We start from the raw sequence: 72,089 nt of genomic DNA, 5'->3' as shown, positions 1-72,089 counted from the left end.
GTAGAAACAACATGATAAATGTTAAAAGCTTGGATGTCAGTACTAAAAAAGTTTAAAAGAAGTGTGAAAATTGCACTCGGTTTTTTATTTACTGCAATTGATTTAGTTCATATTTTCATCTGAAATTCTATGGGAAGATTACCCTATTGTATTAGAAATCTATGGTTAAAATTTGGGAGAAAAATACCATTGACACATCAGTGACAATTCTGTTCTAGCTTTGTTTTTGTTTTTTTTAATCCAATCTAGTGTCTATCTTTAGGTATTTCTTTTTAGTGCCTAATTTCTTTTATTACCTTTAATTTCTTTCTTATATTAATTTTTGGTTAATATGTACCTTATCAAAACTCTAATCTCTTTTGGTTTTTGCTTTCCAATTTGAGTTTGTATTGCTTTTATTATTGACCTCTTGAAGTGGAATACAATTTGGTAATTTGTTCTTTGTGAGAATTGAATTATCTTCTAGGTAGCATCCCGAGAGAAGGCAAAGAACTTTGCAAGGAGTACTCACCTTTGGAGGAAAAACAAGTAGAGGCTTAGAGAGAAAATACTTGTGAGAGAAGAGAAGAGAAACTTTGAAGATTTTTTTAATTTTCTTTTGTGATATTTCAAATGTTGTAATCGACCATTCGTTTACTTTTATCACTTTCTTTATAAAATGATTTTAGACGGTGAGTGTGCCTTGAAGGCTCACTAGTACAAACAAGCTCCACCATTAGGAGTTCGTATAGTTTAATTTTTGAAATTTAAATTTATTTTCAAGATTTTCTTTTAGTTTCTTTCTTTAGAAATCTTTGTTTGTTTTGAAGAAGTTTAGAAGGAGGTTTGTGCATTGCATTTGGAAAAATTTTGAATAGGAAAGACCTTGGTACTTAAGAGATCCACACTAATCCACCTCTCTTTCTTAGGAACTGTATACTAAACCTATTTTTCTTCTCGAGAAAAATATTTAAATATGACACTTAAGATGTTTAAGTACACTTCTCATCATAGTGTAAGTGACTTAAGTTCTTCACCAAAAAGTTTGAAATATTCATCTAAATAACTTAAATCACCTAAAATGTGTAAAAGGCAAGAGGAATTTTACTCCAGAAATTACATTAGGGGATACCAAGCAAAAGAGAGTAGTCTTAGGCTGAATGAACATTATGAACCTCCCCCTAGAATGGAAGAAAATCGTAGTCCAAATATTTCCCATATTGAGGTTGCTCATATTTTTTCTGATAAACTTCTTCTTAGGAAAGAAGTTCTTGATCAATCTAGTACATCCCAACTAGAGAATATTTTTGAAACTTATCAAACTCTTCCTCTCATTGTGGATAGTGCTACAATCTTTGTATTACTAGGTTGGCTCAAACATTAAACTTAACTACCATCTCTCATCATAAACTTTTAAACTTCCTCGGATTTTTAGAGATAAGAATATGATAGTCAAGCAACATGTGCAAGTAAAGTTTTCCATAGGGTACTTTGAGAAAAAAGTTTTATGTGATCAAGTGGCAATGGAAGCATGTGATATTTTGTTAGAACGATCTTGACAATGTGATCCTAAAACCATTCATGAATGTAGTACAAATAAAATAACTTTCACTTATAATAAAAAGTTTGTACATAGTTATTTATCATCTTCACAAGTGGTAAAGAACTAAGAATAAATAAATAAAAAATAAGAAACAGAAAGAGAACATTGTGTCATGAAGAACCTTGTTCTTCTTGATTTTTCTGTACATATGACACTTTGGTGTTTGATCTTGGAGGAAAAACATTAGCCTCCAACAATAATAAGGTTGTTGTCCTGAAACAACAATGCAAATCTCTGAAGAAAGATCTTTCTCAAGAGGGAGGGGGTGATGGAAATCATCTAGCCACAACATCCACAAAATAAGGAGGATAGATCTTTGTTCATAGACTTATTAGCATAAATGGCCTAATTGTGCTTTTGTCTATCTTTTGAAGTCCTAATAAAAATGACATCTCTAGGAGGAAGGAATGTACAAAGCATATCAGAGAAGACCTCCAAACCATGAAAGAATACTATAGCCTTGGTTAGAGGATTACAAAAAGACTGGAACTGAGCTTAACTCATGGATCAATGACAATTAAGGAGAAACAACACATTAAACACATGCACAAGTTAAAAAACTGAAAAGGAAACAATTTTACACCATTTTAATTGATTAAAATTGACTAAAACTAAAGAACACACATCAACACAAGATGTCAACACTAAGAATATGTAAAACTTATTTGACTTGGTTGTTTTTGGTTTAATGAAAGATTTCAAGTAATTTGAACCGAATAAATGTGAATGCAAGACAATTAAATGGTGGAAAAATAAAATTAAAGGTGAAAATAAAATTAAACGGTGAAAACGGTAAGGAACATTTCGAAACACACAAGAACAACAAAAAGAACCGAAGAACTTATCTATTTTGAAGCAACTGAAGCTCTAATACCAAATGATGCAAGTTGTTTCTTTTTAGTAGTGATCTTTGTTATGTTAGAATGAGTGGCTTGAAACAAGAGGGGGTGAATTTTTTTCACAAGCTTTTCACAAATACTGGTGTTAGATTGAAAACTTCAATTAAATTAACCAATTGATTAATTTGTTCAACTGATTATAAATAGATTAACATTAAATAACCAAAAAATAAACTTGTTGATTTTAGAAATCAATTGATTATTTTTTACGCAAAACATTGAAAACAATATATATCACAAATATCAGAGTAGGGAAGAGAGAATTAACATAAAAGAATTATATTGTTTCACTCTTAACCAAGAGCTACATCCAGTCCTAAGCACACCACTAAGAATTCATTAATGCAATCAAATCAGATTACAAAAACAACCAATAGTATTGATCTTGAACCCTTCAAGAACACACACCAATCCTAACTAAACATAGATTTTCATAAACCCTATCTGAATATGATTACAACATAATACAATATAAAATAATTAATTTAGAATACATCTGAGTTTTACACAATTGAAAAACAGTACAAGAGATAACCACGAACCTACTTCACACCGTAGCAATGATCCAAGATTTCAATAATGATTCTAAAGCTCTTTGGTTTTCTCTCTTGAGAAGTATTCTATAATCTCTTGTGTAAAATGATCAAAAAACTATCTTTATATAGACTTTGAAAGATTGTTAAAATAGTTTGATCATTTCATGAAATATGTTTAAATCAATTAAAAACACTTTGAAAATAATAACAACATTTTGTTAAAATCATTTAATTATTTTTAAAACAAACTGATTGTTTTCATTTTCTGTTGAAAATTACCACATAAAAAAATCAGATCATTTATCAAAATAACTGATTGATTTGACTTAACAAAGAAGAAAAAAGAAAGCAAATAATTTTTAAATTCTTTAAAAACTTTTAAGTGTTTTCAACCGATTGATACGATAAATCAATCTATTAAAATACTTGTTGTAGTCATTAGACTTAAACAGAAGATATTTCAATCGGTTTAAAATACAAATCAACTACTTTAAATTAACACAAATTTGAAAAATAAAATTTGGATCATCACTTGATGCAAATTAACAATACCAAATCTACCTAACTAGACACACACATACAACAAATCTTCATGATAGATTTGAAAATCATCAAAGCCAATTTGTTCAACAATTTCTTCTTTGGATGGAAGATAAAGGAGATTTGAGGAGCAAAAACATTCTTAGAAACTCAAGAGGTGGTTTGAAGTGGAGTTAGCAATTTGTGAGAGTGAGAGGTGAGATCAACTCACTAGAAATAGTCTAGGCTAAGTTTCGAAGGAGACGAACCTAGGAAGAACTTAGGAACAAGTATAATGGAAAAAAAATGGACAACATTTCCTTACTAATTCCAAGTTAAAAAAAAATACAATAAAGGTGCACTCCTATTTATAGGAGACTTGGATGTCAAAAATAAGAAATTTAACATAAAAATCTCCATTGGCAAGGTGACAAGTGGCGTCACATGTTGCATGCTCATGATCCTCTTAAATGAGAGGTGGATAAATGTCACCTCTTAATTGGTGGAGATCCTCTCCATTCAGAAAGAGACATATGGACGTCCATGCTTTTCATGCCCCACCTATGCTTTCTATGCCAAGTGGTGAGTCACTTTACAATACACCCACTCTTCTATTAGCCTAAATAGAAGATCCAAAATTAAACCAAGGCCTAATAGATGGCCCAAATAAAATCCTAAACTACTTTATACAATTACTTAAACTAAAGCATGGCCTTAAAGGATATTGACTTGGTCTTGTTGAAGTCAACTGAGTTATAATATTCTTATAGCCTCTGACCAAGACTCTAGTATTCTTTCATGGTGTGGAGGTATTTTGTTAGATTTGTTGGCATAAAACAAGAGGGGGTGAATTGTTTTTCAGAAGATTTTTGCAAAAGATGAAGTCAGACTGAAAATTTAATAAAATCAATAGATTGATTTCTCTATTCAACTGATTATAAAAGAATAACAAGCATATACATAGAATATAAACCAAATTTTATGTTTATTTAACCGATTTGAAACAAAGGCAAAAACTGGAAAACACCAGATAAGGCACTTGTGAAAGAGAGAGAGATATTTGTACAGATGATTTATATTGGTTCACTCTTACACCTAAAGCTACATACGTGGTGGTTGCATAGATGTGGTAGTTGCGCACGGCGACATACATGGTGGTTGTGCACGTGTTGGTGGCGACGAAGTGGTTGCGCGTGATAGGTCTATGAGTGTTGTCCCTAGTGACGATGGGGTGTTGGACGGGTGTGGCAGTCGCTGCGGTGCAGAGGTGCAACAATTTTGTTGCGGTGAGGAGGTGTGGCAGGTTTTCGTTGTGGTGCGGAGGTGCGGGTTGTCTGCTTTAGGGAAACTTAGTCACCTTTGAGAATGGTAGAGGGCTCTATGGGTTTCCTCATCCCATGGGGCTGTTTGAAGGATAGAGATTTGACTCTTAATAAAAAAGCAATGACAGGACCAAGGAAAACATTTGCTCAATCTTTGGGAAATACATGCAGCATTCCTTTGTCCCAACTACCTACTCCTTGTATTAAGGGAGACATTGTTGTTGTCCGGGTTGAAGAGAAATCTATGTTTATGGATATGACAAAGAATCCAGTAAAGCCTAAAAATATTTTACTAATAATGAAATAGCATAATGAGAAGAATATGACCACCATAAAGAAATTTATAATGTCATGATTGTGTATTGAAGATTAAAATGAGGTTACAAAACTGAAAGGCAGCAATTGATGATGTTACTTAAGCGAGACATGTATGTTCATTGGTGTAGGTTTGATGAGGGATCAAATGTCGTGTTAGATATATTTTGGGCACACTTGATTTAGTGAAGTTATTGTATTCCTTTAACATTGTATAAATGATGGATAATACCTATAAAAATAATAGGTATAGGATGTTCTTAGTTGAGGTTATTGGTATTACACAAACGGGGTTGACCTTCTCTACTGCATTTGTTTTACTAGCATTTAAACGTGAAAATAATTTTGTATCGGCCCTTGAGAGACTTAAATGGTTGTATTTTAGAGTTAATACATACCCTAAGGTCATGATCAGTGATAAAGATATTGCTAGAATGAATGCAATAAATGTTGTATTTCCCTAAGCTTATAATCTCCTATGTCGATTTCACATTGATAAAAAGGTTAAAGCAAAGTGTAAAATCCTAATGCATCGGTATGGGATCAAGTGATGCAAGCTTGAGGGTTTGTTGTAGATTGTATTAATGTAAAAGCATTTGAACATCATGTCTAGACATTTAAAATTGTTTGTTCTCCATGGCCTATATTTCTTGAATATGTCAATGGTACTTGGTTACATCCACATAAGAAAAAATTTGTTAAGGCATGGACGAATAGGGTGATGCACTTAGGCAATACAACAACTAATGATTATGTACATTTGTTGCATGTCTTTATTTCCCTTGTAGGGTTGAAGATGTATATTGGATTTACAAACATAATATTTGTTTTTCTTTGTACAGTTGTGACTGCACATTGGAGTCTAATAAGAATGCTTCATACATCCATGGGAGACTTATGCTTTTGTTGGGATTCCATGAAAAAAAAATTATTATCTTCCAACATATTGCAATTAAAGCTTCATTTCAAAAGAGTATTCACGTGGAGAGACATTTTTTTAACATGACAACATACAAAAAATTGTTAGGGTTTGTGTCCAAATATGTTTTACAACATATCGCGAAAGAGAATGATAGAGTTAAATATGTTCGATTAGATAAAGGTTGTTGTGGATGTACCCCTTAAATATACTCATGGCCTTCCTTATGCTTGCCTTCCTTTGGTGTGGGTAGCATACCACTATAATCAGTTCATGTCATATGGACACGAATAAGTTTTTCAGATATTTCAAGCGATGATTGTTGAACAGAGTTGTCAATACAACAGAAGTTTGATGTCATCATGGATCACTTTAAAGAGGTTGGCATTGCTAGTAAGGTTAACATCAAGATTAAATTGCGTAAAATTGCATATCCAAATAAGACATATTTGTGTGCACCATATAAGAAGGTCAACATGAAAGATGTTGAAAATGGTCGTGCTACTAAATTTGCAAGATCAAGTAAGCAAATTCCTTCTTATTTTGACATGTGGATGCACTACATTTACAGCATGATAGTTCTTAAACAATGAAATCTAGCAAGGGATTCATCAAAGACTTGCAACTAAACCTAACTCTTCGCTACATTAATTTCCTGTAAGTTTCCATCCATACATTGTTATGTTGTTGATAATAAGACTAACGGGCATTGTAGTTACCGTGTTGTTGTTGCCCTTTTGGGTATAGGAGAGGAGTCATAAGTTGTTCACATACACTTTCTAAGAGAACTTAGTCAGTAGCGAAAAGAATATGTTAATTTGTTTGGTGGTGATCAACAATATGAATATTTGAAACGCTTCATTCTTGTTAACTGTATGTCAATGGTACCATCCGATGATGAAATTTCATATACTTTATTTCGAAAGTAATTGTCATATGATTTAAGTTAATTTCTTTTTGTTTTACTTGTAAGGAGGTATAGATAAGTGGATGACAATTCCGGATATGGAATATGTTATTGTCAATCGCTAAAATGCCACTTTTGTATATTTATCTTTGAAACAATTAATCACTTTCCCTTTAAGGACCTATTGTTGAATCAAGTGTGATCAAAGGCTTTGAAGAATCCAAATCCTAGTGTTTGATGGAAGGCTGAAGTTGTTGTTGTGTTTAGGATAGGATCTAGGTAGTTTATCTCTGTAATCCACTCTTTGTTGAATCTAAAGCTAAAGTATTTTCAAATCTTTTAAGATTAAAGTGATTTTCAAACTAAGTGAAAAACAACCTGTTGTTTTGTCAAAACAACCGATTGTTTTACTCTTAGGTGTTTTTGAAAAGGTTGAAAACTGTTTTGGTTGGTTGACATGCTGTCAAACCAAAACAATCGATTGTTTGTTTGAAAATCCTAACAGAATCTGTTTTGTTAGTTGAGTGTGCTTTAAATGTTTTTCAAACTGAATGTGCTCCTGTTTTTAATGCTTTGACCAATCTTTGAAAGCTATAAATAGTTTGTTTATGTTTTATAACAAACAAGAAAAACAGATTTGAGTTTTCAATTTGAGAGAGATTGCTTTCAAGATTTGAACATTCATTATACATCTTTGGTTTTCTCAAGAGAGAGTGGAATAGGATTACATATGTATTGATTTCAGTTCATTCTGTAAACAAGTGTAATTCATTCTGAATACTTTGTATTTTCTGGTGTTGTAAGCCAAGGAGTGTTGTGTGCTCTTGAGGTTGTCCAGATCAACAATCTTGGTGTGTGCTGTGCCAAAGGAAGTGTGTTTCTTGAGGGGTTCAAGGTCACTTCTTTGGTGGTTTTGTGTGTAATCTGTATTTGATTGCTTAGTGGATTGCCCAGTGGATTTTGGGGACTGGATGTAGCTCTTGATTTAAGAGTGAACCAGTATAAACTGTTTGTGTATCTCTTTCTTCCCATAAACTCATTTAAATGCAGTTGTTATTAATTTGCTGGTATAAACAACCGATTGTTTTTCTGGTATTTTGCTATTTTGTGCTTTATATCTTGGCTAACTGAATTTCTGATTGAGTTTCATTCAAAGGATTTTATTCTAGCTTAAAAAGTTTTTGAAAACCCCTCTTAAACAATTCATCCCCCCCCCCTCTCGTTTAAGGCCATATATCTTGGTACTTGAAAAATACTCAAGTTTGATCCTAAAATCTTTTTTCAATGGCTGAAAAACTACCTTTTGGAAAGGGTGCTTCAATTAACAGACCACCTCTATTCTGTGGTTTGAATTATCAATTCTGGAAAGTTAGAATGAAGATCTTTGTTGAATCTCTTGACAAAGGAATTTGGGATGCAATTGGAAATGACCATTTTATCCCTAAATTTGAAAAAGATGGATCTTCCATTGAAAAACCTTGGTCCCAATGGACCGATGCTGAAAAATAAAAAGACCAAGTTTGATTGTATTGCCAAGAATATCATAACATCTGCTTTGAATTCGGATGAATTTTTCAAGATATCACAATGTTCATCGGCCAAGGAGATGTGGGACACTTTGGAAGTCACCCATGAAGGAACAAATAATGTGAAGAGAGCAAGGAAACATACTCTAATACAAGAGTATGAGATGTTCAGAATGCTTAAAGGAGAATCTATTGCTGAAGTGCGAAAGAGGTTCAGTCACATCATCAACCATCTAATGAGCCTTGGGAAAACCTTTGATAAAAAAGAACTAAACATCAAGATTCTCAAGTGCCTTGATAGATCTTGGCAACCTAAGGTGACATCAATTTTTGAATCAAAAGATTTGACATCCTTGACAACGACTTCATTGTTTGGTAAGCTTAGAGAACATGAGTTAGAAATGAATAGACTCAATGTTCAAGAAAGTGAAGACAAGCATGTGAGAAGCATTGCCTTGAAAGTTACCAAGCATAAAAGCAAACAAGATTCAAGTGATGAAAGTGAAGAAGAAAACCTTAGATTGTTGTCCAAAAAGTTTAGTAGATTCTTGAAGAGAAATCGCAACAAAGAAGTCAACAAAGAAAGGTATGGCAACAAGAAAACTAGTGATTTCAATTCTAACAATTATACTTGCTCTGGTTGTGGTGAACAAGGGCATATAAAAGCTGATTGCCCAAATAAAGAAAGCAATGAAAAGAAATCAAGCTACAAGGAGAAAAAGAGAAAATCAAGAAGAGCATATATTGCTTGGGATGAAAATGAAGTTTCCTCATCAAGCTCCTCATCAATTGAAGATGAAAAAGAAAACATATGCTTAATTGCAGAAGGAGATGATGATTCATGCAGCTCAAGCAATGTAAGTTCATGTGCTTCCCTAAGTGCTGAAAATTACAGTAAATTGCTTCAAGCCTTTCAAGAAACTCATGAAGAAGTTAACTGATTGGTTCTCTCAAACAACCGATTGAAAGGGCTAAACAACTGGCTTGAAAAGAGGGTTAAGACACTTGAAGAAGAGCTGGAAAAATCAAAAATTGATTTTGAAAAGCTTGAAAAGCATTGCAAAAACTCTTCTCATGTGTGTGACTCTCTTGTTTGTGAAAATTGTGAAAATCTTGAAAAGAAAGTTCATTATCTTGTTAGAAATGTGGATAAGCTTTCAAAGGGAAAATCCAACTTTGAGAATGTCTTGGCATCTCAAAATTTTGTTTTTGGAAGAGCTGGATTAGGTTTTAATCCATAGAACAAGCACGATAAGTTTTCAAAGAATTTTTCAAAACTGTCAGTAAAACAACCAATTGCTAAGTCGAATCAACCAGTTGTTACATGCTTTTATTGTATGAAAAGAGGCCCTTCAGTCAGATTTTGTAAAATAAGGAAATATTTTGTTCCCAGAGGTTTCATGAAATGGATTCCCAAAGGTTGTGAGGTTTCAAATGATACAAATAAATAAAATGGACCCACATTTGTAAGGGGACCAAATCTTGTTGCTTGAATTCATTTTAATGCAGGGATACTAGAAGAAACATGAGGCCTTGAGTCATCTGATCAGATTCTTGGAAGAAAAGGATTAAGAATAGAACTGAATTTAAGAAGTGTACCAATCCAAGCCTTTTCAAAAGTCAAAAGAAGCTTCTTGATCACAAACAATGACTCATTGAAGGGACTTCATAAAAGGATAAGACCCTCTTTATCTTTGCCTTTGTTTTTAATTACTGATTCATGCTTAATTTTGTTTTTCAAAATAAGCAATTACATCTATTTTGAACCTTTCTCAGTTTATGCTTGAAAATCACAATTTGTCAACATGTTGCAGAAAAACAACTGATTGTTTCCTCAAAACAATCGATTGTTTCTTCTCTGACAACACTGTGAAGAATTGAATTAATTTCTCTATACTTTCTGTCTGATGCAAATCTCAATAATGAAAGGATCTTGAGTCAATAAAGCAGTCTTGAAAGCCTGATTTGGTTCTGGAGGAAGTTACAAGATGTCATAAAGGAATATATTCCATATCTTGGAAATTCAAGAGCTTTTATGTCTAGTCAAAGATCACATGTGCTGACCATATATTTTTCTACTCTTTTCTGACGTTCTCTATGCAGTGCTTGGACTAGTCTCTTGTCTTGAAGACTGAAACCCACAATTACCAAAGGATCAAAGAAAGTCTCTGATTTGCTATAAAATTTGTTGCAGCTATTTTCTTTCACAAAAACAACCAATTGAGTCATCTCTTGCAACATCTCTTTCTCTCCTTGTGTGTGCCTTTGTCTTTTTTCTGCTGTCATGGAGTCCACTCCACCTACATCCAAGAGGATCAAAACAAGGGTTGTAAGGTCAGGAGGAAGGCTTGAGGATTGGTTTTCAGGGGATAATGAACTTATTGAGAGGTATCGCTTTGAGACAAGTACAAAAGTGATCAACAATCCAAAAGTTGTTTCCTTTGATTGGTTGAAAAGCCAAAAGCTGGACAATGTGAGAAGGCTTCTCAAGGATCAATTGTTGAAAAGATTCTTGGAGATGAAGGGAAAAATTTATCCAGATTTAATTCGGGTATTCTACACAAACTTAAAATTTAAAGGAAACAATCTTGTTTCACATGTTAAAGGTGTAGACATGGAGATTACCCATGATGTATGGGCTGCTGTAACTGGGTTGAAATATGTTGGTCTTAGAATCAATAAAGGAAATCTTGGTGTTGTGGAAGATTTCAACAAGATTCAATACTACAAAAGTTGTTTGAAGAATCCACAAGCTCAAGTAAGAACTTGTTCTGTTGGAGGATTGAAGCTAGATGAAAGGGTGTTGGCTCTCATTGTCTCTTGGATTCTAACTCCAAGGGGGAGCAATCATTTTGTTTTAACAGAAGAAGATCTTGTCTATATCTACTGCTTCATGAAGAAAATCAAGATCAACTGGATTCATATCATTAAAGAACATATGCAAAAGTCCATGAGGTTAAGTGACTACCATTATCCCTATGTTGTTTTAATCTCTAAATTTCTGCTCTATTTTGAAGTGAATCTTGAAGATGAAACCTCTGAGTTGGTAAAATCAACATAATAAGTGAACAATGGTTCACTAAGTAAAATGGGATTCACCAAGATAAATGGAAGATGGGTGAGCAAAGATGGTAATCATGGTGGTTCCTCAAGAGTTGCAGTTGCTGATTTTGATGAAGAAGATCAAGTTGCCGATATGGATATCCACAATGAAGAACAGCCTGCAACTAACTTTGATGCTGGAACAAGTGTAGGACATCAAGGGGATGAGATTCCCTCAATGTCTTCTTTTGAAAGATACATGGTGGATAGATTTGATGGTTTTGCTGAAAATCAAAGAAATCTCCATGATCTTTGTGTGACAAATTTCCAGAGCATTGACAACAGATTTCTGAGCATGGACACTCGCTTTCAAACCCTGGATTAACAGATTGAAGCATTTCAGAACCAGATCTTTGAGCTACAATATGGCAAGGATGACTGAAGAAAAACAATCGGTTGAATGCTCAAAACAACCGATTGTTTTTGCTCTGTAACAATTTTAATTCTATTTCTTTTAAATTTTGTTTTATCTGGAACAATTTCTGTTTTATCTCTTCTTATAGTTTATTTGTGAAGACAAATAGGGGGACAATTTTATGTTGTGTTGTCTTAAAATTTGCAAACTCTATCTGTTTGGTTTAAGTGATTGTTATTTCTCTATTTTGTTTAACTGATTGTTATTTCTATTGTTGCTGCTGATGCTTTATGGTTTTCCTTGGTTTTCCTTTTTGGCTGATTTTCTCTGATATATTGGTTAAGCAGAACACAAGCTATATGTGTTATTCTAATATGCTGTCATAGATGTTGTATATTGCTTAAATTTTGTTGTGCAGGAACTGCTTCAGATTCAAACAAGTCCAACACAAGCAACCAGGGATTTGTCTTCGTCAAATAGGGGGATATTGTTGAATCAAGTGTGATCAAAGGCTTTGAAGAATCCAAATCCTAGTGTTTGATGGAAGGTTGAAGTTGTTGTTGTGTTTAGGATAGGATCTGGGTAGTTTATCTGTGTAATCCACTCTTTGTTGAATCTAAAGCTAAAGTGTTTTCAAATCTTTTAAGATTAAAGTGTTTTTCAAACTAAGTGAAAAACAACTTGTGTTGTGCCAAAGGAAGTGTATTTCTTTAGGGTTTCAAGGTCACTTCTTTGGTGATTTTGTGTGTAATTTGTATTTGATTGCTTAGTGGATTGCCGAGTGGATTTTGGGGACTGGATGTAGCTCTTGATTTAAGAGTGAACCAGTATAAACTGTTTGTGTATCTTTTTCTTCCCTTAAACTCATTTAAATTCAGTTGTTATTAATTTGCTAGTATAAACAACCGATTGTTTCGCAGAAATAACCGATTGTTTTTCTGGTATTTTGTTGTTTTGTGCTTTATATCTTGGCTAACTGAATTTCTGATTGAGTTTCATTCAAAGGATTTTATTCTAGCTTAAAAAGTTTTTGAAAACCCTTCTTAAAAAAGTCACTCCCCCTCCTCCCCCTCTCGTTTAAGGCCATATATTGTAACACTAACCACCATTTGATTTGAGTCACCATCGAATTATTGCAATTTGACACATTTATGGAAATCATTTTGTTCAAGTATACTAAACTTATGAACTATAAGTTCGTATTTAACTTACGTTGTTAATTAGTATTTAACTTATATTGTTAATTCCTATTATAGGTTACGCTCCAAGAATGTTATTCGATTCTAGCAACATATATATTGTGGTATATATCCAACCGTCCAAACTTGGTCATCATATTACAGTAGTTGGAGTTGGATGCAGATAATGTCAACGACATTTGTGGCTCTCACTTTGTATTTCAGTTTATAATTATAGAATATGTAAACATTGAATTCACTAATCATTTAGTCAATTGTTGTTCATACAAAATCATTCCATTTTCATTAAAGTTAATGTAATGTATATTACAAAATTGCATAAATGAAAAAAAACTACATAAATGACCTATCCACTACAATCAATGGCGAGTATGTCGATGCCTCCTGACGTACACAACTTTTTCCTTTGTCACTCATCGAGCTAGTGTGAGGGTTGTGTGTTCCTTCCCATGTAGGCGTACCCTCCACGACATGACCTTCATCTACCATGAGTTGCAACATATCTACAATTCTACAACATATACCCTACAATAGTAAAAGGAATTATATTAAAGTCAAATAAACATATTTAATGTAAATAAGAAATGACGAATTCATACCACAACGAGATGCTCAATCAAAGCATCATCAGCTGACCCAACACCTACGACATGTACGTACACCTATATCAAGGGTATCACCACAGGACAGTCATCCTCACCCATTTGGATTATATATGGATGCAATACACATCAATACCACTTTATATATCTTAGCATGCAAGCTCTGAAATAGGGTGCAAAGGCGACATCTTGGACAACATAATCATTAAAATGAAACCATCGTCGGTATACAAACGATCCACTTCATTTGTAAAGAGATTGTCATCTATGACGAAAGATGGGTGTCAAGGGATAGTTTACACATATCCATATTGTTGGAGGACACATTCAGGCAAGTGCAATTGTCTACATGTGCCCAACTGAATTACCCCAAAAATAAGAATATCCAATCAAAAGGACGATATGCCATGTGCTCATTGTAAGGGCTAAATTGCACTACAACTAATCCAATGGTATCTAACTACAATTAGACAACTGCAAGTGATGACAATTTGCCAACATCCTAACGCATGCACCAAGGATCATCCTTACCATAGTCAGTCCACACACATCTAACATTTATGGATGGAAAATGCTTGTATATCCAAGTTTGAACCAAGGTTGCATACCCAGCTAGTTGTCTCGTATTTGCATAGCTAAATCTCCCAACTGCTTGTATATGTGGGTCAAAGCAGTTTTCGCTCACACATATTCCCTAGTCAACCTCAAATCTACAAAAAAACCCCAGGTAGGAAATAGTGATTGAAGTAGCATTCTTATCTATGAAGATGATGCAACCAATAAGGTGAAGCAAATACACTTTAACAGTTATTGTCCATTGTCGTTTCTGAATGAGCCCTCATACATCTCTCTCAACCAACTTAGTCACACATGACCACCCCAGAAATGCCTAGTCTCTGAAGCTACAACTACACAGTCAACATAAAGCGCCTCTACCAACAACTTTGTCACTCGAACTACATCTAAGGTCGGGTAGGTGTAGAATTGTCGAACAATGAGGAGATGCAACTAATTTGACACATCTAATATGATGGTCATCTCCCCAATAGACAGATGAAATGTATTTGTATTTGCATGTCATCTCTCTACAAAGGCACACAATAATCCTTTGTTTGTCTTGTCATAAATAGCACGAATAAGACCACCCGAGCTAAAAAACTATACTACCGCATTTATGTGCTTATGTGGTATCCCTAACTTATTCATCTTTCTCCCATGAAAAACCAATTTAAGCCCATCACTATCCTACAATAACCAATGAATCATTTTAGATTTGCAGTCTAATAAATAACACTAAAATCCCTTATTTTATAACAACATCATTACTTACCACATCATTCCATAACTACCTTGCCACATGGTCCTCATAACTAACCAACAATTATTATCCATTAGCCTTCATCCTTCACATGTGATCCTCATGTTGAACATTTCTTCACCTTCCACAATATTAATAGGTCTACTACACTGTCTTCTTCTAATTGATGCAGTTGCTCATACACAGTCTGTCTGAGAATCTCTTCCTTTAGTTCTTACCATTTACCTCCTCTTCCCCAATGAGTCACACATGAAAACACTCCGAACAAGCATCGAAAGACAACCGGAAATGCACCGCAATTCACCAACCACATTCATGATTCCTCAAACCACTCAAAATGGGCACAAATCGTACATGATAGCCACCAAAACCATAACACCAAACGTGTAGAGGAAGAAGAGCAAAATCCTAGATCACTACTAGAAAGTCATTAAATAAAAACCAATTTAAAAAAAAAATTAATTATTATATTTACTAAATTAGATACTATTTTAGAGACTAAAATAATTATTGGTATCTAAATTAGTTTCAATTAGTGACAAAAAACTTCTAAATTGGTATTTAATTATCCACCAATTATTTAAATTCTAAATTTGCTAGCTAAAATCTTAGTAGTTTATTAGATACCAATTTAAAAATTATCTATCAGTGCTGAAGTCATACATAATTAAAAGCTTTCATGCTAAGACATAATAAAATTATTTCCAAAACTTGGAACCTTTAAAATGTAATAAATTCTGGCAGGCGTAATAAACTTTTGCAAGCGTACAGCGTATATATCATACATGTTAGCAAACTGTTGCTGTAATCTATTTGTGCTCGTACTTTGATGAAATCTAGTTGGAACTTCCAAAAGCAAAACTTTCCAAGCTAAGATTCGTTTCTTACAAGAACCTGTGTTTTGTCTACTTTAGAAGTACTTTGGAACCCTCGTAGGATAATAACCGGACTGCATTCTGGTAACTTAATTCAGCAAGTTCTTCTTTCGTAATTTCTAGCATAGATGCAACGTAATCAAGTACCTGCGAGTACAATGAATTGAAAAATGTAAATCTAATAAAACAGGTCCCAGTAAACATAAAAACATTCATTATATGCATTCTACAATACTTAAAATTCAGTACTTTATTCCTGTTGATATTTCTTCACACCAATAGCAAATGTTCCTGCTCGTTTAGTTTGAGGTTGTCATCCTCACGAATGCAATGTGAGAAGGGAAACCCTCATACATGTAAAAGAAAACTTAGATACAATTCTTTAAATAATCTCTTTGCTGATATGTTATCAAAATTGAAATTAACCTGGTAATCTGCATAATAGAAATATATATTGCAGGACAAGGTACGCCCCTCTCATTCAGTTAAAAGAAACCTACAAATTTCTGTATGATTTGAAGCTAGAGATAGGATTTGAAAGCAACAAGGTAGGTCCATACAATTTATTCATGCATTCTTACCAGAAAAATTGTTGTTATTGTTGTTTTTCTCATAAAGTAGGCTCAGATATTAATATCTCCAAGGGAATCATATAACTAAAAATCCAAGGTGACAGTTTCTTGAGATACATACAATATGAATATTTGCCGGATGATTGAGCGTATCCTTTGGCAGCTTCCAAGCATCTGCCAAGACATGAGATGAGTCACCGAGGGAAGAACTACAATTTGGAGGCGATGTTGTTATTTGGGCATGAAGAAGCTCTTGAGTGACAGAACTATCTCCTTCAACAAAATGAAGAGAATTTATGTTTGACATTGGTAGTGCATCAGGTGCATCTGTCTCCAATAAAATCCTATCAAAAGGGACCTAAATAGAGAGAGAATAAGAATGTCACTGTTTTTAAAATTTATAGTGCAAATTATATTCAACATTAATCATATATAGGAAGTGATGAAAATCACCATCTTTAGCATTTTCTTTGCTTTATTTGCTTTTAGCGACATAAGGAACCCAGAGAAGGAAAAATAAGCACCAAGTTTGGAAAATTCAGGAACCATCTCTGCAGAACCTAGGTAAGAATGAAGAATAACCCCAGCAGGAAAAGGCCCCATAGACCTGGAAATATTGAAATTTGGGAGACAGAATTTTCATAGATGCCACTTCACAATGATAAGTGAGAACAACACTAAAACATTAATTCAAACCAAAGACCTTGACAAACTCATATTTCTTGGAGATTGAGGTAGCACAATCCAATAATGGAATTGTTTTCTCTCAAAGGAAGTATGCATTGATATTTTGGAGGAAATTAGGCTAATGATTTCAGAGTCGGTTGCCACAACCATGGATCCCAATGCCAAACTCCTACCTATTAAGGGAGGAGCTTCTCTTATATCTTGAGAAGCATACAATATTAGTTGGAAAATTGAACTATCTTACAATTACTCGTCCTAACATTTCCTTTGCATTTTGTGTGGTGAGTCAATTTCTTAATTCTCCATGTGCAGATCATTGGAATGCAACCATTTGTATACTGAAGTACACTAAAGGTTCTCCAGTGAAAGGTTCGTCAGTCATTCGTATATTGAATTGAAGTACATTAAAGGTTCTCCTAGGAAAGAATCGTATGGACACAATAATCATACTAAAGTTGTATGTTATTCATATGCTGATTGGGCAGGATCACCTTCTGACAGGAGATCCACTTCCAGATATTGTATCTCTATAAGTGATAATTTGATCTCTTGGAAGAGTAAGAAATAAAACGTTATGGTGAGATCTAGTACAGAAGCAGAATATAGAGTTATGGCCTCATCTACTTGTGAGCTTATTTGGCTTAAACAGTTACTTAAAGAATTTCAATTTGGAGAGGTCACTCAAATGACACTTATATGAAAATCAAGATGCTCTTCATATTAGCTCAAATCCTGTCTTTCATGAAAGGATCAAACATATTGAGATTGATTGTCATTTATCCAAGAAAATATTGTATTTGGAGATGTCAATAATGAATTTGTTAATTTGAATTATCAACTAACATATATTTTCACTAAATCGTTACGCAGACCTAGAATTAATTATATTTGTAACAAGTTTGGTACAAACAATTTATATACGCCATCTTGAGGGGAGTGTTAGATATAACAAGCTTTGGTCCATATCTTTGTATTTTCTTATTTATAAATGCATAACCCTATGTGCTTAATACACACAAGGGATTCAATATATACCTCCCTTTCTTTTATCTTAATAACACATGACTTATATGCTCCAACTTGAGGGGAGTGTTATAATTATAGAAATAAGGAGCAAATCCTATATAATCAAGAATATCTAGATTATATATGTATTATTATGAATGTTTTAATTTATTCCCTTATCATATATTTATTCTTAGAGGGTATCAAATCTCTTGTATTTATTATATTAATATCTTTTTCTCAATATAAATAAAGCATTTTTGATGTCTTTGAAAACAAGGTTTCTGATCAATGTTTCTCTCTTTCCTATAGTTTAACAATAGCAATTGAAACTAAAGAAGGAACAGATATTCATACTTCATTAGCTCAAAAAGATCACCAAAAGCACGAACACAATGAATAGATGCTGGCTTGTTCAACTCTTTTGCAAGTTCAAGCTGCTGCCTGAATACTTCAACCTGCACAGATGTCCTAATGCATTAGCAGCCAACAATCTAGGTAACATTCTTCTGCAGAAAAGTACATCTTCCGTCCTAGATGTGATTGATCAATGTGTTTCATATTAAAGTTAACGTTTAATGCCATTTTCTTGTCAGTAGATCCACGTTTCCACAATATTCTAGAAGGCTAGAACTCTATTTGATAAATGAAATGACATTCTTAACTTTAAGGACACTAGACCCAAGTAAGCACCCTTGCAAAGAGATAGCATTACAAACAACAAAATTTTGATTATGACTCTAGAATATTTCAACAAAAGTTAATTTAACAAAATTTTGATTATGACTCTATAAAATATATCAATAAAAGTTAATTGTAGTTTGACCCATTTTGCAACCTAAACACTATGCTTCATAGTCTTTTGAAAATCACTTTGTCCTTTAGGCAGCAAAGCCGCAGATATTAACAAAAATGGCATCAACCATTAATATTCCTAAATAAAATATACCCTAAGGTTTCCTGAAAATTAATGCAAAAATGTGAATGTGCCTGTATGGACATGCATTAGTTATTATTACTAGTACAAACAAGGTTTAATCAAGAAAAGCATCATATTGTAATACAACACGATACGCAATAGAATATCATTTAGAGTCTCTTTTCTCCTTATTCGCTCCCTCTACACCTACAACCCCATAATTACATGCAGAATAGAAGATATACACATATATACTTACGCTCCACCAGAAGTTACTAGAGCTTCACAATTATAACAGAAAAATACACACATAGGCCAAAAACAAAATGACAAGCTAAAACCTGCTCAGAAAAGTCAATCTTCCTTCCATGTGATCCTTTGTCCAAGCCAATCTGAGAAAAAGTCAAAAGCTCAATCACATCAAATGGTAACTTAAAGATGAATGAAAAGACCAAAAGAAATTTCATTAATAAATTTATTAAAAATGGTCGAATACGCAAATCTGTACATAAAAGCCACCTAGATGAATTTTGATACCCTACGGCATCTAAAGAGAGGAAAACAGAAACTGAACAAGCATAAAAATTAGGCAAGAGCCAAAGGCTCGGACACGCCTCTTAAATGGTGTGTCCGTGTCGGAGACACGTATCGGACACTGACACGCATACAACACGTATCGGTGAAGTGTCCAATTCAAAAAATATTTTTTGGATCTCTGACAATTTCAGCATTGCTCCAACACAATTTTAAAAAGGACAAATACATTAATTTTCTGAAAACTCAAACTTGTTGTATAAGTTTTCATTATGATTATAAAAATAAGGAACAAATCTTTTTGAACTAGTCATAGAAAATATCTTTCTGCCACAAATAACAACACAGACATATTTATGCATATAAATCTTTATTGTCAATTTATATAATTCATAATTATATAATATGTAGATCCGTGTCCCCGTGTCTTACATTTTGGAGATTATACGTGTCAAAGTGTTCGTGTCCATGTCGTACCAGTGTCTAGTGTCTCTGCTACATAGGCCAAAAGTCTCATAAGGCTTTTATATAGAAATGAAAATAGGACTTATTCATTGCTGAAACAAAATCTAGTAACTGATATTGTGGACTACGAGATTGATACTCTTCTTATCCTTTATTTTACTTCCATATTCAAATAAATAACAAAACTAGCTGCTTTTCCAACTAGGTGGAATTGTCTACATGGGTTAAAATGTGCCATATTATTCTACTGTAAATCATGTCTATAGACAAACTATTAACCTCTAAATCCTTCCTAACTATATCGCCTATAGTCTATCTTGGTCTCCCTCTACCTATAATGCTTGTCCTATCCAGCATCTTAATCTAATATACACTATTAACTTTCAAACTATATGAACTACTGTTTATGACATCAGTGTTCAAGTTCTTTAAGACTGGATGATTTACAAAATCAATAGTCAAAGAAAACCACACAAAAAAATGATGAAAATTCCAGCATCAGACATGGAAAGAAAAGGCACATGGAATGAACCAATTAAAGGGCAAGTCTCAAACACCAAATAATCAAAAAGAAAATATTTTTATCCTTCAAAATATCTTGAAATTCAGTTTTAGTGCCTACAAAAATTAAATACCTTTTTAGTCTCCTCATTTATCAAAAGTAACGTTGTTTATTCCTTTCCTCCTTCCCTTAGAAACCTGTGTTTCAGTTAAAATATAGTGATGGATAAGGTATTAAATCTTTATAAGGACTAAAATTTAATATATTAAATCCTTTTAGTCCCTACATATATCATTTTTAATTCTTTTTAATCCCTACACATCATTTTAATCTCTTTTAATCCTTGCAAGAGAGACTAAAGGGGATTAAAAAGTATATATCTAAGAACTAAAGAGGTATAATTGTAAGTGTAAAAATTAAGAAAAAAAAGTTTTTTAAGTATAAGAACCCATAGAATAATTAAACCTAGACAAAAAGGTTAAGGGCATTAAATAAGCAAATTAGTGACCACATGTTTAACACTCGTAAGGTTTGTAAGTAGTGGCTGAGTTGGTCCACAACTATCTCTCGTTTCTTTTACTTTATTTCAGCATCCTTTTATATAAACAGGCCTTGTGTATATGAAGAACCTCAAGAAAAATTAGCAATGCTTCATTTTCAAATCTATCATGCCAAGAAATTCAAGTTCTAACTCTGTTGTCACAGATCGTTTTGTATCCCTCACAAAATCAAGCAAGTCCATATTACATAACATCTCACTGAAAATCTGAACACTGCGTTAGTTTCTCCACCACTCAATGACAATAGTTATCATGTCTAGGCAAGGTTGATGAAGAAGGATTTGATCTCCAAAAACAAATTCAAGTACAATGATGGATCGATTCCTCCTCAAAACAAGTTCGGTCGACTCTTTGATCATAAATTTTGTGTCATTTATCTTGCAAAACATCATATATGAGCAAGTAGTTGAAGAGGTTTGGAAGGATCTCAAAGAGCATTTCTCTCAAGGTGATGTGGCTTGTGTAGCCGAATTAACCCAGAATTATTTTGTTTTAAGCAAGGATCCAAGTTAGTCATGAATTTCTACACTGAATTGAAAGGTGTTATGGAGGAACTTGACAACTTCAAGCCTCTGCCTGCCACCTTGTAACTGGCCAACAAAATGCAATTGTGAAGCAACAAGGTTGTCTAAAAGGTACAACAATCAGGATTATATTATTTGCTTCCTTATGGGATTGAATGATAATTTTACTCAAGTGAGATCTCATTCTTTTGATGGAGCCTTTACCTACAATGAATTGAGTCTTCTCAATGGTGTTACAGTATGAGAGACAAAAATGGTCTTGCTCCTAGTGGAGAAGGTAATATGATCAATGCAGTAGCCAGTAGAAAGAGTTGTGAAAGATGAACAGGTCACTACTACAACAAAGTTTGTACTTATTGCAGGGAAACAGGACATACAATTGATACATGTTACAAGTAGTGTGGGTTTCCCCCTTATTTTAAGTGGAAAGGGGGAAACAATGGTAATGTTACAGTGAATTCTATTGAGAGCATTGATGACTCAGATTCTAAAAAAGATTAAAATGTCACATTAAAGGAAAATGTTAATAATTTTTCTCCCTCCTCCCAGAAGAGTGAAAGGCAATTTTGTCATTAAAATTCCTTGCAGTCTGAGTGCTGAGTCACAACCTTCTCACATCAATCAAGCAGTTAGTGAGCACAACAATTTAAATGAAGGTATATCTAATTCTAAGTGGTAAAGAATAAAGATGAGTGGATAATTGATTTGGGAGCATCTGATCATATATACTCTGATATGAAATTATTTGTTCAGTTCCAAAATATTAAACCAGTTTCAATGTAATTGTCTAAAGGTAGCATTGCAAAGGCTAAAATATTTTGGAATAATTCATCTTTCAACAAATCTATTCTGTTTAAAAATGTTTTGTATTTACCTCTCATTGCATTCAACCTGATTTCTATATCTAAATTGACATTATCAAAGAGCTATTCATTTTTTTTCTCTAGGAACACTTGTCGCAATCAGGATTCATGCAAGAAGACAATTGCTTTTAGTTGCTTAAATGGTTGAAGGCCTCTACCATCTAAATTTGACTACAGATAAGAACTTTCATGAACAAATAGTCTTTTCCAATGTAATATATAGTAATAGTAATAATTGTACTGTGGTTAATGTACCAGAACCATCTCCTTGGCAATTTAGGCTAGGAAATGCTTCTTTTATGCAATTGGAAAAATTGTCAAAACGGTACCTTATGTATGTTGGGTTCTTTTAAGGAGTGATACTGGGGAGATTCAGCACCAATGAAAAGTGAGGACAACCATATAAAAGACCAGCATAGTAGTTTGCCTCTCAGCATTTCTTTAGACTTCTTTCTTAACAGGTTTAAACTCTCATGTTTCTCTTTGTATAGTTTTTGGGAGTTTCTTGTTTTTCAGCATAGGTTTTGGCCTAGACCCCTATGTTTGTTTGTATCTTTTTTTTTTCTGTTTATTTTATCTTTTATGTGATGGCATATGATAGTTGAAACATGGGGTGTCAACCTAGCTGAGATGTCAGGTGTCATTGTGATGTCTAACATAAATTTTATAAATAAAAAAATCCAATGTTGTTTTTGCTTTTTTCTAACGTCCAACTGAGCTCGCTGAATTGCCTCTAAAGTTGCGATTTTACACTAGTTTAACTAAGTTTGCTCAAGTTTACATGAGCCTACTAAAAAACGATTCTTTGTGCGAGTTAACTAGGTCAGAGGGTGTGGAAATGTAAACATGAACGAGTTTAGGAGTTGATTTTCATTCTTGAAGCATGCAAGGAATTGGTATGGTTTAAGAAATTCTTAAAGGAGTTTGGTTTTGTGAACTATCTATTACTTGTGAACAATCAAAGAATCCAACTTTGCATTACAGGTCCAAACATATTAATGATAACGTAATGCTTTAGATGCAAAGTTGTTGGCTAAAGTTCATACCAATGACAATGATGTTGATATGATGACTAAGGCAATACCAAGGTAGAAGTTTGAAACTTGTTGTGAGATAGCCAAATTGACGGTCATCTCCACATAGTTGTGAGGGGAGAGATGTATTGGGTTGGGCTATGTGTTCAAAACAAAAATCCCAAACTTGTTAAGCCCATTTGTCTGAATAAATCAAAGTGGAGAGGGGTTTTCTACGTCAATAAAAGAGTGTGTATTTGGCAGACTTTGGGGGAGAGAAGGAGAGAGAAAGAGAAAAGAAAAACTGGTTCACTCATTCTTGATCAGCTTTAGTAAAATTGTGATTACCACTTCATTCACCGTCAAATCGGGCTAAAAATTGGACAGCAAATTCATGACACGTTGCTTTCAGTTTGACCATTGGGATCGTGGAGTGGAAGCCTTTGGTTGGAGAAATCGATTTCATACAGTTGCTTTGCTTTGTGTGGTTTCTTTTCTTTCTAAGCTTTGTTGCTTTGATGTATTGGCTAGTTGTAAGAACTAGTTTATGAAATTAATTTGACTCTCTTGTAGCCTTATTGATAGGAACTTGTTTGACAGGCTTGTGTGTGTGGGTATTTACTTCTCAAATTGAGAGGTTTTCCCCTCATTACAAATTTGTGTCTCTCTGTGAATATTGTTGTCATTTTTCGGTTGTTGTTCCTTGTTGGTTCTTGCAAGTTGGGAGAATTATTTTTGCTGCGTTACTTTTAATTATTGGTCGTTGTTTCCCACCTATCAATCTACCTGTAAGCAAACCTAGATAATGTGATGTTTGCCACTTTACTACACATAAGATAAATAATATTTTTCCTATCAGCAACGCTTGTTCTTTGGATGTTTTTTATCTGCTGAATATGGACATACGGGCTCCATATTCTGTTAGTTAAGTTCATGATCATAAATTCATCCTCATGATTGTTGATGATCATAATTGGTTGAACAGGTGCTCTCACATATATTCAATTCCTACTGATAAAAAAAAAGTAACAAAAAGGGGAAAGAGGTTTCTTCTTTTTTTTCAGTTTTGATGCACCCCTTTGGTCATAAACCATACAATTACCTCTCCAACTGCAGCCGATGGTGTAGAATCAAAATACTCTCTCAACGTTTTAAACCAATTGGGACTCCGTTCTTTCACATACCTGTAAACGCATAACATTGGACCTAAAACCCATCAACAGAATGCCAATTGAACTAATCCAGAAAGAGAAACAAAAACACAAACAATTGGACTTCACCATGGATGGACTCCGAAGGAAGGTATGACGCAAGGGAAAGTTTCGGCCATGTGCTTCACAGAGTGCCAATCCTGTTCGCAGACCCCATTAACGACAAAGTACACAACGCCCGTGTCTTGTGTGGTTTTGATGAGGTGTTGTGCCTTGGTGAAGATTCTCGGGTCCTGCAAGTGACAGTGCGCATCGAATAGTCTCATAATCTATTTCGCAATCTGAAAACCCTGTGTGAGGTTAGTTCAGGGATCATAACAAGGCCAAAACACAAATACTCCAGTATATGGAATCAGGAAGGAGGGGGAGAGTGAAATGGTATATCTTTTTTCTTTTAGCAAAGGATAATTCCATAGATAAATTATAAAGTTTTAAAAAATTATTAAAATAGGCAAATATTGTAAAGTTAATATGATTTTATTGTGTAAAAGTTATGTCAAGAAAAAGTAATTTTAATATATTTAAATTACACAATTTTTTTTAATCAGAATTTAATTAAAAAATCAGTAAATAACTGAAATTTAATTATAAGAAAATTGTGTCATAATTTAACTATTTCAATAACTTTTTAAAATTTTATTTATTTTAATAATTAATCTATAAAATTATTTTATAATGTGTAACTTTATATACATTCATATTTTTTTTATTTGTAATTTTTTTTAATTAAAATTTAAAATTGTTTTAAGGAAAGAAACGGAGGAAATAGAACAGTGAAAGAAAGGAAGGAAAAAATATCTTCTTTGAATTGATGAAAAGAGATGGAGGATGAAGAAAAAATTAGTGATGTAAATATTTTATTTATGCGATAAAATGAAATAAAAAATTAATTCATATATTTAAAAAGTAACCAAACTACACTTATATTAAAATTAATTACCGATTGCTAATAAAAAATACAAATACACACCCTTCTTCTTGTTCCGTATTCTTTATTTTTATTATTATTATTATTATTATATATATATATATATTTATACTTATTTAAATCAAATATATATATATATATTCATATTTTTTAAATATCAAATTATATATATATATAAATTTAATCCTACTTACAATTAAAAATTCGTAATCCTCAATTCATATTTTAGAAATTCTAACCTCCAATTCATATTTTACTAAATTAATCTAACCATCCACATCATTTGACACCTCAAACCTCACACTAAACTCAATCCCACTTGTCTCTCACACTAAACTCAATCCCACTTGTCTCTGCCACATAAGCACTAGTTGACGTTGTTTGGTGCGACTTAACATAAATGATCATTTTAGATATATTTTTAAAAAATATAGAGACCAAATTAATTTTTTTTAAACACCATTATACTAAATTGAATATTAACCCAAAATGTAGAGAGAAATAAGATAATTATCCTAAAATAATAATAAAACTCTCCTGCAAATGTTGAAGAAGGCGAACTGGAGTCGTCGGGAAAATAAGAGAGTGCATCACATAAAAGAAGGGTCTAGTTGCATATCTATAAATAAGGATGGTGATATATGGACAATTGTGTAATAGATGTGCCGATATATATTACTACTACTAATGTAGCAAAAGATATTAATATTTTGAAAAATATTCTTAGACAACCAGTTTTTGGCTTGCGTCAAATTACAACCAATAAGACAGAGAAAATATGAGAAAATTAAGAAACGTAACAAAAAAAATTAAGAAAAATGATTCTTAGGTAGGGTAATTTTGTCAAGTGAAGGAGAAAATTGAAAATTATAATGTGACCGAGAATTAATATGATAAAATATAAAAGTTAAAAGTTTATTCTTTACGTTTTAAAAAAATTGATTAAGAATTTTCTTTTAATAATATAATAAAATATATCATATTTAAATTTAAAAAGTTAAAAAATATAATTAAAATATTGATATTATTAATTGTTAAGTAATTAATTTTTTAAAATATTAAAATCTATCTATTCAATTTAAACAAGACAAATGTTTGATAAAAAAATTCAAAAAATTAAAATTAAAAAAAAGCTCATACTTGCGTAACATTTTCAAAAACTAACGTTTAACAAATTTATGTTATGATTTCTAAAAAAATAATTTATATCAAAAATATAAAATCTATTTTTCTCAAAAAAAATGAAAATTTAAATAATAAAATTCATATGTTATTATGAATAATATATTTTATCAATTCAACAAATTTATTTATTTATAATTTATGAGATACATAATCTTCAAACATAAAAAAATTGCATACCTAATGTCTCTTTAAAATTATTCGAAAATTTAAAACTTTGAACGTGAAAGTTATAAACTTTCGAAATAGATACATTATTAATATAGTAAAACTTAATAGTCTTTTTTATTACATTTACATCCTTATTTCTTTCTTGTTAGAATGTTAATATGCATTTATAAGCTTTTCCTAAATTATTGCGAGAAATACAGAAAGTTTGACCTCATTATCGGATTAATGAAGTATATACTCATGATAATATACACTGATTACATGAAATATAACAAAATACTATTATCAAAAGAATCCTATAATTTATAAAAATAAAAGAAGTATTAAAACAAGAACAAAATGATGATATGAATTACGAATTTCAAAATCATTTATTCGAAAAGGTCTGTGTGAATTCATTTGTATTTAACAACCCTTTTGCAGGGTTGTCATTTTCAGCACCATCACAAACCCCTTTTAGCTAAATCTAAGTTATATATAGTCAATTCTACTCCAAGCAAATTTAACCAACCATATATGGGTGTTCCGTGTTTCAACGATCTCATCAAGAAGGTAAAACCCTATAAAAGGGCTACCACTTATGTAAACATTTGAGGTTTGTGTTGTTCTTAGGCAGAGTGGTGCTTGAGGTGTGTGTAATGTGACCTCAATGGAGGATACCAATGTATAATCATCTAATCTCAATGTTAATGTAGTTAATAAAAGTGGTGACGTGTGTAGGAATAAGTGATGACCCCTGCTACCAACTTTCTGTACAGTTAAATAATTTTAAACATTTTGAGGTTTGTGTTGTTCTTGTATAGGGTGGTGTAGTGCATGGGTATGTGTAAAGTAACCCCAGTGGAGGAAAAAATGTCTAATCTCTAATATGACTATTAATGTAGTTAGAGAAAAACATATTAAGTAGTGACCTGTTTAGGAATAAGTGGTGACCTACTACCAAGTTTCTACACAGTTAAGTAATTTTAGAATTTTTAAACTTTGTGTTGTTCTTGTGTGAGGTGATGCATGAGGTGTGTGTGAAGTGACCTCAATGGAAGACACCAAGGTACAATTATCTAATCCTAGTGTCAATTAATAAGTGTAAGTGGTGACCTATGTATGAATAAGTGGTACCCAGCAACCAACTTTCTACACAACAAAGTAATTTTAGAAATTTTGAGCTTTGTTTTATTCTTGGGTGGGGCTGTGTAGTGCATGAGATGTGTCTAAAGTCACCCCAGTGAAGGACACGAAGGTCAAGTTATCTAATGTCACTGTTAATGTAGTTAGTCATAGTCACATTAAGTGGTGACCCACTACTAAGTTTTTGTACAGTTAAATAATTTTAGAAATTTTAAACTTTGTTTTGTTCTTGGGTAGTGCATGATGTGTGTGTAAACTGATCTCAGTGGAGGACACCAAGGTCAAGTTCTTTTATCTCAACTTCAATGTAGTTAGTCACAATAAGTGATGACTTGTGTAGCAATAAATTGTGACCTATTACCACTTTTCTCCATTGGAAGTTTTAAACTTTGTTTTGTTATTTGGTAGGGTGGTGCATGAGGTGTGTATAAAGTGACCTTAGTGGAGGACACCAAGGTCAAGTTCTCTAATCTCAGTGTGGATGTAGTTAATCACAGTAAGTGGGGACCTTTTGTTATTTTTTTTTAATACTTCTTTTATTTTTGTAAATTTTGTGATTCTTTTTATGATAGTATTTTGCTATATTGCACGTAATCAATGTATATTATTATGAGTATGTACTTTATCAATCAGTTTACGAGGTCAAACTTTATATGGATTTCTCGCAATAATTTAGGAAAAGCTTCTAAAGAATGCCTATTAGCATCGCAACAAGAAATAAATAAGGATGTAAATGATCAATAAAAAATATTATTAAGTTTTACTATATTAATAATATAACTATTTTGCAAGTTTATAACTTTCATGTTCAAGGTTTTAAATTTTTAGATCATTTTAAAGAGACATTAGGTATGCAAATTTTTTTATGCTTGAAAATTATGAATCTCATAAATTATAAATGTTATAAATAAATAAATTTGTTGCATTGATAAAAATATTATTGATAATAACATATGACTTTTATTATTCAAATTTTTATTTTATTTTGAGAAAAAATAAATTTTCATATATTTTATGGAAATGATTTTCTGAGAATCATAAAATAAATTTATTTGAAAATGGCAAATATGAGAATATCTTGAATTTTTTTTATCAAACATTTGTCTCGTCTAAATTGAATAGATAGACTTTAATAATTTAAAAAAAATTATTAAAAATTAATAATATCAAGATTTTAATTATATTTTCAATTGTTTAAATTTAAATATGATATATTTTATTATATTATTAAAAGAAAATTATTGAAATGATTTTTTTAAAACCTGAAAGAATACATTTTTAACTTTACAAATTTAATTTTGACCACCTTAATTCCCTATCATATCACGATTTTCAATTTTCTCCTTCTTTGTTTTGGCCACTTGACAAACATGTTTCTGCCACGTAAATATCTCTCTCCACCTCATTAGTTGTATTTTGGCGCTAGCCAAACCCCAATTGTATAAGAATAATTTTTCTATAAATTATACAAATAAATGGGGAAAGTTTTGCCATGTCAGCACAAAGATTTCACACAAAATAAAAACAAAATTGAAAAGTTTACCAAAAGTATAAAAGAAAAACACGACATGTGACACATTGTGAGAATAACACATCACTCTATTTGGTATTTGAGGTTTTCAAAATACTATAAATTGGAGTTTAAAGTTGTTCTCTATCTCACAATAACATAATAGCTTTCGCTTTCTGAAATGGTGTTTGACAAACTAACGCTTATTCCTATTTCAAAATTTCAAATTTCAAATTTCGAGCCAATTTTGGAACTATATTGCAATATATATGTGTTCACGTTCGTGTTCACTTATTATCCTATTTTGTTTACAAAGACTATACAGTAGAGGAAGAAGGAGAAAGAATCAGTTTTCTTCTGAGGGTAGGAATCAAAAGAGAAATCATTGTCGTGGTTGGAATCTCTGAAACATTTTCTGGGAACAAAAACAAATTTCTTATGGCAGAGAGCATTATAGTCGAATTCCAAGACAACGAGTTTTGAGGGAGAGAGTTGTACTGAGACTACGGGAAAAAGGTCTCTGACACGATGGTGGTGCCGAAGAGATGCAACATGGAGTAATTACCCCAACCCAATTGGGTGGCATGCATGTTCATGATGGTGACATCCATTGTGTTTGTGAAGGTTTCTTTGCAGGTTCATCACAAGAAAAGAAGAAGAACTAACTCCACCAAAACAAAACTAAAAGAAACCCACCAACCGCACCACAAAAAATCAGGTCAAACCACAACCACACCATCAATGTCAACCATAATAATGTAAAATGCACGACAAAAATAACCTAAATTCATAAAAATCCTACATTTCTTCCAAGATAGACTCCATTGGCCCCAACCAATTTGCCAAAGAACACAATGTCACCACCATTGATGTGTTTTTCTTCTTTCGGATGGATGAAAGTTTTGGTTTGAGGATGTATACATTGAGGGGTGTGGTGATTTTGGTTGAGAAAATGGAGAAAAGAAGAATGGGAGATGAATAAATAGATATAGATGAGTGAATGGGAAGAATGAAAGCATGTCAGAGAAAAAATTAACAAAAGCATGATAAAGGGTTTCGTGTGGGATTTGGAGAGAACGTGCTACAACAAATGCATGATTTTCCACAAGTGTATGAGGTACAACATTGCCAAATTCTAGAAACCTAGTTTTGGATAGGTTACAAGAAAACAAATAATATTTAATATCAAATAATTTTATTAAGTTGTTTATACTGATTTGACAATAAAGTTATACTTAAATATATTTGTAGTGTTTGAGTTACAAACTTTACAATTAGTCTCCAATCAATTTTTTCTCCACTTTAAATCCATGAAATATTTATAAATTATATTCGCTAAAAAACATTTATGATATTTTATCTCATTATTATGTTTTTTTTTAAGTCGTATCTAAAATATCTGTGTTAACCTATGAATTTAAAAAATCAACACAAAACTTGTTCAAGAGTTGGAAATCACTTACCAATTAGTGCATTTTCTTTGGTGGCTCTCTCAGCTCGTTAGAGGGATGCTCACTTTGTGCCATATATAAAGCTTGGGTGACTTCATGATGTATATACTTGTTATCTTTGATTGTGCTTCTAATATCTTGTTTCATATCAGCTCATCTCCTTGTGACTCTTCATTCAAGCATGTTAGGCTAATTTTTATACTACCAATATATTTAAGTCTATTACTATACCATACATAGTCATAACAATTAAAATTAGTTACAATTTTAACAAAAAGTTATAATCATCTTCTTCTTTGCTTTAATCTTCAACTTCTTTAGGTGTTTTTAGGTTTTCAAGGATACCGCTCACAAATTCTTCATTGTTTGCCATATAGGAGTTAGCTTCCTCCGGTTCAATTGTAGTCGGTAGTTGATTAGTATGTTCAACTCCCTAAAGTTGTGCAGATTGTTGTGGCTGCATTTCTTCAGTATTTGTCATAACATTTGCAGTGTATTTTGGATCTTCAACTTCAACTCTCACGATCACATTGTATCTTGGTTATGCAACAAAGTTGTCTCTCCTTTGGAAGTTAGTGGAGTCTCCAGACCAGGATACAAACCTCCTGAACTCGTTAGATATCATAAAAGGAAAATGGACCATTGGTTGGTGTTGTTATTGATACTGAGAATACAAAAAGGTTTTAAAAATCACAGTATAAGCCCTATGATTTGTAGCCAGTTGTTGTTGTTGTATGTGTTCTAATGTAGCTTGTAATCTTGATTGAGGCTAGACAGTTTTTGGTGTGATTTGCTCAACTGCAGATTTTGATCTCCTTGGTGAAACTATTCTTCTTAATGGCACCTGATGTTGATAATTTGGGTTAGTGCAATGAGTCACGATATAGGACTTATTCATGGGAGGTCTAATCATGCAGACATGGTAACTTGGCACTCACACTTTATATTTTTTACATGATTCAGAAATCAAACAGGGAAAACCTAAAGGTTTTGCAGTACCTTTAGCAATTATTTGTGATATCACAGATTTATGAATTTCATCTAAAATTAGTTCAGCCACATCCATTGTGATTCCTTGAAAGATGCAGTAAAGTAATTGAGCTTTATCCAAATTCATATCAGAGACATGGGTCATGGGAGAGATATTGGCAAACATCAAGCTTGTCCAAATTTGTGTCAATGTACTCATGCTTGATCTATATATCTTTCTTGGATGACCAGTCCTTCTTCTCACAAATGTTTGTCCAGGAATGCAAAGACTCTCTATTGTCATGGACAAATAAATATCTTTCCTTTCTCGATTAAGCTCAATTCTTTTTTTTTTCAGTTAACTTCAGATTAATGTGAATGTGTCTTCTTATAACTACATCATCAAAACCAACATGCAATCTTCTTATCCAAAAAATTTAGTTGTTTCACTAATTCTAACAGGGTAGGCATTTGTATAAAATTCTCTAATTGTATCCTCCTGAAAGTAGAGACATGGAGTGATCAATTTCTCCCATTGCCTTCCCTGGATTTCTACCTTAAACTTCTCAAATTCACCAGGTTGTAATTCTATCCTTTTGTTTACTTCTAGTCAAGAATCTTGATTTATCCCATTGTTCCATTCCCTCATCACTTCTTCCTGCTTCATTTATTTCTCTAAAAGATGTAGAATGAACCTATGCATTTCCAAATGAAGAAGCAATCTCCTTTCTCTTTCTTGAAGTTGGGATATTATGAGTGAATCTTTATGGATACTCATATGCACATTCTTAACAACATTTTTAGAAATAAAAAATAACATTTTTACTTTCCTACTGAACATCAAATTCATATTCATGTGTGGTTGAATCATCTAGGTCATTAGTGCCATTTTTCTATAAAACAAATTCTTGAACTCCGTGTTATCCACGTTTGAAATTTTCATGCAAACTCAAAAGTTGATAATAATGGAGATAACATAATATTTCAAATGTAAGGGATGAAATCAACATGCATGTGAAGAACCTCAATTATGACAAAAAGTGTGCTAAGTACATCCTCAAGCGAATTTAGAATTGACAAGAATGATTCTTGGAAGGGTTTTTTACTTACTTGATTAGAAGCTTCTCCAGATGAAATCTTTGGAATTGAATATGTAATACGCAGTAGAAGATGCTTTAAGTGAAATGAAATGAGATTCATAAAAATTATAAGAAAAAAGAAATTCTAGAGAGACTTTGAATTAGAGCAGAACTAAAACTAGTCAGTTTAAATGCCTTATATAGTGCTCAAGTGGTGTGTTGGGTGCCATCTTATATGCTTAGTGAATGCATTTGAATTTTCAAAAATAATTGCTCTTTTAAATCTTTTGCTCAACGCAACCATATTCGCTATAGCACATATTAACCCGAGAGGGTCGGTTTTTGCTTTCCCTTTCTGGCTTCAGCGAATTGGGTTTAACTTGAACGAATTAGAAAGAATACCTTGAAAGCACCAGTTTTTTTGAGTATATATCATCATTGGCTTAGCTTAGCGAATTGAATTTCTTCATCCTTAAGCAATCCCTTTTGGCTTCAATCCTTAATCTTTGGGCTTCTAAGGATTCCAAAGTTAGGGATTTGTTAGGGATTAGCTTCAGATCCTTCCAATCTCTGTCAAATCTTGGTTATGAGTTAAAGTTGGATTGACATTAGATCCAAGCTAAATCTTCTAAGTCCCAACTTTGGTACTCTTAGGCTTAAGCCCTTCATGAGCGAATCTGAGCTTTCTTCATGGTTAAGTACTTGATCCACTTACGCCTTTGTCATTTGCTCAACGCTTCAGTATTTGGAATCTTCAATTGTTTTGGCCTCAATTTTCTCAACGTTTTGGTATTTTTCATTTTGCTGGGCTCTTTTCTATGCGTTGGGTGAATTGACTTCTGATGCGCATCCTTGATTTCTTGTTGTTTTGCACTTTTCTACACAATCTCATTGCTTTCCTTCTTTACTTGATGTTCTTCATATGCAACACTTGGTTGAAGTGTTATGACATGCTCCTTGATGATAATCGTGCTCATTCTTTCTATTTTGCATGTCTTTTTACTATGAAATTTTGCTATAATTGGGCACTTATCCACTATAAGCTAAAACTTTTAGCCTAGAGGTAAGTGCTTAATACAAAAATTTGTATTGAGTCAAGATCACAAGTTTGATTTTCAAGACAATTTATGAGAAGGAGATTGTCGCAAGTGACATTAATTATGCTATGGCAAATGTCAGGTGGATTAAGTCACAGTCATATCGTGGTGTTTGGATTGTTACACTCTTAAGTAAAAAGAGTTTTATCCTGACTATCAACTATAATTTTTGGCTTAGTGGCAAGTGCTCTATTCAACAAGTAAGACCTTTGGAAGATATATTAGTGGCATAGGACTTGCAACATCCATACTTTTAGTGCTAGTGGTATACCCAATACAATTGATCTTTTATATTTGTTAGGACACTATAACAATTACAAATTATTACAAAAGCATTTCAATAATAATCAACAGTTTGTTTCATATAAGAATATTAAGTAGTAGTCAAGAAAAGAACATATACAAATGAACATTGTCACTATCCACCCACCATGTCTACCCAATCAAGTGTGAAAAACATAGTAGAATCACATAACACATGTTATTGGTGTGCTTTTTTCCTGTAAGAAAGAGCTTGTGTTCCTGCAAATAAATAAGGTATAGGGAGATAAAGGGTATTTTAAAAGGAAGATAATGTTTTTATTTAAAAGAATGGAAAATTAAAATGAAAAATATTTTACCTAAAACAGAGGTCAAAGATGATATTGTGTTGGAGAAGAGATGACATAGGAGAACAACAAAGACAAACAACAAAGGCAAAGCGAAAAAAGGTGGAGGCAAATAACATAGGTGAGTAGTGGAGAAGAATGACAAAGGAAAAAGTGTTAGGGTTGATGATAAAAAAAAGATGTACCGCAACAATTTGGATTGTTTGTCCAATGCGAAGATTGAGATGTGGTGGAGGTGAATGTCATAGACGAGAATGCTAGAGTTGGTACAAAGAAGAAAATGAATCGCCACGAGATGAACACCACAAGCGAATGACATAAATGAAATAGAAGAAAACAGACCACCAATACTAAAGTTTTAGGTTTATTTAGGATTATGCCAATTACAACAATTAAGTGTAAAATAAGTATAAAGGTGATTTAATTTGAGTTGGCAAAAAAAGTTCAATCTAGCATAAATTTGGTTATTGGGTAACCCGAGAAACACTCCTACCTATTTGAGAGAGAAAAATTGATTGACTCGTCATTAAATACTAATGACATGGTAGTTCTTTACCATACAAAGCGATTTTTAAATCTCATATATGGTTAATCTATAAAATATGTTGATATCCATACATAATGCTAGTAATAAAAAAAAATACTAGACTAACAACTATTTACAACAAGGACAAAGAAATTGAATCGCACAATAATATGCATGAAAGCATGACAACAATATCGTATGTCATTAATAGTCTTTCCCGATTTTCTAACACTTCACAATCAAAAACTAATAGATTGTACGTGCCATCACATGAAAAATAACATAAAACCAAAAAATAGAAGAGAAAACAAACAAACTTGAGGGATTAGACCAAATCCATGCAAAGAAAAACAAAAAACAAAGAAACTCCTAAGAGTTACCTCAACAACTACATTGGGAGTTTAAGCCAAAAATAGAAAAAACTAAATTAGGACAAGAAGACAAGCAAAGAACCTTTTCTAAATAGGAGTTCCTATAAGGATAACAAATAGGAACAATTGATTCTATGATCCTCGATTGCATTCAATAGTGGTAATAAAATCCTTTTATATTCATGCATGTCACTACCATTACTTTTTCTTGGGTTAACTTGCCTCAGAGGTCTTCTTATTGACTTTTACTATAGCTTTAGGAGAACATCCTAGTGTTCTTGAAGTTTGAATTGGTTCATCGTCTTCACTTGATGATTCTTCCTTATCCATACTTTTAGTCAGAACATGGAGACCAAGTTGGCTTCTTCTAAGAAAATACCATCCGAGATACATTCAATTATATCCTCTGTCAAAATGGTTGGACATTACTCATGAGCCTCTTGTTCACCACCAGAAAGATACACAAAACAATTTTCTAAGACCAAATTCTAAGAAATAGACCTAGAAGAAACTCGTTTAGCAACAACAAATTTATAACATCTTGTATTAATTACTTATTTGAGTTAAGAGAATCATTTAAAAAACCAAGTCCTTAATAAAATGATGTTGTTTATAACATAATAAAAATATGTTTGTATCAAAATTATTACCATGTAAAATTCCTAAAAGCTTAAAACTTTTTTCAGTGAGAACTTTGAAGATCCCATATTATTACATTAATCTCTACTCATCAACATTTTGACAATAAACTCTTATTTAATAAAATATAAATGAAAAAAAAATCTTGAATTTTGTGATAACTCTATGCATTTGATTGTTTTTTATAAAACAATAAATTATAACCAACTAGCAATAAGTGCCTAACATCAAAATGATATCAGCAATATATTTATTTTCAAAAAGGTTTTTATTTTTCTTAAATAACAAGAATGATAACAATTTCTTTCTCTTCCTTATGATATTTTGACCGAGTTAAATATTAGTTTTTAATTCATTTCCTTTTTCAATTAAACATTTTAAAATTGAAAACAAAAAGTTAATTTCTCTATCTAAATTGAATATTTATTAATAATTTGTTAGAAAAAAATACAATAATATTTATTTATAAGAAAATCAATTTACCCGTTAAATAAAATTATTTAATTTAATAATTAATACATTATTTTAAGAATGCTCATTAATGTTCTTTAGGTTCAACAATAAATTAACAATATAAACTGATTGCTGTCTAACAAAATTTCTTTAATGCATAAAATAATATTTGATATTTCCAATAACTTTAAAAAAAACAATATAATATTTCATTTTATCTTTATTAGCTTCAAATTAATTTTAGAATTTGTTATTGGAATATGTTAATTTTCGAATATGTTTTTCATAGCATAAGATACCTTTCATTACACGAATTTGTTGAGTTCTGATAATAAACTATTATCTGAGATAAGGACTCCAAAATAATTTGTCAAAACATAAAGAACGACTTCATATATTAAGATGATATTCATGTATCTGAGTCGTGCCAAGAATGTTAGTATTTTTTATTAATATATTATAATTTTATCTTTTAGTTATCAAAATAAATTAAAAAAACTTACAAATATAGAAATAGAAAAGTTGTCTCAATATAACATTCGTGTTATGATTATAAGAATTAATATTTTAATAATTGTTTAAAAAAATTGTACCATATTGGATAACTAAAGATGCAGTATACAATTGAATTATATAAAGTTCTGAATGAAGGCAGCATAACATGATTTGGCAATTTTGCGAAAAATCGCAATGTTAAGGTAAACCTTCACTACAGCTAAAACAATTTTGCGGAAAAATAAGATGAATGATAGTACTAATAAAGCAAACAAAATTTACAAAACAGCACAAACATGGGACCTCGTACAAACTGATGAGTCAAGAAGAATCATCATTCAAACTCCAAATCCATCCTCAAAACAGTCAAGAACTGCTTAAACTGGTGGCCACAGGAATAACAATAACCAGAATAAGAATGAGCAGCAGTATGATCCCAATACACATCCACTTCCTGCTACTCTTCTGGTAATGCTTTGCACTCTGTAGATTCTTGTTCCCATCCTTAACATAGTGTGAAGCGTGCAGCACGTGATGCTCAATGTCATCCATTTTCTCACCCTGTGCCTCAACCATCACAGCCATGTCCAGAAACACCTGGTGCAGCTCCAGCAAACTCTTTTCCACTTCCTTAGCAGCATCATGCCTGTCCTGAATCTCCACCACCGTTTCCAGAACCTTCCCTCTCCCATGTTCCTGAATCGCCTTCCCCAAAACCTCTTCCTCATTACCATTGGCAATGATCTTCTCAATCACCTCCTCATCTGGGTGCTCCCCAGTCACTGTGAAGTACCTAATGGATTTTACAAAATACAACCAAATTAGGTCACTGTAATGCACCTCATGAATTATTTCAAACTACAAATTAAGTTACTGTGACCTTTCAAATGCACAGATACACCAGATTTTACTAAAAATTATCAAATAGTTCATGGACTTCGTAATTAATTTAACCTAAATATTCCATTTGTGTACGAATAAACTTAGTTAGACAGTCATAAAACAAATTTATACAACATAACAAATATATAATTACAGAATCAATATTCCTCTTTTGGTTCTATCTCTGGTATCTGTATCAATATCTGGTATGCAGTTGGATTGAATGAATAGAAGAATTATCCAATAATAGTAATTTGTCATAACTTTCACAAATTCACAAATATTAAAGTTTCCAAGAATATGTAGATCATTACCTTCGCCCCACAGTATCCTTGTACTCACTCATCATCCTCTGTCTCAACCCCTGAAACTCCATCATCAGCTCCTTCAGCTTCTTCCTCAGCCCATTGGTAACGGCGATCCGGGTCCGGTAGATGGCCGGCGTGCCGTCCTTCAGACCAGAGAGCCTCCGATTGGCGGCGTTGGCCCGGTCCATCTCCTCGAGCTGGGTCCGGATTACCCTGGCCTTCTTTAGGACTGCTACAATGTCGGCATTGATCCTGCCCCTGAGAGCCTTGAGCGCCTCGGCCTTGTGCAGAGACTTGCTCTCCTCGTTGGCCTGCTGCAAGCTGCCGAGGATGTCTCTGAGGGACCCCATTTCCGTCTTCACCTTCTCAGCCTCTTCCAAGAAGAGGCCCATGTCAGTGTCCAAGTGGGTTATGGAAGAGGTTAGTTCCACATCGGGAGGAACAGCCATACCCGCTTCCAAATCAACGTCTTTCATCGCGGCTTTCTTTAAATCCACGTAGCTGGTGAAGGACTTGGTCATTAGATCGTTCATTTTGGGAACTTTGGATTGATAATGGAATAATGGGATCAGAAATTGATTTTGATGCGCGATAGCAAAACCAGAAGGAGAAAGAAGAGGATGATTGAAGACGATAATAGAAAGGGAGTGTGATGAAACATTAGAAGGAAGTTTGTGGAGTTTTATGAGTTGTGAAAGGGTAACGGATAGTTTTTTCTTATGAGTAAGTAGCCGTTGGAGGTTCCATCACCCAAGTCCCAACGGCTAGTTTTCAAATATTCGATCATTTAGTAATAATGTTAAATTACTTTTTTAATTGTATTTTGTTTAGGTTAGAAAATTGGGGATTATTTAAGCTTTTTTAACAGTTAATTACATACAGATTGAATCTCGGAAGACGTTGAGACGAATAAAAGAATGTAGTAATACTGATAAAAAAAGGGGAGTGAATAATTTATTTTTTGAAAAAATAAAAATCTAATTTACTTTCTAAACTAAATATATAAAAGTTTAAATTGATCCATGATATTATATTTAGTAATAAAGTAGTTATTTTAATTTTTGTCAAAATTGGTCATTAAAAATATAATTATTTGATAAAATAATTTTAAAAAACTTAACAATATAAAATATAATCGTAGAACCTTTTACCTAGGAACTAAAATAAGTATTTCTCTTCTTAATGACAAAATTGAGAACGTGTAATAATTTTAAAAACCAAATTAGTTATTTGCCTTTTTTTATTCATTAGAATTTATCAAGTTGATTGGATGTTTGTTTTTAGCGAGTAAGATTTGTTGATTGATTTTCAAATAAAATATTTTATCTCGATGTGTGTATTTTTTTATTTGCATTATACAACATAAATTTAATTTTATTAAATAAAATAAAATTTATAATAAATAATAATTTAACTTGGATATAATTTTGATCTTCCGTTTAATTCGTAATTTTCCCCTCCTATTTTAAAATAAGAACAATTAGTCTCTATTTTAGAAAATATAATTTTTTTTATTCTATTGAATCATAGATTTCTTTTTCAGCTATTAATAATTTCTTTTAAAAATATTAAAATCTAGTTTAGAAATAAACATAAATTAAAACATATAAGAAGTTGGGAAGAAATATCAATCACTCATATTAAATATTTATTGTTCTGATTAAAAGTAAATGACCTTAAGCAAGTAAATTTATGTTTCATTTTCTCTATTTAAGACATGTTATATTTATGAGGAATTTTTTTTTCTTTCTTAGTGTTTGTTGGATGTATTTAATTCCTGGAAAATTGATTCAAATGGTAGGATATAAAAAATATGAGTTATGAAATCTAAAGATTTAGTTATTACTTAAGCTCCTAATATTTTGATAATAAATAAATAAATGGATTTAATTCAAAAAATACACATTAAAGTTTTGTTCTTCAACATTTGACTATGTTAGATAGTCTGTTTTTTTTTTTAGTTTTAATTTTTGTTTGGAAAATGCATTTGTACACATGTTGATGATTCAATTCTATCTATAGTTTGCATTTTATGAACAATCTTTTGGACGCATAATTCAAGACGTGAAAGATTAAAAATGTTATGAGTAAACGAGTAAGATACTGAGTGAATTAGCATGAAGACGAGTAAGGTATTAAATGAATTAGCGGATACATGTTTCATTAATTAGATTCCATTGTTTTGGCCGACGCATGTTTAGTCCATTCAGTCCTGGTTGGATGGTTGAATGAATGATACATTTTTTTATAAACTAATGAAATATTCATTGTTAAAAGAGCCTGAGACTTAACCTTTTCTTTTATATTTTCAATCGTCTACTTTACTTTTCTATGAAAAATCTTTAAACTCCTTTTTTTTTTTTTATCTTTATGGTTATTTCTAACTTTTGCTACCAAATAAGTTTTGAACACTAATCAATTGGAGTTACTATTTGTTAGAATTATAGACCTTAAACTAGAGGAAGGTGAATTGTTTTTGAAAGATTTTCGCAAGTATTGAAGGTAGAGTGAAAAACATTAATCAATCAATCAAATAGAAAACTGTTCAGCCAATTAGAAAACTGTTTTTAGTTTGATTCCAAAAAATCAACTAGTTGTTTTTGCGAAACAACCGGTTGTTTATACCAGCAGTTTATAAAATCAAAGCTAAAGCAGTTTAATGTGTGTAAGGATAGAGATATTCACACAAGATGTTTATACTGGTTCACTCTTAACCAAGAGCTACATCCAGTCCTCAACTTACAACTGAGAATTCATTATCTAATCAAACCTAGATTGCACAATACACACCAAGAGTGATGATCTTGAACCCCTCAAGAACACACACCACTCTTAGGAAAAACACATAGCTTCCATAACAACCCTCTGAAACTGCACAACACCAAGTCACACAGAACTACAGTGATTATGGAAGAAAGGAATATAATACACCTGGATACAATCAAACTTAAAGTACAGAGAATCGTATTCCACACTTGAGAATGATCCAAAAGCTCTTTTAAATCTTGAAAACTGTTTTTGATTAAAACTCTCTTTCTTAGTTAATGACCAGGAGCATAAAACAACCTTTTTATACTCCAAATGGTAAAAGCATTTAATTCAAGAACCAAAAGCAGTTGGAATTATTTAAAAGATATTGGTACAACTTAACAAAATTTTGTTAAGGTTTAGAGAAAAACAACCAGTTGAATTCTCGAAACAACCGGTTGAATTAGTTTGACAGCAAAGTCAAACAAAGTCAAGTTTTTCAAATCCTTTTCAAAGTCCACTAAGTGTAAAACAACCGGTTGAATCGACATTTCAGCAGGTTGAATTTTCACACTCTTTAGAAAAAACATCTTTTTCAAAAGGATTAAGATTCAATTAACCTTGGATCATCATAAAGAGTGGATTAACAAATTCAAATACTTCTATACACACATACACAACTAGCAACAAGGTCTTCAAACATTCCTCTTGGATTTGGAGACATCAAAACACCATGTTCAACACTATTGAGTTTGTTGGGATATGACTTGAGGTCATTTGACCATATTTGTACTATCATCTCTTTGGTGTTAGACAGTCTAGCACTGCATTAGACGGTGTACATTGAACTATTTTTAATTTGACTAATAAACGATAGTAATCCATTTCTATTGATTACAATTTATTTCGTTTACAATTCTACATTTTTAAATTTTGGTTGTTTACGATTTCATTGGTCACTCATATTTTTCATTAGTAAGACTTGACGGTCTAATAGTTGCACTTGTTTCCACACCTCACAAATCCATATGTGTTTTTACCTTTTGCTTTAAATTTAGATTGTAATTTTAATTCAATTTACATTCATGTATTACTTGAATAGTCTAGTATTGTTTTGTTTTAATCATCTAATACATGCTTTGTTTTTTGTTTCATCACTGTAATTTTAGTTTTTGTTTATAAAGTTCTAGTTTTTTATTTATGTTTCTATTTTTCATTTAATTCTCTTGCACAACTTCATTTGATTTTCAGTTTCCATATTTTAATTGTTGATAGACGGTCTAATAGATGATTTTTGTATTGGCCAGGAGTGCTTGGGACCTCGATCCAAGCGCTAGGTATGGTCATCTCGGTTTTGGGCAAGAATGGGCCCAAAAGGCGAGTCATGAGCTCGGCCTAGACGCTAGTGGTCATCTTGAAAATGATAATTAAAATAGATGGAACATTTATTTTGGTTATAATACATATGTTAATTAAATACAAATAAAAGTTGTTGGAAATAATGTGGTTAGCACTCGAGAATAAAGGTGCACATGCCTAGAATGTTTTGTTGTTGTTAAGCACATGAGAATAAAGGTGCACGTAAGCAGTATGTTTTTCTATTATGATTATATGCTTTTTGTTAAGATTATATTCTCCCTGTTGAGAATCTTGCTCTGTTGAGATTGGAGAAAACCGTTGAAGGGATATCTATAAAAGGGGCTAGAGATCCCGAGTAAAGTTATGTTATTTTTGAATACTTGAGACTGAAATTGATTTGATATTTTTGAATGCTCTCACTGACTTAATTTTCAGAGTGTGATCAATAGGTAGAGCCCCCTTTGTTCCAGTGGAGCACCAAGTATATCAAAGCACTAATTGGAGAAAAATCAGAAGGGGAGCTTGCCCATTCAATCCGTCTGAGGTCAACCGGCAAGAACAATTTTCATTGGACAGTCTACTTCATTAGTCAGTTTTTATTTTTGTTGTTTTGTTATCTATTTTTTATTCTAAACTTCATTTGAACCCTCAATCTAAATTTGCGAAAGGAAGAATATCAAAGAATGGATTCAATCAACATGTGCACTCAGGATTCAACCTAGGTTAGCCTCTATATTATAATAAAAAGGGAACTTAGTTATTGTTTGATAAACTTGGTGTGATGAGAAAGCTTATTAGACCCATTACTGTTTCTTGGGTGGTTTTTGTAGTTATTTTCATATTTGTATTGCTCCAGGAGACCAACACAAGACTACCTTCACATGATTTTTTGGAATGTTTGCATATAGAAGGATGCCTTTTGGTTTAAGCAACGCCCTTGAAATCTTTTAGTGATGCCTGATGAGTATTTTTCTTACTTGATTGAGCATTTGATAGAAATGTTCACAGATAATTTTAGTATTTATGCCTATTATTTTGATGAATGTCTTACTAAGGTGTTTGATAGGTGCATAGAAACTAAACCTTGTTCTGAACTATGAAAAATGTCATTTTATGGTTGCACAATGCACCGTCTTAGGCCACATAATCTCTAGAAAAGGCATATAAATAGACTTTTATAAATTAAATGTTATATCGCAATTACTTGACCCCTCTTCTATACGAGAGGTTAGATCTTTTCTTGGAAATGCAGTGTTTTATAAATGGTTCATCCTGGATTTCAGTAGGATTGCCCTTCTCTTTTCCAACTTGCTACAAAAGAATGTTCCATTTGAATTTGAAGAACAGTGCAAAGAGGCATTTTAACTGCCTCAAGATAACTCTTATCACTCATTCTATCATTAAACCACCCGACTAAAAGCTTCCATTTGAGCTCATGTGAGATGCATCAAATTATGCTTTGGGAGTTGTGTTATCACATAAGGTTAATGGACTGTCTCATATGATTTATTATTCGTCTAGAACTTTAGATGCAACTCAGGTCAATTATACTACCACTAAGAAAGAACTACTAGTCATTGTCTTTGCCTTAGATAAATTCAAATTGTATCTTTTAGGTTCTTAGGTAGTTATTTTTACTGAGCATGCTACTCTGAAGTATTTATTGAAGAAAACATATTCAAAGCCCGGACTAATCAAATGCATGTTGCTACTCCAATAGTTTGATTTAGCCATACAAGACAAGAGTGGTGCATGTAGTCTCGTTGCAGGCAATGTAAGTCGCATTGAGAGAGAGCAAGATGTATTTCCTATTTTGGGATGAGTTCTTGGATGAACATATTTTCGTTTTAGTTGAGTCTAATGGTCAGTTTAAGACCTAGTAGACAGTCTAGGAAGATCGTCTAACAAATCATCAATTTCTCTTTCTTTCACTTTGTGGTTTGTCGATATTGTTAACTACCTTGTTGGTTCTATTTTTCCACTATTGGCCACTAGATCTAAATGAGATAAACTTAAAAGTGATGTCAAGTACTATGTTTGGGATAACCCTTTGATGAGCATATTTTTACTCATACTTAATACATTTAATCATAGTTCTCTTAGACTAAAATCATGTATAAATCAACTATTTTAAATAGGATTCATCTGATTAGGTTCATTTGGGTCTAAATTGCTATTTTTATTAATCTTGTGTTTTAGTCATAGTAGATGATCTAATATTTCTTAGAGTAGATGATCTTAATAGATGATATTACTAGACGACCTGAATGAAGTGTCTATAACTGCGAGTGGGTTGAATCACGTTGAAGTCCAAGTAGCTTCTCTGAATAAAAAAAAGATCTTAGTTAAATTATTAGATAATAAAATATACAATATATCATAAATAGAGTTGGAAACAAATAAATGAAGGAACACAATCGCAACAAAACTAGAACAAAATATGATTTTTCTGAAAAGTTTGAGACTAAAAAAATTGTAAACAATTAAGACAAAATATATTTTGAGATCCTTGGAGGAAAAATACCTATAAAAATATACAAGCTTCAAGGAAAAAAGAGGAAGCTTCAAAACGACGTTAGAAAAATAGAGCATTACAATTTTCTTATTTTTCTTATTTACTCCTTTGTAATCTTTTTATTTTGTCTCCACATGTAAGGTTAAATTCCTTTGGGTTGATTCTCTTTTGATTTCGCGATGAATTTTGAGGTTTATGTTCAATAAAGTTTCATTCTTAAATTTTCTATAGCAGTTTGTATTACGAGGTCTGGTTTTTTTGAATTGTGGTTTTTGTTGAGGAATTGTTTTTGAATGTTTGTTGATAATTTAGTTATTTTCTTTAATTGAAATTCTTGGATAGTTAACTTAGTTCTAATCAATATCTTGTTCACTTAGTTCAAGGGGGGTAAAAGATAAACATTTCACGAGTATATGCTTGGACACAAGTGAGATACTGAATACATTAGTAGACGTTTATTCTTATGATAAGTTTTTGTTGAACTTGATTGATGCTTATTTGGTTAAGTTTAACATCTGTGTGAGAATTGAAAGAGTGAAAATCTTAAGATAATCAATGACAAATTCACTATTGGATGAATTTGAGAGTCAACTTGCTTTCTTTACTATTTATTAATCATCTATCTTAATATTCTGCACAACAATCTCAAACCCTTTTTATCTTTACTATTATTTCTAATCTTTAATGCTTGCGTATAAGTTCTGAACACTGATTGATTCTATTTACTGTTCGATTCATTAAGAGATGAATTGGGGTCAACTAAACGAATCTATATTATCATCTCTTTGGTGTTAGACGGTCTAACATTGAGTTAGATGGTCTCCACTGAAACCATTTTATTTTGATTGTGAAACAACAACCATCACTCTTATTTGTGGCGTTTTTGCAATGATCGAATTATTCGCAGATGTATTCCAGACCATGAAATACAGTTTGTACTTCACTTCTACCATGCCTCACCTACTAGAGGACACCTTGGCGCAAAACGAACATGAAGATGAGTACTAGAGTCTGGTTTTTATCAGTCCAAAATTTCCAGAGATGCCTTGAACATATCGTCTACATGTGAGCAGTGTCATAGATGCCCTAGTAACCTATGTTATTTTGTGAAATATTTGATGTGTGAGGTATTGATTATTGACCTATTCCCTGCTTCTTTTGGTTTTACATATATATTACTTTTTATAGATTATATCTCCAAGTGGGTGGAAGCTATAACTTGAGAACTAATTATTCTTAATTTGTTGTGAATTTTGTCAGACCTAATATCTTTTATAGATGCTATACTAAAGAAGTATGGGGTGGTTCACAAAGTTTCTACACCATACCATCCCCAGACCATTGGGCAGGCTGAAATCTCCAACAAAGCAATAAAGAAAATTTTGAAAAAAATGGTGAAACCTAGTAGAAAGGATTGGACCCATCGTTTGAATGATCCCCCAACTACAAAATTTTTTGTCCTAAAATATTAGCTTACCAAGAAAAATTTTAGGATATGATTCTCTTACCTTCTCTTTTGTTCCTCAAGTGGAATCACAACATAAGAGATTTCATAATACTTTGACTATATGGATGTTTCTACCACTATGTTACTCTAGAGAATCTAAAATTTCAGTTGGCTTCATCTAAAAAGAGAAATCTTCTTTTACTTGCATTGAATTAGATGATATGACATAATTGTAATAAAATAAACATTTACTTAGTTGCGATACATAAAATATAGTGAGAATGTTGGCTAATAGAATATACCAAACAAGTTCATAAGCAATAGGACTTATTGTCTTGAGAATCTAATAAGGACATATGAACTTTAAAGACATCTTCTTAGATATGATTGCACTCCTTACACCCAAGAATGGTGTAACTCTCAGAAAAATCATGTTTACCCATAGAGAAACCTAAAGGACTTCTTCATTTATCTGCATCAGATGTTTGTCTACTTGAAGATGTCTTTAATCATAATAATTCTCAAAATTTGGCTCACTTTTGTTCATAACTGAAATGATGAAAAATACGTAGTTTTTTTTTGCTTGACTAACTTTTTCAGCACATATCAATGGATGCTTCAATGTCTTTTTTCTCCATCTCAAACAGATGATCTTGGTCAACCCCATTATCGTTGAGTATTTTGCAACATTTTTGCTGAAAGGTTCTTGTCAAATTGCCTAAGAGATGTTGATGTGACCTAACTCAATGATTCACGACTTTGTTGTATTCTATCATGAACAAAGACACATCACACCATCCTCTTCACAAGCATATCTCTAACAACACTCATGTTATTCAATCCAAGCTTATACTAATATAGGCAACACCAAATTTCAAAGAAATGGAATCCACATAACCTTCATATAAGTATAACTAAATCAAAATGGATTCTTCCTATATTTAATGTGAGAGCCAACTTTACTTTCTAATGGTCATGATGTGGGTGTCAACATCACTAGCTCTTTTGTTTTTCATTTTAAGAGATAATATTCTTATATTTAGAAGGACATGCAACATCAATTACTAGAGGCCTCTGCTTAGAACTAAGAGTATGATCTACCACCATCTCACTCTATCCAATACCAAATGCTAAAGGATTCATTCTCCCTCTTATGAAAAGATAAGAATAACATAGCCAAGCAAAAATTTTCTTAACATTAGTTACAATACCCAATGCCACTTTTTCACCACTTTTTTCAAACTGTGACCTTTTAGCTCACCCAATTATTTGCATAACCTCAACCATATCATTCCTTTCCATAGGTAGAACGCGCATAGTCTTCATTAATCCATTCCTTATTACTTGTACCAAGTCATTTTTTTAACTGTATGTGACAAAGAGGTGATAAAACTCATGGAAATATTATTTCACTCCCTTCCTGGGAATGTCAAACTATGTTAACATACTTCCTAGTTGTTATTTATTTGGCCTTTGATTTTTTTGACATATAAATGAGTAACTACATACTTGACTATATCTTACTTTGTACCATTTCACCAATTAAACTTCTTGAAATCTTGATGCCCTTGGGTCATACTTAGATGTAAACTAAGTTGACTTTCATGACTCTTAGATAACCCATCTACTTCAATTTATCATCCTCTGGCGTACATATTTTTTTTCTTCTAAATCTTAAAATACCATTCACTTCCCATAGATAATTCTTTAGTTTCATTAATACTTAATAATCTTAGAATAATCATCAAATTCAATTTCACCAATTTCCTTACTCTCTTTTTTCTAAAAACTCGTTAGTTATCACAAATGTACTACAACTTCCAAATTCAAACTATTAAGACTTCCACTCAACTCCAACCATTTAATCTGAAGTGTTGATACCTATATCTCTTTGTGACTTGAAGCATCTACAATAACATTTCCTTTTCCAGGATAGTACTTCAGCTAAAGATCATAATCTTTTATAACTGCATCCACCTTTTTCGAAAAAAATTATGCATCCTTCATTACTCGGTCTACCACATTCCAAATTCTATTATGCACTTTCATTGCCTCTGGAAAATGAACCACTTGTATAACAACAATACTTCACTTCTACTTGATCACATCCCATTGATATAACATTCTCCCAGATCATTGATACTCCACTTCAGTCTCTAACAAGTCAGATAAACAAGGACCTATTGAGCCATTTTCTTTTTATGTTGAACCATCAAAAGAACTTCTTTAGATACTATCTTAGTTACACCTAATGCACATTAAATCATTCTTATGACATTTTATACTAGACTATATTCTCTAACTTTTTATTTACAAGTACATAAACCTTATCCTATATCTTAGAATTATCATTTCCTTCCACCATGAAATTCTTAGTCTGTTTGGTACTTGACACTCCAATAACTTGATTCTTCAACCACTAGATCTTACACTTGAAATGTTTCCTTGCTCATGGAATTTTCAACCTGATTCGCCCTCCCCGAAAGATACACAAACTCAAAATCTTAATCCTTTAACAAATCCACCATTCTCTTTTGTCTCATGTCTAGTTCCTTCTAATCGAACAAGCACTTAAGGTTTTTACGATATTAAATATGTCAAACTAAGTATCATCGAGTCAGTGCCTCTTGATCCTCATGACAACACCACTACCATCATTTATGTGTTATGAGTAGACTAATTCTTCTCATGAACTTTTAGTTCCCTCTAAACATAATCTAGATTATTCATCCTTCTTCTTTACCAACAATATTGATATTCATCATGGTAACATACTCGACCCAATAATCTATTTTCTCCATTCAATCTCCAATTTAATTTTTCAACTTTACTACTCAAATGAAGTCATTCTATAAGGTGTCATTAACGCACACCTTGCTCAAGCACCAGACCAAAGAAAATTCCATTTTTATCTTTAAAGACAATCTTTACGCTTGTCTTGGAAAATTGTGTAAAAAACTCCATTTTGTCGAAATACTATACTTGTCTAACTTGTATTATTTACCTCTATTTGAAGCCAAATTATAAAACAAGTTATTCTAATTCGTGACATGTTCCATACTCGTTGTGCAATTACTCATTCAATATTATTCTAATTTGAAGATGTCACATTTCTATTCATTAGAATTAAAAAGAATGTGATTGACATAAAGTCAATTCATCCTAAAAATTATATCTAGGTCCTCCAAAGACAAATGTCTCAAACTCATTTAGAATTTGAGTCCATTAATAATCGCAACCACCTAATGTGTATAAAAATATGCTCCACCAAAACAAATGTTGGTGGAAAACTATTAATTGAAAAGATCGCTTTAAAACCTACAAACAAACACTTACCACGATTAATTTTATTATCTTAAAATAAAACTTATGTTTAATATCAACTTCACACAATATAGAAATAACCATCCAAAACATATAAAAAAATATACTATACTTTTAGAATTAAGATAGAAAGTCATCTCAATTTAGTCATGAGGGTGCATCCTCACTAATTTATCAAGATTCTTTTCATTCTTAATACTTTCATCTTTATTTACAACAATTAGTTTGACTCAAACACAAACAAGATTTCAAACACACAAATTTGTTAAACATCCTATTAGAAATTTTTAACTAAGTCTTGAAGCTAGACATAAACAAAAATCTACACGCAGAAGAAACATAATAAACCCACAACCCTTAAGTCATCCTAATGATGAACCACTATAATACAAAAAATGTAACACCCCAAAAAGATGAACATCAAAACAAATATAAAATTTATTATTTCACTTAATATATGTATAAATACACAAAGAAGGAAATAGAAGAAAAAAAATCATTATTCTTATATTCTTCTCCAGATCTCGCTCCTTCACCTATACATATATCTACTTGTGTACATAGTACAATCATCGTAATTCAAACACAGACAAACACATGCAAGGGTAAGCTATCAAAGTAAAGTTCCAACATACGAAAATATAGGCAAAATAACTAATTTGATTAGTAATTCATAATTAATTTAGTTTCCTTTTCACTCAAGCACAGTCATACAAAATCCAAATATTAATAACATTATTTCGATTTCATTTCAATCATATAGATCATACATGGGTTTATTTCGAATCAAAATAATTGGATTTCATTTCAATCCACAGTACTTTGATTTCATTTCAATCATACTAACTCAGCATAAATCTATTTGCCTCACAGTACCTTGATTTCCTTTCAACCCTCAGTACCTTTGATTTCATTCCAATCATAGTGATTACATATGGATCTATTGTCTTCCGAAAGACTCATTGATCATATTGTGGCCACATAAATCCATTTGTTTCACGATACCTTGATTTCCCTTGAATTCCTAGTACCCTTTGATTTCATTTCCATCAGTGATGGCATGTGGATTTATTCTATTATGAAAGACTCATTATGTATGCTCATACTAGAGAGTAACATCTAATGCACTCCAATCGATTCAGAGTAAGTCCAAACATCCATACCGTGTGACTACAAGCAGTCACAATGTGTATGAACTTCCTCTTCAACTTCTCACCAACAGATACCTTAATTTATGTGAAATAGACCATCAGTGAAGCCAGAGGATCTCTATTCGTAGGCTTTTCACACTTAATGTATCAATACACAACATTTCATACATTACCCCAAATGTATGGTATCAAGTTGATGCAAGCTTTCATCAATCAGAAACAACACATATCATTCACATACAATGCATATCAATCACTCATACATCATTTAAGATTTCTTAAATCAATTACATATATATCTCAGATTCCTACTCATATAAAATCATAATCAAATTCATTTGAACTAACTTTATAACCTAACATGCATATAGTTACTAGATTAATTTATTATCTAAATCAATTATTTAAGGTTCTATAAAAAAACATAGATAGATTCCATTGCCTGAAATTCTTTATTCCAATGGAAACTTAACTCCCGCAGGGAAACCACTCCAGAATCTAGGGACGTAAAGCATGTTATCTAAACATCACCAAAATTCAGTATGTGGTAAAAACAAGTTTAGAGGAACACTTTCTCAATTGTCCTCATCAAGATTTATGACTAAATCCTAAGGGAAAATAGAGAATAAAATATCTTTAGAGTAAAAGTGAACTTATTCTATTTAAAAGTTTGATCGGGTAAAAATATAGCTTGACTCCTTAGTTAGTGCAGGATGTGATCAAATGTTAAAATAGATGAGTTATGGGAGAGAAATTGAAGAAAGAAGAGGAATAAAGAGAGAAGGAATATAGAGGCACTATAAAAAATTGTGTATGAAGTGGCGGTTTTAATATGGCGGTTATTAATAATCGCCACAGATTTCCATATAATACGACATTTTAGTAACCGTCACCATTATCCTTCAGAATGTGTCATTTTGAATTGCCACAATTATCCTTCAGAATAAAAATCTCGCGTTTTCCTTCCCTCCATACACCATTCCTCACTATTCCCATTTTTTTTTTAAAACTTGCTTTGACTCTTGAAAACCGAATACACTAACTCTTCACACTTTTCATAAACCTCTCTCTTTGTGCTAAACAACTGTGAGTCTTTCCTTTGTAAGTTGCCTTCACGAAACCCTATTTGCCTTCACGAAACCCTCATGCCTTACGAAACCCTCAGACCTTGACAAAACACTCGAACCTTCACGAAATGCTTTCACCTTCACTCACTCTTGCACTAAACCCTCACTCTCACACCCTTCACTGTCTGCCATCGCCGCCTCCTCGCGCGCAAGGATTTGAAACTTCTGTCTAAGTTTGTGTTCAAATTTGTGCTAAATTTAATTTGCGGTTGTGTTAAATTTAATCTACCTTTATCTTCACTTGCCAAAAGAATAATTAGATTCTAATGCTCAATTTTGATATGCTTGAGTGTTGCTGCTATTGTTTGCCTTGACCTGCAATAGTGAACTATGAGTGTTGCTTGATTCACTTTTTCCAATACACACTATTGTTGATTATCTGGTGATAAGTTTCCTTTGTTGTGCATTTTTCCAGTGATTTCCCATCACACTTCTTTGTATTTTTTTTTCATTCTCTACTTCAGAGGTAGTAGATGAGAGTTCGTTGGAGGATATATATGTTATGATATTCTAATGTGTTTATATGAATTCAAATATTTTATTATAATTTAATGTTTTTTAGAATATAATAGACAATTTTATATGAAAAATATTTCTTTCGTCTCTTAACATTTTTCATTTATAATGTATATGCTTGATTTTTCTTGCTTATTTTGATGATGTTGTTCTTATTTACCCGCAAATTTTCTTTGATAGTTATATGTTTCCCCTGCATTCTACCTTGTTTCACAGGGGAGAAACACACATAATGTGAATATTATGAACTTCTCCTTAAATTGGACTAAATGATTTTCCACTGGTAGTTTACTTTTTGCTTACACGTTTTAGTGTTTTACCCCTAAAATTTATGGAAATTGCTAGAATCCTATGTGTATTTGGTCTTAAATGTTGATATGTAGTTTGGATATGGAAAAATGTCTTTGCATAAATTTAGCAATGGCTTTAATATACGTATGTATTTTTATTGATCCTTCTCTTTTCTGAAGTTATTTCCTACATTTTCTTAAATACTAATATTGATTAGTGATTGACAAAAAAATCTATTTAATTGTTTTTATTGTTAAGAAGCCTTGCCTTTAAGCCTCTATAAGAAGAGGTGTCAACATACCTATTTTTATAGAATATGTTGAAGAATTCAGGTTGCAACAATAGTTAGATGGACTTAGATGATATTACTTGTTAGGCCTTTCAATCTGTTTCATCATCTATGCGTATATATATATTCCCCCTACTGCTCATGTTTCTGCTATTTTCATGTACACAAAATGCTAAAAAAAACTTTTTTTTGTGTGTAATTGAAAGTTCTACTAACAAGAGTCTTGGTTGTGCTACATGCCATGGGAATTTTCATGACTGTCCATGGCACTATGCATACTTAAACCCTGCCCTTCATGTTTTCAATGTTGGATATTTAGGTAGCATTTTTGAAATACTGAAGTGCATTTGTAAGGTATACATAATGTTTCATATGTGCTCTCTGGATTTTGGTTTTCCCTTAATATTCAACAAATCTCTTGTTTTATCTCATTTAAATTCACTTATAATCACAACTTATATAACATGCATATATGGATGGAATAATTTCTGAACGATTAGCTTTAGGAGATGGCTTTTTCCAAGTAATGTTAAGTTTATGTTAATAACAAAGCTCCTATTAGGTGAGTTTATATAAGAGGTCCAAAGTTCAGTAATGAGTATTTGCATATAAGAATAAGGAGGAGGACAAATAGGATGGGGACAAATGTAGTTATGATTGGGTTGTAAGGGTGAGATCAGGATCTCAAATTCCTGTAATTCTTGTATCTTTTACTGCAGTTTTTTTTTTTCAGTCATTTTGATGTAAAATAGAGAATATTGATGCCAATCACGGGTAAAGTTGAACTTTAGCAATCATATAACTGATTTTTTTTTCCAGTGATTTCCCATCACACTTCTTTGTATTTTTTTTTTTAGTTTCTAGGATATATATGTTATGATATTCTAATATTCTAATGTGTTTATATGAATTATTCAAATATTTTATTATAATTTAACGTTTTTTTAGAATATAAGTAATATGATATTTTTCTCAAAATGTTAAGTTAACCTAAATTTCAAATTATGGAGCATTTGACTACTCCACCATTTTGTCCGTCAACAACTTTCCAGTATCATTCTCATTCATTGTCATACACTTCTGCTATATCAACATTCCCTGTATTTAATATTATTCATGATATATTAAAGATTGTCATAATTATTTTAAAGTAAGATAACTATTTAATAAATTTATAAATAATTTATTCAATTTGTTAAAGATAATTGCCTTCGTAACAGATGTCATTAACACCTTTCCTATGTCTAATTAGTTTTTATTTTAATAGACAATTTTATTCTAATTAGGCTTAACTTTCTATGTCACATAACACTGCTTCAGACAAGTGTCATACTACAGAAAAATTATGAAATATTATTACTTGAATAAATTTTTCTTACCAGTATTTATAATTTATTTTTGTTAACTTTCTATGTCACATAACACTGCTTAAGTGTCATACTAGTTTCAGACAGTTCATTAGTTTCCAGATTATTTGGAAAGCATTTTATAGGTAAGCATTTTAAGTATTAATTAACCTTTTCTTATATGCTTAATAACTCTCTCCACGTCTTTTTCTGTTATCTATCACTTTTTTTCAAATATTTACCTAAGTAAAAATTAGATTAACATTATTTTTATTTTTATTTTTCTATCTAGCACCCTTTTGTTTTTATTTCTCCATCTATCATCCTTTTGTTTTTATTTTTCTATCTAACAAAATTTTAAAAGTAAAAAAAAAAATTTAATAAATTAATTTTTTTTGATAATTTTAATTTTGAATGCATTAAAAAATAAATATTTCTAATGTTTAAAATAGTTAGAAATATAATTAATGAATAAAGAAATAAGTTTTTACAAAATAAAAATAAAAAAATAATAAATTAAAAATATTTAGTTTATTTTTTTTTAAATGAAGAAAATAAAAAATTAAACCCTACAACAATATAAAAGTTGAATTATGAGGACAATTACCCATGTTGAGAACATCTTTCTTTTTAGTGTGTATTTCTAAACCGCCATGAATATAAGTATTTCAACCACTACCGTCTCTAGAGTATGCACTCTTTAATTATTGATTTGTGGCAGTTAGAAATGAGACAGAGACCATCTTGCGGAGTGACATATCTTCGTAGGTTTCACAAGAAAAAAAAAACAAGCATCAGTAGTTTCTCCCTCTACGATGGCGAAGACAATTGGTAATATGTTGTTCCGGTCATCTTGCGCAACTGCGACCAATGGCGTTCCTCTATATTTCCCATATAAGAAAGTTTCATCAACTTGGACCACCGACTTGAAAAATTTGAAATCATCAATGCATGGTTTGAATGTCCAAAATACCCTCTTGAAAATTATATGGTCCGCGTCCAATTGGTTTCCTTCATAAGCAGGTTGGGTCTTTATTTTCCAAATAAACCCAGGAACGTAAAGTTGCATTGCATTTAGAAGTGCTGCCAATTTTTGGTATGACTCTTCCCAATTGCCATATACATTTTCTATGGCCAGTTGTTTTCCTAACCATGCTTTTTTATATGTGATTGTATACCCCAAGGATGACTTCATGTGCATTATTATGGTTGACACTAGTGTGGAAGGGTCAGCTTGGATGATTTCATGAATTTTTTGTGCAATCATTCGATGCCTTCTTTCATTCTTTGTAGAGTCATTCCTCTTTTGATAGCAACAACTTTTGGTATCATAAAACTGAATGTACATCCTTCAACGAGACATTCTTTCATTGATCCATCATAGTGAACAATAACATATAATGAAGCCATTTGTTGACAACAAACAAAATGTTGGGTGCGTAATACAAAAGAAAAGATGGAGAAATAGAAAAGGTTGGGTGTGACATACTTATTTAGTATCACCTTATATCTCTTATCTTTATCTTGTTTAGATTTTTTTTTTTATCTTTTTTATTTTCCTCTTATTTTATTTTTTCTTTATTTTATATCTTTTATGTTTATAGTTATTATTTTTTTTGTCATTCTTAATTTATTTCTGTTTCTGTTTTTATTTTTATTATTGCTTTTTTATTTTCTATATTTATTTATTTTTACATTTTTTTCTTCTCATTTTTAAGCATTAAGTGAAGCATTTGCATTAGTTTTTTTTAAGATTTTGCATTTAGGGTAGACACTTCAATATTATTTGTGTGTCTACAACTAATTAATACTAATTGACTTTGATTTTTTATAATTATGTTCTGTATTTTTTACTTGAAATTAACATGATTACATCATCAATAATAATAAAAATAAATACTAATTTATGTTTATAGATTCAACTTTTATGTTGTTGTAGGGTTTAATTTTTTATTTCTTCATTCTTAAAAAAAATTAAACTAAATATTTTTAATTTATTACTTTTTTTTTATTTTGTAAAAACTCATTTCTTTATTCATTAATAACTATTTTAAACATTAAAAATATTTACTTTTTTAATGCATTCAAAATTAAAATTATTAATTTATTAATTTATTAATTTTTTTTTTACTTTTGAAATGGTGTTAGATAGGGAAATAAAAACAAAAGGATGTTAGATATGGAAATAAAAATAAAAGAATACTAGACGAGGAAATGAAAATATAGACGAGGAAATGAAAATATAAATAGTGTTATATGAGGAATTGAGTCTAAAAATTAAGTCATATTTAGTATTTTCATTTTTTTACTAAATTGAATTTTAACTTTTTAAATACTTGAAAATAAAGTTAAATATTTCTTATTATAATAAAAATAATTATGAATATCTCCTATAATAATATTGTTACTAAAAATCGAAGAACAGAACACATTTATTCGTTGTTATTCAAATATACATTAATTGCTATAAAATAACATAACAACGTTTAAATGTATTAATATTTTATTTTATTTAATTGCTTTAAATAATATTTAAGCATTTAATTTTTCCTTTTAAAAATTAATTTAAATTGTCATTAATTCTTTTCACTTCCACGAATTCAATTTTATTAAAAAAATTTATAAAATATTATTGCTTGAATACCTTTCCTTCTCAGTATTTATAATTTATTTTGTTATATAATAATTTCATTATTTATTTTAAAAATTAATTTAGACTTGTAAATAAAAACAGGTTAGGGTAGTAAATGCTTGGAAAGTCTACTAATGATTAATAACTTATGGGTGTAATATATATGAATCAATCCATATTTAGGTAGTAAATTTTGAAATGGAACAAAATAAACAACATTGATATCAAGTGGTAATCTGGCACTCAAATGCAGTAGGCGCAGTCAATATATATGACTTTACAGTTTTACAGTTCTGAAACCGTGTTTTTTCTTCTTTGATTGGTGAAGTAATCTAATGATAATGTCTATCTTTGGTATGTCTTATGGATATTTCCAGCTTCACAATCTAGCAGCTAATTCAATTCAGTTTTGACAACCATCACTCCAAGTAAGTTTGCTTTTTATTTAACTATTTATTACTTACCTGTTTAAATAAACTATTTTTTACAACCCAATTAACTATATTTTTAGTTAAGTTGCATACATATCTTGATCAAATCTTCTTTCTGAGTAAGAATTCTGATTAGCTGCAACTCTTCAACACCTTTCATTGCAAAATGCTCATGATGTTTGGAATCGATATTGTAGTTGTAGTTGAGTGTTCCACCATTTGATATGATAGATATATTTATGAATTGTGGGATCAGTTTTCCAACAACCTGGTATAATCTCATCATATGATTACAAGATATAGTTTTATGTGTCTATCTGTGTGAGGTTCTAAACTGAAAATTTTCATGGTAAGTTGCAGCTAGATAACGCTTAAGTTATGCCAATCTTAATTTTAATCATCATTCCTAGAACTATAAGGAAAAAATTGATGAGCTAATGTTGACAAATCCAAAAGCTACTTCAGATATATCTCCAGAAGATCCAATTGGTGTCATATTTGGTAAGGAGAATTCAAGTCGAGTTAGAGGGCTATCATATGAAACTTGTCCCAACCTTGCTTTCAAAGGATCCACAACAAGGCTCAGTGGTATGAACTATGCTTCCTGAACATTTTGCTGCAATGACAGCTAATTTGGTTCATGCATCCATCAATGAGGTATTAATATATTTAAATATTTATTGGTGTCTTTTATTTTATAATTGTAAACATTCAAATTCATTAATTTAAAATTATTTATTTCAGGCATCAGATACTGGAAGTGGTGCTTCATCACCTAATCAAATAATAGGATCAAGTGCTGGAAGCAAAACTGATTAGGATGTGTGTTTTAATTTTAAATTATGTATGAACTTTTGAACAATTATGTGTGTTTTAATTTCAAATTATGTATCAATTTTTGAACAATTATTTGTGTTTTAATTTTCAATTATGTATGAATTTTTAAACAATATTATGTGTGCTTTAATTTTCAATGCAATGAATGGATGCTTATAATTTTATACATTATTTCATTTTATTAGTATTTTATTTTTTATTATGAAAATATATTATGTTTAGATTAATTGTGTAAACCAGATTATAAAAAAGTGGTAGCTAAATTTCATTTGTTTAGAATTTAAATTATGTCAGTTGAAATCGACGTATTATTTTTATAATTTTATTATAATACTGACAGTAAAAAATTGCGACAATTATGACTGACACCACTTACACATAAAAATCACAACTTTATACAAAGTGTTAAAGTGGTCGGTGTTGCGATGGGTAGCGTAAGACCGTCACGCTAAACTTTGTGGCAGTCAGTTCTATGACGGTTTTGAAAAACCGTCACACACATATACTGTGACGTTTATAAATACTAATTTATACGAAAATAACAATCACATTATACACTAAGAGGGATTGTTTTTTTTTTTTTTCTAATACCGGGGTTAGAGTTTGCACAAGAAAATTAAATCAAGTTTTATAAGAAATACTTAATTCAAGCTAAATAATAACGGAATGAGAATGAACAAAAACAAACAACAACTGAATGATGGTGGAAAATAGATGAAAGAGGAGATTTTATAAAAGGGAAAAGTTTGCTTAAGGTAGTTACAATTTTATCCAATCATAACAAATTTTTCATATTTAATTCTTTAAATAATTTCGTATAAAAATAAATTTTATCAGTTAAATGGATAAATTAAATTTTATTAAAATCGAATAATCGAATAATCAAATAATTTATAATTTACTATATTTAAAAAATATATTATATTGATTTTAGTTTATATCAATTAAAATAATTTTAAATTTGTATAATAAAATAATTTCCCTTCTCAATAATTGACACTCGAGTTTACAACGGCTCTTGTTTTCTGTTTATGGGAGTGATAAACAAACATGATAATAATCTTTGAGCGTATCGAGACAGTTTTTTATTGCTCCCATCATCTCGATCCATAACACAACCACTTGGCTTCATTGCCCACTTCGTTTTCTTATCGAAAACAGTAGAAGGGAAGAAAAGAAACTCTGCTGCAACACTGTTGCGCGATTCAAAGGGTGAAAAGCTTGGCCTGAAAAGATGGTTAGTGTAATAAAAGCAGCCATTGGAGATTTGGTGTTGACCTTCTTTTGGGTCGTGTTTTCCTCCATGTTGGGTTTGGCCACCGATGTCATAAAAACAGCTCTTGATCTTCGTCATGCGTCTTACAATGGTTTTGATTACGCTGGCGCTGTCATCATCACTTCGCTCATCTTTATCCTTGTTACCATCTTCACCTTCATTGGTAATGCCTTGGGCGGTGCCAGCTTCAACCCGACCGGTAATGCTTCATCCTACGCCGCTGGTGTTGGCGATGACACTCTTTTCTCAATGGCTCTCCGCTTCCCTGCTCAGGTTTGTTAGTTACGTTCAAGGTTTTAAATTAGAGTAAATCACGATAGCATTTCCGGAATTTTTCTTAAATTATAATTTTTTTTATCATGGGGTGTAAGGGTGATGTTTTTAAAACTCAAAGTGGTGCATGTGTAATGTAAAAGTGATGACAATATAATAATGTTTTTAAAGCAGAGGAGTGGCTTACATGGGTTTTGAAAAAGCTAGAGTGGAAGTGTAATTTGAGAAAAAAATGTCAATGTAATTTGCTTTTTAAATTATGGTCATTGTTCACTGGTTTTATCCTTGGAGGTTCTAAGAAAGAACAATCCTGGTTTTGATTGTTTGTATGGTTCTCCTATCAGAATTGATGTTTTATCTTAATCAAGGATTACGTAGATTATTACGGTAAAACTCCTTTTGTGATTAGAGAAAGGCAAAAAAACAAAAGTTTAGGTACTGTACCTGAATTTTGTCCTTTAAAAAACAGTTTGCGACTGTAGTTTTGATTGTAGTGACAAGGTTTTTGGAGTTACCAGTGTTACATTGGCAACATTTGTTTGCTTTTTCTTGCAAGATCAGAGATCGCTATGAAATCTCAACTGACTTCAATTTAAAACATGTTTGACATTGTGATTGAGGTTTTAAATTGTGCGGTTTCATCAGGTTGTGGGACATTGCTGGTAAATGTGGCCATGGTGGTGCATGTGTTGTGGTTTTGGAGACCTGCAACGTCAAGGTTTGCTAGTTATGTTGAAGGTTTTAAATTGTAGTAGTTGTCACCTTTCTGGAGTTAATTTGACACCATTGGTCGCATTTTGTCAGCAATTTTCTGCCATCGTGACAGCAATTTAAAATATTTGTGAGATACTGCAGATCAGACCAGGTTTTAAATTGCAGTTACAGTTCATGCAGAGGTTCTGTTATTGTCATGTTCTTTAGTATTTTAGGAAATTGTGGACAGATGTGGTGGATGCAGTTACAATAGGGATTGCACTGGCCACTCGGATGGCCGAATTTACTGTTGCAGACTTTTCTTAAAAACTTGTTGCTCACGAGTGTTACTGATGTGATAATAATTGCGGTTAAGGTCAAAATTGTGGCTGCATTGCAGACTAAATCTTGAAACCTGTGTCATGATATGGTTCTTGTTGTGCCAAAACAATTTTATGAGAGCATTTTTGGATTGAGGTAATTTAATAAGTGTTTGTGGTGGTGGTGTTACACAGGTACTGGGTTCAGTGGGTGGTGTTCTGGCTGTTATGGAGTATATGCCACAGAAATACAGACACTTGATTGAAGGGCCTTCTTTGAAGGTTAGCTTGCATACTGGAGCTCTAGCAGAAGGGGTGCTGACATTTGTGATCACATTTGTTGTTCTCCTCATCATGATCAAGGGTCCTCGCAGTGCCTCTGCAAAGACTTTGTTGATGGCAATCTCAACTTTGGTTTTGATCACAGTTGGTGCTACTTACACGGGACCAGCTATGAACCCTGCCTTTGTGAGTGATTATTACTGTGTACCTCAATTCATTACAAATTGGTGTTTAATAGTGCTTCATCTCTTTGCTCTCCTCTGTACCTAACCATGCTATTATTAAAGTGATACTTGTATATCCTCTCTGACCTGTCCTGTTACTATTCTACGGTCAAACTCCTTTAAATTCAGAGTTCTACTTTAATTTTATGATTTCCCCCTCAAATTAATTGTCTTTCTTGCTTTCAACCTTATGACATCTTCCGGGCTTTTAGCTCCCTTCAATTGTATAATACCATCCTGTGAGTTTGCCTTCTTCCAGCCTTTTTCTTCATTTTGATCACCTCTTTCTCCATCTTACTACCAGTCATCATGTTTCAGACAATTTTTCAGCTACTGTTTCCCACTCCACCTTCTATTAATCTTTGGTTGTGTCATTTTGTTTGTAACAAGCCTATAGTTTAGTAATTTTTATCTTGAGAGAATTAGTTTCCGAATTTCCTCATACCTCTTAGGATTAGTTAGTTTCCTTATTTCCTCTGTCTCATAGGATTAGCTATTGTGTTTCCCTAATTAGTGAAGATTATGATTAGTATAAATAAAGATGATTGTGGTGTATATCAGCAATTACTTTGTTGCCACTGACATTTATTATCACTGATTTGCTTGTCTTAATTATAGGTGTTGTTTGCACAAGTTTTAGTATACTATCTCATCTAAACCTTCAAGGATGCCTGATTTCTCTTATTTCTTTAATACCTTTTTCAGTACTTTCTGATATGCATCTCAAGTTTGAATTTTGTGTAATTAATATTTTTCAGAAAAATTGGGCGCTTGTAGAATTTAATCTTACCTTATGTTATGCTATACTGCTATTATGTGGTATGGTGTGTGCACTCTTGCTGGAAGATTGTGTGCATAGTTTATAATCCCTTCTCATCAGATGTGATTTATGTGCCAATTACTTTTTCGTATTTTTCATATTTTTGTAATGTATTTTTCACGTTAACTGTTGTTGGACTCTGATTTCCTCGGTGTGAAAGCTTCTTTTGAGCAATTATACAGAAAACCAACCAAATTTATATGAAATAGCTTCCTTTGACAGTTTTCCTTAATCATCCTTCCCTTGCCTATCAATTTAAGGTATGGAGATTCAGGAGATAATTAAGTTAAGGGTAGCTAACCTTAATCAAGTATCTCTTAGGGATGACAAAAAAGGGGAAAGAACGAAATTTTCAGATCATATTATTCACAAGGAAATCACATAGGAGTAGTTGATGTTGGATTAAACGTTTCTACTAGGCCAAAAGCTACAACTCATAGTCAGGGTGCAACTCTTCTATTGAATAGTGTAGTAGTTCAAATACCACGATTTAATTGTGACTTGGCATCTAGCTTCCGTCACAGTTCAACAGTTTCTCCTTACCAATTGTCCCATTAGAAATCAAACTCTTCGATTTGTGACTCAGCCCATCTAACGTACGTCACAGGATAATTATGCAACCTGCAACATTTTTCCCTAAACAATTGTCATATTGGTAATCAAACTCGTGATTCTGATACTAATTGTTGGATCGAATGCTTACTACTAAATCAAAAGTTATAGCTTAATCAGGGTGCAATCCTTTCTACGTAAGAGCATAGCTGTCCAAGCATCATGATTTGATTGTGACTTGACCTACCTGGTCTCTGCCACTGGACAACTGATGCACCCTACAATACATAGCTGACATGGGTGATAAAAGATTATTGGGAGTAGCTGTCATGGGTGATAAAAGATTCCTCTGTGTTTGCAAGTAGAGATCTATATCTTAAATAAATGATTGGGAATGACACTAAAAAACTTAGAAAAAAGAAAACAGAATTTAATATCAACTCTACCATACGAATAGTTGCCCTTTTGTATGATAAGGATTTGTGTTAGCTGTTATCCATTGACATTGATATAAATTATTTAGATTAGATACAGTAGTCAAGTTCTTAAAACAGACTACCAGTTCACCCCCTTAATTTGCCACTTAATACACGCTGTATTGCAAGGTGGAGTCAAATAATTCCTAGCAGTGAAAACATGATACGCTTTCATGAGATTTGAACTTATTTGGAGTTACTGTGTGATGATTAGTTCAGAGTTTATTGACTTTACTTTCATTTTTTCATTTTATTTTCTTGTATATTTATCTGACCTTTAATACACCAGTTCTTTTGTCTTTAAGGGAACTCATCCATTCTAGTTTGGCTCTATATGTACTTTTCGTTCATTGAAGTTTGGTACCTACGACAATTTCTCACTTTGTCCTCTTTTTGTTGACAAATATGAATATGGTACTCTGTGAGTTTGTAATCTATGGCCCATTCCGGCACCTAAATAATCATAAGTTGACGTGCTATCAATGCTAACATATCAAGTATAAAGTGTCAACCTTCTTTTCTTTTTTTCCTTCCTAGTACACTGGGATGTCAGGAATTCTTACTCCCCTTCATTTTCATTTGGTTGTGATTAGTTGCTCAGTAAACATCTAATTTCTTGCAAGTCCAGAACTTCCAATCATTTGACTCACTGTAGTCGATATGGTTGGTCACTGTTGAAACTGTAGCTTGAATAGCTGCACTGTCAACAATTTCTAAGATTTCTTTTTTACCTTTCTGATCAAACCCCTATCGATGTTCAGAGACCAAGTTGGAAATATTATGTTTCATGGTAGGCTGCTTCATTAAAATGTGTGCTTTGTTCAAACAAACATCACTGTTGTTTCACTCTCTTAGATAAGGTGTTGTTTGTTGGTATCTGTATTGAATAAAACATTTGAAACTAAAATCAAACACACTGTTATATATGAAACATGGATTAACAGCAAATGGTTCAGTTGTGTTTACCGTTCAAATTTTGAAACAAAAGAAAGCAGTAATTTTCAGATGCATGTGCTTGTTGCAATTGCATCCTTTCATGTTGATTTTGTAAAACCCATGATCTTTCTGACCATTTTTTCTTTGGGTGAGTAACACATGATGTTAGTGTCAGTTCCTTTATGTTCTGAGACATAGAATATGCATAAGAAATAACTCTGATCGGTGTTATTTTCAGGCATTTGGTTGGGCATACTTTGGGAAATGGCACGACAAATGGGATCACTTCTATGTATACTGGATCTGCCCATTCGTTGGATCAATACTGGCTGCATGGCTGTTCCGTATTGTCTTTCCCCCACCACCACCAGTGGTAAAGCAGAAGAAAGCCTGAAGAGTTTACATTAAGCTCCATTTGTAGTACATTTAAAACTTCTTTCCTGTTTTTATATCTTTATTTTTTTTTGGCGTAGACCCTTTTATATTCATCTTTTATAATTTCTTGTTCATTCTCCTCTATTATGAAGCCGATAGTAGAACATTTGTTTTATGAATAATATAAATTGTAAACATGTTTGGCATTATAATTTGTAAAAACAATCTGTCCAACTACAGTATGAGGTAAACAAAATCATTCATCATAAAAGTAACCTTCTGTTTCTGTTTACTTACTATTTTTATTGCGTTATACAAAACTAAAAGGTGTCTGAAATTTGGAGGTAATGCATGAAGTTTACTTAAGTCTGTCAAGTATTTTTGGTGCTGAACTTAAACAAAAACAGAGATTTTTATACCACGGATGAGGAGAAAAATATTGTACTGTCTAAAGTTTCAGATTATTGTTAGATCTAACATCATGCAATCATCATCAGTATAAATAACAATAAAGAAAATATAAGACTAGATATTTATGATAAGACTAATAATCTCTTATTGTACAAATCATCTTAAAGGGAAATATCAAATTTTAAACTTCATGTGCCAAAATCTTCATAAAGGATACACTCTGATATACCACATAAGAGAAAAGCTTTTTAGCTTCGTAAATAGCAGAAAAGACAAATTGAAGATCACTTACTCTCTTGCCTTAAAAGATGTAAAACAGAAAACAGAAGGGCAAGATGACTCGACAATAGGAGACATGGCAACATACTTGAAATTATAAAAGATGGAACACCTTACCAGTGTGCTTGACACAGTACAAGTAGAGTGAGAGAGAAATGAAGAGAGAGAATAAAGTAGTTATTTGGTAGAAGGGAAGTGTAAATCTCCCTAAAAAAGGTTCCATGTTGAGAAAAGTAGAATTTTATGGGAATACGTCTTTTTTTCGTGTCATAATAATTTGATTGTGTGAAAGACATCCATCTAAGCATGTTCATGTGTCTTGCACGAGTTGTGTGAATATTGACGTATTATAACAAGCAATAATAATTTTTTATCAGTAAAGAATAAATAAAATAAAATGAGGTGTATCAATCCTTATGCAAAAAATCAAAACAAGTTTCCTTGAACCTAACCACTTAAGGATCCAACAACATTACCCAAAATCACATACCAAAACAAGATACAGAATCTCCAATTACATCAACCCACCAGAGAAACAAACCCTCATGACAGGACACCAAATTCAACAACTAAACAAGGTCTTTGCCAACAGTATGACCTACGCCAAATAACTAATTGCCAAAAACAACAATTCATCCCGTGAGAAGGAAATATAAACTAGAAAAACCTGCACAAAACAGAAACAACTTCCAATCGCAACCCAAGACAAACACATCAATCCAACCCTGCCAAGTAGAAAAAGCCAAGGATATCTGCACAAAATACACCACAACTTTCAAACCTGGGCAAAAACATTAAATAAGAAACACCAAATATCAATCTTTCAAATACCTCATACAACATTGAGGTTTCAAACACCAGCCTGAGTAAGAGAAAACAACCAATCTTTCTTTTTACCGTGACCCAAGATCAAGTCTTCCTTTGTACCACAATAAAGACCTCCACTAGATCTACCCGCCCATTCTCAAAACACAACCCTATTCCTATGATTTCAAATTTCCCTTACAATACCTAACCAAATGCCCCCCCTCCCCCCAACACCTGATAATAGCATTGTCCACGGATAAAGAACCTATAGTGATGAGAATAAAAAAGATGCTATTAATAGGAGGAATGGTCAAGGACCAAAATACTTGAAGTTCTTCTTATTAGTATTCTTAATATGGAGGCCCAAGACCAAAGCCCAAGCCCAAGAAGGCCAAAGCCCAAGAAGCCCAAGTCCAACCCATGAGGGGCAAGGCCAAACATTAAATAAATGAGCATCATTGGATGTCTCTATTTGTAATTACTCTTGTATAGTTTTAGGGAGGTGTGGATATTAAATAAGGAGTGTGAATGTACAAAATAAAGTCACATTATCCATGTGACTTAAGGAGATGGTGTAGGAGTACTTTAGGAGGTGCCAAAATAGAAAATATGTCACACCTTCCTCATGACTCTAGTTTAGGCGCCAAATTTGAATTAGAATTAGGAGGGAATTTTGAATTTGTTTCATTTTCATTTCATCCTCTAAAGCTATAAATAGAGGTGCTTGGTCATTATAAACACAAGTTGAAAGTTGAATTTTAAGTAAAGAAACTCTACTCAATTTGAGAGAGAGCTTTGTAAGATTTGATCTCTTTCCTAGTCTTATCTTGTGTGCTTTTGGAGGGCTACAAGTAGTGGCAATCACACACTCATCTTCGAGCTTTCACCACCAAGTGGTGTGTTCCTCTCCAAATCCATCTCATTCAATCTTCATCCAATTAAGTTCTTCTTTCTTTCATCTCCATTTCCATGTTTTAGCAAATTTCATTTGGTAGCTTTGTTCCTATTTGTTGTTCTTAGATTCTAATCGGTTTAATTTGTTCTATTGATGAATTCATTCGGTAGAATATGTTCCATGTTAAATTCTGTTTGGTTTACATTTGTATCCTCTATTTCTATGTCCTAATTGTGTTTCTACTTGTGTTCATGTGTTGATCTTGCTTTCCTTTCCATTTCCGCCTATAATTGTGTATAAGGATATGACACTCATGATTCTTATGAGTTTGGTGTTGAAGATGGTTGCTGCCCCTTCTAGATAGTGTTTGATGAAGACTTCTATGTACATTTCATGTGTATTTTGCTTTGCTTTAAGTGTATCTTAGGTAGAGCTTAGAGGTTGTTTAAGAGTGGGCTTTTTGCTGAGTAACTCACCTCATAACCACTGGCCATGTGATAAAAACAAGCATAAGTTTTCTTAAACTGTTTTTCACATGTTTTACAAAAAAACACGTTTACTGCATAAAAATAAATTTGTTCTTTTCTAAATAAACAGATTCATTTTTACACTGATGCCTTGGCTAAGTCTTGTAAAAATTAGATTTTGTGCATAATGTATTTTGACTAAGTCTTCTATCTTTCAAAACGATTGAGTTTTAAATAGTTAAACTTTCTCTGTTTTCGTTTTGAAAAATAAATCTGTTCATCTGTAAATGAATAGATTCTTTTTGTCTCTGGTGCCATGTCAAGCTTAAACGATTTTCAGTTTTATCTCAGCACCAGAATGGTTGACTAAGTCTCCTCACTTAACAAATTCTCTAACTGCTTTTGAAAATAAATCTGTTCATTTTATTTTCAATCTGTTCATTTTATAACAGCTTTAACTGTTTTTCAAAATTCTGTTATAAGTTGGTTTTCTATAAAATGAAAACTTGTTTCTGAGTTTGTCAATCGTTCATACATTTGCAAAAATAAGTTTTGACAGCAGAGAATTAAGAGTTTACAAAGGATTAGCATTTGTTCTTCAATGATTTCAAAAAATCACAAAGTGCTTGTTCTTGGTTTGGTTCCAAAAGCTTGGTGTGAGGTGCAGCTACTGTTCTAGCAATCTTGCCTACTGGTTTAAGGCAGATCTTTGTATCCTCAATCAGGTGTAGTCGTTTTACTTCTCATTTCTTGTAATAGTTTGGTTGAACACTCTTCTTGATAGGTTTTCTTGAAGAGTGGGTGTGTGCTGAAATAGGTTTTTTCAGCAAGAGTACCTAAGTTCTTGTAGGTTTCAAGAACAGTGGGAATTGTACTTGGTTGTACTGTGTTTTAGTGATTTCCACCTGGTTTTGGTGAAGACTGGATGTAGCTCAGTTGAGTGAACCAGTGTAACTGCTTGTGTTCATTCTCTCTCACTCTCTACAATTTCGTTTCTGCATAATTGATAAAACAACAAAGAAATAAATTTGTTCAATTGAAAATAAATTTGTTCTTTCTGAGCGCTGTGCATACTGTTCTTAATTTCTGGAAAACTGTCTGGTTTCAATAAGAACACTGATAATCTGTTAAAGGCTAATAAAACAGGTTGAGTGTGATAGATTGCCTCACTAATTGTCAAGCCCTTAACTGAACCTAAATCACATTAATTGGAATTAAGGTTTGCTGTTTTTGCGTTTCACTATTTTTCAATCTGATATCTGTGTGTGTGCATCTGGAAAATCTATCTGCATAATCTTGTGATTAACCTTGCTGTATAAACGCTTTTCAAACAAAAACAGTGCTGAAATAAGTCTGTTCATTTTCACATAAATCGATTTATTTTCTGTAAAACTGTGTTAAACACTATTTCTGCGAGAAAGTTTTAAAAGGTCAATTCACCCCCCCTCTTGAACTTTGGCACTATTAAACCCAACAATTGGTATCAAGAGCTAGGACTTGTATTTTAATCAAGTTTGTTTGTAATAATGTCTGAGTTTAATGTGCTTTTTGCTGAAGGATCTGCTGTTAATAATAGACCACCTATGTTCAATGGAGTGAATTATGCATTTTGGAAAGTTAGAATGAGAATTTTCATGGAATCTATTGATGCATTAATTTGGGAAGCTGTGGTCAATGGACCTTATGTGCCAATGCAGGTTGTCAAGGATGAAGAAGTGGTAAAGCCAAGATCAGAATGGAATGAGACCGAAAGGAGGAAGGCTCAACATGATCTTGTGGCCAAGAACATCATAACCTCTGCATTGACAATGGATGAGTTCTTCAGGATATCCCAATGTAAGTCAGCTAAGGAGATGTGGGAAGTCTTAGAAGTGACTCATGAGGGTACTGAAGATGTGAAGAGGTCAAGGAAACATGCTCTCATCCAAGAATATGAACTGTTCAGAATGCAACCCGAGGAGAGCATTGCTGATGTGCATAAAAGATTCACCCATATTGTGAATCACCTCACTGGCTTGAGAAAAGAATTTGACAGAGAGGAACTCAACATAAAGATATTGAAGTGCCTCGACAGAAGCTGGCAACCAAAGGTGACTGCCATATCTGAAAGCCGTGATCTGTCAAAGTTGGGAACTGCTGCACTGTTTGGAAAGCTGATGGAGCTTGAGCTAGAGCTCAAAAGACTCAAAGAGCAGGAAACAACAGAGAGAAAACCCAAAGGTCTTGCACTGAAAGCAATTGAACTGAATGAGATCAAGGAAGAAAAAGAAGATGCTGAAGATGATGACACAATCAGCCTTCTTACAAAAAGATTCAGCAAATTCCTGAGGAAGAAAAGCAAAAATAGGAACCAGCAGAAAAGAAGGTATCCCAAACCCAATGATTCAAGTTCCTCTAAATATACTTGCTTTGGCTGTGGCAAAACAGGGCATATCAAAACAAATTGTCCAGACAATCAAACAAGGGACAAATCTGCCAGCAAAAATTTGAAAGGAACAAGGGAAGAAGAGCCTACATCTCATGGGAGGAAAATGAAGCATCCTCAACCAGCAGCTCTTCAACAGAAGATGAGGAGAACAATTTGTGCTTCATGATGAAGGATGAGGAGTCAAGCTCTGATTCAGTAAGTAATTTTTCTCCTGATTCTGATAACTTTGATGATTTGCTTGCTGCCTTCAAGGAAACACATGATGAAGCAAATAGGCTAGCTGTAATATGCAATAAGCTGCAAAAGGTAAATAATGTGTTGGCACCTAAAGTAAAAACACTTGAGGAAGAATTGCATAAGGCCAAAACAGATTTGGTAAGCCTTGAACTAACATGCTTGCATGCCTCTATTAAAACCTGTGGAAACTACAAAAAATTGGAAAAACAAGTGGAGTATTTGCTGAAAACCCTTTCCAATTTCACCAAGGGAAGAGAAAACCTTGAGTCTCTCCTTAGATCACAGAATGCTATTTTCAATAAGAATGGTCTTGGTTATACCCCTGGAAATGTAACCAATGTCAAAAAGCTTTCAAGTTTTTTTGTTCCAGCAAAATCAGTTTTTTCAGCTTTTAACAGTGGCAAAAGGGCATCTCATGTAACCTGTTTTTACTGCATGAAATCTGGTCACACCTCTAGGTCTTGCATTGCTAGAAAACATCTTGTGCCTAAGAATTTAGCAAAATGGCTACCAAAGAGAAGGTTTTAATCTGTGCTGGACCCTATACTGAAAAGGGTACCATTTGTATCATTTTTATTCTGTTTTGCAGATTGGCAGCAAGAAAAATCAGTGGTACTTGGACAGTGGTTGTTCCAAGCATATGACTGGAGATCTTACAAAGTTTACTAGCTTGAAGCTCAAAGCAGAAGGACATGTAACCTATGGTGATAATAACCGAGGGAGGATTTTGGGCAGAGGCACTGTTGGAACAGGAAACTCAACAACCATTGAGAATGTGCTGTATGTAGAAGGACTCAAGCATAGTCTTCTCAGCATAAGTCAGCTTTGTGACAAAGGATACAAAGTGAATTTTGAGTCAAAAGGCTGCACAATCTCAAGTAATTCATCTAGTAAGGTACTCTTTACTGGTAAGAGAGTGAATAACATATATCTGCTGAATATCATGGAAACTAACTCTTCAAATGAGTGTTTGCTGTCCAGAAGTGATGAGTCTTGGTTGTGGCACAGGAGGTTAGCTCACATACACACAAATCACTTGAATAAATTGAAATCTAAAGATTTAGTTTCTGGTTTACCTAACATTAAATTTCAGGACAACAGGCTTTGTGATGCTTGTGTGAAAGGTAAACAAATCAAATCCTCTTTCAAGTCAAAGGATATTTTCTCTACAAAAAATCAATTGGATGTGTTACATATGGACTTATTTGGTCCATCTAGAGTTGCTAGCTTGGCTGGAAATTTGTATGCTTTAGTTGTTGTGGATGATTACTCTAGATTTACATGGACTTTATTTCTTGCACATAAACATGATGCTTGCACTGCCTTTAAGAGATTAGCAAAAATTCTGCAAAATGAAAATGGTTGCTGCTTAAAATCAATTCGAAGTGATCATGGGGGACAGTTTCAAAATGCTAAGTTTGAGAGGTTCTGTGAGAAGCATGGGATAGCACATACCTTTTCAGCCCCTAGGACACCCCAACAAAATGGTGTAGTTGAAAGGAAAAATAGATCATTAGAGGAACTAGCTAGAACTATGTTAAATGAATCTAAGCTTCCTAAGTATTTTTGGGCTGATGCAGTTTATACTGCAGCTTATGTGTTAAATAGGACCTTAATAAGACCAATTCTTAAGAAAACCCATATGAATTGTATAAGGGCAGGAAATCTAGTGTGAGCCACCTTAGAGTATTTGGGTGTAA

General features: G+C 32.3%; 3 protein-coding genes across 5 annotated transcripts; 1 reads left to right on the top strand and 2 right to left on the bottom strand.

Moving 5' to 3' along the window:
* Positions 1–15,764: 15,764 nt before the first annotated feature.
* Positions 15,765–25,222, bottom strand: LOC137837329 (uncharacterized). Of its 2 annotated transcripts, none has more exons than XR_011085426.1 (7): positions 24,901–25,214; positions 24,723–24,804; positions 19,501–19,551; positions 18,598–18,698; positions 17,002–17,155; positions 16,226–16,906; positions 15,765–16,123 (listed from the first exon to the last, which is right to left on the bottom strand). XR_011085426.1 is itself a non-coding variant. In XM_068646309.1 (7 exons), the coding sequence occupies exons 1-7, from the start codon at positions 25,095–25,097 to the stop codon at positions 16,007–16,009; spliced, it is 939 nt and encodes a 312-aa protein (XP_068502410.1). In that variant the 5' UTR covers positions 25,098–25,222; the 3' UTR covers positions 15,765–16,006. The 2 variants fall into 2 exon arrangements, 1 of the variants encoding a protein (XP_068502410.1); XM_068646309.1 differs by having other exon boundaries at positions 16,670–16,906; positions 24,901–25,222.
* A 12,315-nt stretch (positions 25,223–37,537) lies between these two features.
* Positions 37,538–39,314, bottom strand: LOC137837328 (syntaxin-related protein KNOLLE). Its single transcript, XM_068646308.1, has 2 exons — positions 38,632–39,314; positions 37,538–38,228 (listed from the first exon to the last, which is right to left on the bottom strand). The coding sequence occupies exons 1-2, from the start codon at positions 39,156–39,158 to the stop codon at positions 37,802–37,804; spliced, it is 954 nt and encodes a 317-aa protein (XP_068502409.1). The 5' UTR covers positions 39,159–39,314; the 3' UTR covers positions 37,538–37,801.
* A 20,375-nt stretch (positions 39,315–59,689) lies between these two features.
* Positions 59,690–65,077, top strand: LOC137837327 (aquaporin SIP1-1-like). Of its 2 annotated transcripts, XM_068646307.1 has the most exons (4): positions 59,710–60,187; positions 60,833–60,905; positions 61,396–61,668; positions 64,729–65,077. In XM_068646307.1, exons 1-4 carry the CDS (start codon positions 59,991–59,993, stop codon positions 64,882–64,884), a joined length of 699 nt encoding a protein of 232 aa, XP_068502408.1. In that variant the 5' UTR covers positions 59,710–59,990; the 3' UTR covers positions 64,885–65,077. The 2 variants fall into 2 exon arrangements, with proteins under 2 accessions (XP_068502407.1, XP_068502408.1); XM_068646306.1 differs by lacking the exon at positions 60,833–60,905 and having other exon boundaries at positions 59,690–60,187.
* Positions 65,078–72,089: the final 7,012 nt, after the last annotated feature.

This window comes from Phaseolus vulgaris, chromosome 4 (assembly GCF_000499845.2).
Source record: "Phaseolus vulgaris cultivar G19833 chromosome 4, P. vulgaris v2.0, whole genome shotgun sequence".
Taxonomy (NCBI): Eukaryota; Viridiplantae; Streptophyta; class Magnoliopsida; order Fabales; family Fabaceae; genus Phaseolus; species Phaseolus vulgaris.
This window is presented reverse-complemented; position numbering and strand designations above follow the sequence as displayed.

What these genes read in the sequence shown, in the direction of transcription:
- LOC137837329 (XM_068646309.1), bottom strand. Translation starts at nt 25,097, where the DNA reads ATGAGACTATTCGATGCGCACTGTCACTTGCAGGACCCGAGAATCTTC. An exon ending in CATCGGCTGCAGTTGGAGAG is followed by an intron (nt 19,552 to 24,722) that starts GTAATTGTATGG and finishes ACTTTTTCTCAG; the next exon opens with ATTGGCTTGGACAAAGGATC. An exon ending in AGATTGACTTTTCTGAGCAG is followed by an intron (nt 18,699 to 19,500) that starts GTTTTAGCTTGT and finishes ACATCTGTGCAG; the next exon opens with GTTGAAGTATTCAGGCAGCA.
- LOC137837328 (XM_068646308.1), bottom strand. Translation starts at nt 39,158, where the DNA reads ATGAACGATCTAATGACCAAGTCCTTCACCAGCTACGTGGATTTAAAG. An exon ending in AAGGATACTGTGGGGCGAAG is followed by an intron (nt 38,229 to 38,631) that starts GTAATGATCTAC and finishes AAAATCCATTAG; the next exon opens with GTACTTCACAGTGACTGGGG.
- LOC137837327 (XM_068646306.1), top strand. Translation starts at nt 59,873, where the DNA reads ATGGTTAGTGTAATAAAAGCAGCCATTGGAGATTTGGTGTTGACCTTC. An exon ending in CTCTCCGCTTCCCTGCTCAG is followed by an intron (nt 60,188 to 61,395) that starts GTTTGTTAGTTA and finishes GGTGTTACACAG; the next exon opens with GTACTGGGTTCAGTGGGTGG. An exon ending in CAGCTATGAACCCTGCCTTT is followed by an intron (nt 61,669 to 64,728) that starts GTGAGTGATTAT and finishes TGTTATTTTCAG; the next exon opens with GCATTTGGTTGGGCATACTT.